Source organism: Neurospora crassa, linkage group VII, assembly GCF_000182925.2.
Source record: "Neurospora crassa OR74A linkage group VII, whole genome shotgun sequence".
In the NCBI taxonomy this organism is placed as follows: Eukaryota; Fungi; Ascomycota; class Sordariomycetes; order Sordariales; family Sordariaceae; genus Neurospora; species Neurospora crassa.
In genome coordinates, this window is record NC_026507.1 from 1,071,104 (window position 1) to 1,127,297 (window position 56,194).

Here is a 56,194-nt window from a genome sequence, read left to right on the forward strand (position 1 = left end):
TTATTAGGTTTTTCTAAATCAGAAAAATCTATTAAATCTTCTTCTTTTTCTTCCAAGAATTCTTGAGGGGTTTTCTCTATCAAAATATTGATATTTTCTTCCCTCTTCTTCTTTGCTGGATTTTCTGGCCTTTTCCAATGCTTGGGAGCCTTTTCTGGGTGTAGAAAAGCACAATTTTCATGCTTATGCCCAGGCTTCTTGCAATAGGTACAGAAAATAACCTTTTTGGTTATTTTCCAAGGCTTCTTTCCTTTATAAGATTTTAAATCCTTATAGGGTTTAAAATTCTTATTAGAATTATAATTCTTATTATAATTCTTTTTAGGATTCCTAGAATTATTATTCTTATTATTATTATTAAATAAAAGAATATTATTCTGGTTTGAAACTTTTCTTTTAGATTCGTCTAATAAAGACGAAGCTAAAGTTTCTAGGGTATAAGCCTTAGAATCTTTTCTAAGCTCTTGGGTTATAGAAGAAACTAAGCCTTCAAAACCTTCCCCTAAATTAAATAAAATCCAGGAAATAACTACCTGGTTAGGTAGTTCTATTTCCCTAGCCTTTAACTCATTGGTTATAGCCTTAATTTTATTTAAATAGTCTTCCATATTCTCAAAAGAATTAGGGGTAGCCTCAAAGAATTCCTTAATAATAAGGAATTCGGAAGTAAATCCTTTAGGACTATATAAATCCTTTAGAATTTTCCAAGCCTTATAGGCTGAGGTCTCGTGTTGAATATGGTATAGAGGGCCGTCTTCTACAATTAATTGTAGCTTAGCTAAGGCTTCCTCATCGTTTTCACTATTAATTTGGAATTTATCCCAAACTTCTGTAATAGTAAAATAGGCCTTAGCTCTTATAGCCCAAAGGGTATAATTTTCTGTACCCTTAAGCTTTGGGAGCTTACCACTAGTATTACTAGCCATATTGAATTATTTATACTATATATATATATATATATATATATATAAATATAAATATTTCTTATTATAATAAGTAGTTATTATAATATATCTTATATTTTATAATTCTTAAAAGAATTATTTATAAGATCTTGTAAGACGTGTTGTCTTATATAAGAATTATAAGATAAAATATCTTATTCTTATATTTTCAAAAATAATTATATTCTTAATAGAAATATAATTATAAAAATCTTATATTTAAGATTTTTATTCCTTGGTATAAGGAAGAAAAGACTAGTAGTCCTTTTCTTATATAAAAATAATTATTTCTTTTATTTAAGAAATAATTATAAAAATCTTTAAGATTTTTAATCCTTATTTTAATATATATATATATATATAGATATATATATATATATATATAAATAAGTCTACCCTTTTATTTAAGGGACCCTTTATTTTTTCACAATAGAAAAAATCCTTAAATATTTCTTAAAGAAATAAATAAGTATTTGAAAAATCAATGGTTTTTCAAAGGGGTTTTATTCTGAGGCTATATATATAGTTATAAATAACTATCTAGTATAGCCAAGGAATCTTTCTAAGCCAAAGAGTTCCCTCGTCCTTTTTAGTCTTTAGATCTTTAATAAAATTTAAAGCTAAAGAAAAATTCAAAGGGTTTTCTTCAGCTTGGCTGTCTTTCCACCACTGAGTTCCTTCGTCTGGGCCTTCCCAACCTATCTATAAGGTTTCGAAAGCTCCTTTGATGATTTCGTTCTGTACCGCTTCTAGATATTCGAAAGGAATATTTAGAAGGATACTTCTTTCGGCTTTAATTCGACGGAAAACGGAATCGAAAGGGATTGGGAAGGTAGTTGCTTCTGGAAGGTTGAGGCTGAATTTGAAGATACCGAATTGTTGAGTGAAATATTCGGTTGGAATAGGTTGTTTTGGTTGAAGAAGGTAATAGAGGGTAGAAGAGAGAGCGGCGTCTTTTTTTAAAGAATAACTAGTCGAATAGATATATTCTTTATATACCGGCGTTTGGTCTGGAAGGTAGATGGTACGGAATCCGGGCTCATAACTTGTTCGAAGGCTTTTTTCGTCGCTGACTATATCCTAAAAGGAGAAGCCGTGAGGGTGGAAGAAAAGAAAGAAATAGTCTTTTTCTTCTTTGTGGAAAAAGATGGAGGCTTCGTTGGAAATCAAAAGTTCTTCAGCCATAGATAGGTAGAGGAGTCAAAGACGAGTAGAACGGTATGCAGTTTGTGTGTGTAGCCTTTTTATTGGTAAAGATATAGAAGAGTGACTATGGAGAAGAAAGAAAGCTTCTTCCTCGAGGGAAGGCTTCCTTCTTATAGACTTTCTGAGCCAACCGGTTGTCCTACGGACTGGCCGATTTCGTTATCGGATTCGTTGGCTTCTGGAGATTCCGGAAACGGTCTGTTTGTTTGTTTTCGTTGAGGAATGGCCGAGGAATGGGAATTCCAAAATCCTTTGTTTACCTGGGCCGCTTTCGGAAGCTGGGCATTCCAAGGCTTTCTTTCATTCCTGGGCCGCTTTCTGGAGCTGGGCATTCCTGGGCTTCTGGAAGCCACTTCTGGAAGCCACTTCTGGAAGCCAGTATGTAGAGCCTCAACGACCAGTGCAGAGCCTCAACCACCCTCTACGAGGGTTAGGGTTATATACTGGAATTTTAACCACGTATATATAAAATCGAATAAAATCGATAAAAATCAACCAAAAATACTGGGTATATATATATAATATATATTACCTATATATAGTTGCTTATACCCGTAAGGTATAAGATAGACCCGTAAATCCGTTATATATATATAATATTATATAATATATATAGTAAGCCCAACAAAAACGTAGCCGTCTACGAATAGAATTTTACCAATAATACGAAAACGAGCCCTTATTATTATTATAACGAATTTTCTTCTTCCTAACTTTATTAATTTTACGGACTTTATATTTAATAATATTATATATACCTTTTCCTCTTAGGATAGGTATATTAACGGCGGGATTACAGTAATTACAGTAATTACAGGGTACTAAATACGAATTAGTTAATATAAACTTTTAATTCTAAGAAAAGGGGGGTAAAGTTATTAAATTTAATTAAATTCTTAGTAAATAATCCCTCGCGTAGAATATCCGGCCGGTGTAAATTATCGGTACTAATAGTAGTAGAAAACTTATTTAAATTAAAATATTTTGCTAATAGGGATTAATAGTATATAGAATACGTTGTATAAATAATAGTATAGTAATTTAATTCGTTGTAATACGTATAGAACGATTTAGAGCGAATTAATATAAATTTGAAAAGTTTCGATAATAATAGAAATTAAATTAAGGTTAGTAAAGTATAATAAGAATAAAGTAACAGAACGAGGGTGGGAGATTTATTGGCGGGGTTACAGTCGGTAAATAATTCGTTTAATTTAGTCCGAAGGAGTCGAATTAGAGTAATATTATATAATAACCCGGCAACCGGGCGCCTGCTTGCTAATAATAGGATAATTAATTTGAATAAAATTAGAAGGTACGATATTTAATATTAATAACCTCTACCTTACCTACTATAGTATTACTCTAAGTACCGGATTAATTTATTTAAATTATTAATAATTTAATTAAGAATTATATTACTATATTCAATCAGTAAGGTCTTTACTAATTTAGTATTAGCTTTATTATTATAGTATTATATTTATTAATCCGACCCTTACTTTTACTTAATTATAACCTATTATAATAATTTACTAATAGTACGCACTTCTAATATATTAATACAAATTAATCTATTATTTAGTATTTAAAAACTAAGTTAGTATTTAATAAATTATAATAGAGTTAGCTATTTAATTTACTATACGAAACCTACTAATTAAGGTTATACTTATTAATAATAATATAAACCGTTATACCGAATCCTTCTTATATTATTTATTTAACGCGTAATTCGAATTCATCCTAACCCAAACTATTAGTATATTATCCTAATATAAATAGAATATTACCGGTAATATCCAAAAAGAAGATCTAAAAACGAGTTACATTTCTATAAGTATTTGATGTTAGTAAAATGGGCCGTATAGGATATAAACTACGAAATACTAAAATTTTATTTAATGTATTAATTTATTAGATCCCTTACTTCAAATACTAATTCTTATACGAAAACTATACGAAATACGAGATACGAGATACGAGACAACGGACGAAAGACTTCTAGTGCGACGAAAAAAAAAAAAATGTAATGAAAAAAGGCGAAACGAAAAAAAAGGCGAGACGAAAAAAAGGCGAGATAGCGGCGCGAACTATAATTACTTAGTATAGTGAGAGGACGACTATAGGGGCTTTTTAATAATAGAGGAGGGGGGCGGGCGGTTGGCCTATATATAAGCTATTAAGGAAAATAAGGTTAGTATTTTCTTATAATAAACTATATATTAACCTTATAATTAATATAGAATATTTTAATAAATTTACTTAAATTAGTATCGACATCGGCCTATATCTTCTTAACTGGTATCCGGCTACAGCCCTACTTCTTGTATATTTAATAAAAATGTTCCTTCGTAATATCTTCGAATACTATAATTAAATTTGAATTAGTATATATTATACTAATTTATGTTTTCTTATTAGTATTATAATATAATAGGTTAATTTATATAGCTATTTCAGTATGTTGTTATAAAAATTTTAGAGAGATTTTCTCTCCTTGAGACCTGTGTTCTTAGGCTCGAGATTAGGATCCCGAGTAAGTTTAGCCTTTTTTACCCGTATATATAGGGCCGTTTTATACGCTATATTTTTAAATAATTCTATTATTTATATTAATATATATTATCCGATTTATTAAAAACCTTAAATTAACCTTCAATATAGTATTAGCTATACTCGTAGGATTTAATATAATTAATGTAGCTATTTATATACGTTTATACTTTAAAATTTTTTTTAATTAACTAAGCGTTATTAATTATTTTCTTAATCCAATTCGGATCCGACTTAGATACTCTAAAGTCTAGCAAGTCCTCCTACCGAGGGTCCTCGGTATAGCGTCCGAATATTACCTATAATTATATTTTATTATATTAATTAAGTCTTTAAGCTAATACTATTAAAAAAATTATAATTTATTTAAAGAAAAAAAAATTAAAAAAAAGCGAGAGAAGAATCTATCCAAATCATAAAGCAAAGTAGTAAGAGAAAAACAAAAATTAACCTCCATACAATTAATAACCTAATACTTCTCGGCCTTCTAAATAGTTATAAGAATATTCTAAATATTTTTATATTCAATGCCGAATAGATTAATACCCTTACTATAGACCTTTTTAATATTCTAACTATATAAATTTATTAGTATCCAATATAAATATTATTTATATTATTAATACTAACCTCTTTCTCGTCGGCCTTAATATATTTATAATAAAGGAAAATTTGCTAGGCAATAATATCCTTCATTTCCTTATTGCAAACGCGTACTATTTCCATCGCTTCTTAAATAGTACTATCGGACATATCGGAATCAAAATCCTCCTTCTTCAGCAATTTCGACTAATATTTCTAAGGCTACTACCGGGCGGTAGGCTCCGCTAGGGCCGACTTACGCTTGTTCTATGACGATGTATATGTTAGTTGGAATTAAACCCTTGAAAAAAAAAAAAAAAAAAAATAAAAAAAAAAAAAAAGAAAAAAGAAACTTACCTAAGTATAAATATAACGAACCAAATTATTAATATACTCCTCCTCCTCCTTATCCCCCTCATCCTCCTCTTCCCCTAACCTCTTAAATTCCCTCCTTTTCTCCGCCTTCTTCTTCTCCCTCTACTCCTCCAACTCCTCTAACTCTAACTCCTCCTTCTCCTTCTTATTATCCTTTATTATTATTATTATTTTCTTTTTCTTTTTCTTTTCGGCGGTAGCAGCGGCGGCGGCAGTAGCGGTAGTAGAAGTGGGGATAGGGGTAAATAAAGAGAAAGTAGAAGAAGTAGAAGTCTTTTTAACTTTAATAATATATTTTTTACTTCTAATAGGAGGGAATTAATTATCGTTATTATCGTCGTCTTTATTATTATTATCAATCTCAAGGACCGTTTTAATTTTTATAGCCTTATATTTAGTAAAAGGAGCGAATTACTCCGCCTCAACCTTAATATAATTATTACTAGCCTAATTAATATATTCTTCAACTTCTTTAATATCCTCCTCAATTATTACTAATACCGCCTCATTCCGGGCGACCTGCAACGCCTATTCCTTCCTACCTATTTTTATTATCTCCTTACTCAAAAATTTTTTAGTACTTGTAACCCGGTTTCTAATTTTAATTAACCCTTCCCTCGTCTTTACTATATGTACTTAAATATACTAGAAACGTATTAGAAAGCGTATAACGTTAGTAGTATTAAGGTTGGTAGAAGGGGGCGTTAAGTTAGTAGTAGGGATAATTTTTTATTTAGGGACGGGGTTAGGGACTAGGATGGAAATAGAAATAGGGGGAGCGGAAGCGGGTATAATGAGGATATTGTCATTGGGGAAAAAAAGCGGGGAAGAGGATACGGTTTTAGACTTGGATATAATTTATATAAATAATAAATTATTAAATTCATAATTTAACTAAATATACCGATTACCTCTATATATTAAATTAAGACCGATTGATAAATATTTACAGGTACTACCGAAAATAGTAAAACGGAACGGTAGGCTTAATTAAGTACTTTATAATAATAGTAGAGTTCTATCCCAGTAATTAATTAATATATTACTATAAAGCTTAGAATAAGATATACCGCTTGAAATATATAATAATAAATTAAAGTAAGCGAAGTAGCGAATAAAATAATAAATAACGAATAATAAATAGTAAAATAGCGAAATAATAAGTAAGATAGCGAAATAGTAAGATAATAGGCAGTAAAATAGTAAAACGATAAAAGCTTTAGTTACTACGAAACTATAGAATAAGAGGTTAAAACCGAAAGATAATTGCCGAACGCGGTCTATTTTATTTAAATCAATATTAATAATTATCTCCAATCGGTCGCTACTACTACTACTTAATTAAATAATATTATTACAGTAGAATAATTTATAAGTTGGAAATCGCCTCCTACTCGCTTAGTACTACAATACTATAAGTCTATTAAACCGATAATCCTAGTATAACTCGTACCTAATATATTAATACCCGTTAAATCGATATACGGGTAACGATTTGATTAATTTGTAGATGTACTAATATATAAAAGGTTTATTTGCGTTAATAGTTTATTTAATCGAGGACGGTTTATTTTGGATATAATAGTTTGTAAATTCGATAGTAGAATGTATTAATAGATTAATTTAAATAAATTTAATATTAATTATTTAATTAATTAATAAATATATTAATTAACGACTTCTTTAATAGATTAATAATCTTTCAATTTAATATGCAAGTATTAATCCGATATCAACTATACTCTCGATAAACTATTAACTATACCAACTACTATTATTAAATTAACTATTACTTACCTATCTAATATATTAATTATATAATAAGAAATTAAGTAATATAAAACAATTAGTAATTATAATAACTATACTTAAATAGTCCTACGATAGTTATTATATTTATTAATAATAAATTATAACGAGTTAACTGTAGGACGGTATTTAATATAACTATTTTATCTTCTTATTAGGAAAATAAACAAATAGTTAATTAAAACTTAATTGTATATAAAGAGTTAATATATAATCAATAAAGTAAATATACAACTTAATTAACTATTATGCGACTTACTAATTAAATTAATTAATTATATATTAACGGTGCATTACCCGTTATATTTATTATAATTGTTTATATACGGTTAATCGCATCAACGGTTAGAATAAAGTAAACTAAAATAAGATAAACTATTGACTGACGGTTTTTAATACATGCGGACAAAAATTTTAGAACTTAACGCACAGACGGTTTAAAATGTTAGACCTCCAATGCACAGTCAATTTGATGTTGACGGTCTATGTAAGGTTTACCTCACCCCCCCTAGTTCGGCTAAGTATGAACCTCTTCTTTCGGGGGCATTTTGATGTGCCCCGTTAACAGAAAGGTATGCCATCGGATGTTGCACCTCAAGTCCAACCAGCAACCGCGAATATCTGATTCGGATCGATGGGCACTCTATTACCCGACATAATGAAGAGTTATGTCGGGTACTTAGTATTACTGTGTCATATTCGCAATGTTCTTTTTTGTGCTCGCGTCCCGTGGTACCTGGTACCTGGAACACGAGACAATGCAACTCGAAGCTTGAAGACATCTTCAGTCGCAGACAACAGCTTGTGAAATATGCCTCTTGGTAGTTCCTGCCTCATATACCTGCTTCCTCGGCTCTTGAAACGACGGACTGGAAAAAAACAAAACTATTCCCACCCTTACCCGATGACACTGGGAAAGAACTCGAGCAACTAACATTCGTCGCACTTGCTTTCAAGTAGAGCAAGGTTACTGTGTAAAGACAAAGGGATTTGAAGCTTAGCGTTGATGCTGTGTAGGCCGTCCCATATCCGCATCACTCAGACGCCAATCTAGCGCTCAAATTCATCTCTCTCAGTGCCTTCCAGAGTCGATTTGGGGTATTAAATGTTGTCAATTGTTGTTGTTGTTGTTGTTGTTGTTGTTCGTCCACGTCGTCATCGTCAGTTTGATCGTCCTGGCCGTCAAGGTACCTACAGGTACATACCTTCCATTCCTTCTGCATTATCGTCTATATTGGGCCCGTGCATAAAGCGTCTCTGACCAATCACTGCCGTTGTTTGAGCCTGCGGTCCCCGCAAAAAGCTATGCCTTCGTCTTATCGCGCTGGTCTTGGCAAATGCAAAGGGTGCCGACATTTTGTGACTGGGCTGATTTGCGGCGCACAAGTCTAATCCGCTCAACGTCCATCCAACGTCATGTCGTCAGCTCGAGCCTTCAATTTTGGCTGATTTCCGGCTTCATCTGCCATAATTTCCCTTCAATAGCCTTGCGATATATACTACTTGACTTCTGTACCTCCCGCTTTGCTTCCTTACTGCTATCATGGCCCCAGTGAGCGTGTCATGTCCGATTTGGTGCGCGCGTTTGCCGTTCACACCAACACCGTACCAACACCAACGCCCAAGCCCACGCCCGTGATCCCTTTGACTGTCTGACCATTCGAACGACGACAGGCAATGGGATAAGACCGTCTGCAAGACATCACAGTTTCAGCAGAAAAGAGATGAACGTGCCAAGCTTCCCTCCTCGAGGTGATATTGAAGGGCTGAACTACCACACCTGTCTGAGTCTACTATCCCAAGTCACACTCACACTCACACTCGTCCACTTCGAGAGCTACCTCCGACCAACAGCTTGTTCACCAGGTTCCACTCCCTTCAAGTACAACTGGGATCTCAAGCACACCCTATCCAGATGCTCAGCTCTGCCCCTCCGAGATAACATGGCAAGTCGCCCCCATGGGACGGCCTGGTTTGTCCCCCTTTCCTCCTAGACGCGCATGATTGCTGACGTGACGCGTGCTACTACGTGATTGATGCTCAGACCTACTTTTCTGGGACCAACAACGCCTTGTCCAAAGACCCCTGCATTCATCGGATGGGGCCCATCTGCTGCCAGCTACTGCATTTCATGTCAGCCGTCAACGCAGTTTACACTTTGGTGCTACCCACCCGGCATCTTGGGGTCCAACGTTTTCAGCTTCGAGCTTGTCCCGGGTCCTGGAACGAAGATTGTAGCATCTTCATCCTTCCATAAGACAATGTGTTGCCACAGTGCTGCAACACCAACTACAGCCGTCGTCCACGCATTGTATGGTGTCCTTCGGGTACCACCCGGTTGTATCATCTCTCCCTTCTGGATGCACTGGACACGCTGACGCAACTGAGAGCATTACCCCATGGCAAGCGGGTGTTCTCCGGCTCTACCCACCATGTGCGACTTCCACAAGAGGCCTCAAAGGACCGCACTCATTATGATGAGCGCGAGGCTCACATGTCGCCCAACCCTGCAGCCAACACTTGGGCGGCACCAATTCCTGGAACAGGTCCCGGAAGTAGTTCAAAGTACTTCCACTTGCCTTGCCGTTGTAACGCGTCATCGCGATGCTTCATGAGTCGACTTACACCAACATGATACAATGGTCTCCTGGTACGACGCGCTCTCCAGACAACCTTTGCCCCAGGATAGCTTGATCATGCTCGCAGGCAAGTTGTTTTCTCACACCTGTATCCAAATTTGACTAACTTTCAAGGATTTCCCAGATGGACGCGTTCCGCTTCTTCTGGACAAAGCATGTGACAACCGCTGAAATGCAGTTGCTCAGCATACTGACAGCGGCTGTACCGTCCCGGCCGCCCTGCCCTCAAAGGACGGCCTCCCAATCTCCTTCAACGGGACGGGAAGGCCCGGAATGGCTGCCTCAGTTTCTAGAGCTACACGACGATCAGGCCGACTCAGCTTCGTGTCACCCTCTGTGCTCTCGGGGTTTTAGGTGGACAGGAAACCCCGCCTTAGCAGCTACCAGGCTTGCGGCAACATAGCACACTATTCGAGAGCCGTTGTGACGTCGCTGGCGGCTGAGAAGCTTCGGGGCTCAACTTGATACCGGCGCACCTTCGGAGGGTTCACCTGCCCTTTGTCCCATCTCGACCACCTTCCACAACTGCCCCGCCTTACGACCACCATCTCCATCGGATTCTTTCTGTGGCTGTACCAATATTTCATTGGCCCTAGGCCTGTGAGGTGCTTCGTGATGCGCCTGACTTGCTTCTACACATGGTGGCGTTTCTTGTTAGCCGGAGCAGTGTCACCAAGATGATTTTCGTCACCTCCATCTAATGGCTGCAATTGGGTACCTTGGCTAATGCAAGATTGACAAGCGGGGCGCCTTTCCAGACTTGAACGACTGACTGTCGTCTCTCCTCTGGAGAAAGGCAATCGTACCACCTTGGACTGGCTCGCTTTGGCCAGCATTTCCTTGTGCCGATGCGATTACGTGCCGCGCCAGCGAGCGACAGGGATTGGCGCAATACCGGGTCAACCGAGCTGACTTCGAGGCAACACCACTCTCAAGTACCTAGAGATACTCTTTGAAGGACCCCTCAGCCCCTAGAGGACCACCACCGGAGGCAGAGACAGCTGGCTGCCGGCCACCTGCCTTCCTTTTGGATCAATGATGGGCCCCAAGTCGACATCTTCTCGACTTTAATAATTCTGGTCAAAGGAACAACTAGGAAATGACCAGCGAGCCTCATCATTAGACTTAGATGGCGAAACCTCAATGGGTGTATATCTCCTCTACGTCAAGCACTTCTTCGAGGAGCACATAGGCCCATGAGAAAACAAGCAAGATTCAAGTTGATGGTCTCGATAGCGGTTGCACCGGAAAATCCTGCGATAGAACGCGGATAAGTGTGGGCATGGCATTGACCGTGTTTCTTACTGTCATGAATGCACTCTGATGCTGGCAGAGCTCTTCGTTGCGCAGACATGACGAAGAATATTGAGTTTTCTTTCAGGAGGAGGATTAAGAAGAAGAATGTTCAGAAATGGCAGTCGGCCCCGAAACACCACCCGAGGGACAACAAGTGTAGCAACTAGGCGCTTCCCCGTTCCTCAGTCGAGTGGATGCGGTTGCAATGTTGAACTGTGCGGCAATGCGGCAACCTTTGGAATACCGTTATGGCTGGAAACTGAAGGAAGGAAGTCGCATGCTCCGAGTGAATGACGGTGGGTCAATGGAGTTGCCGCTCTCCTTAACCCAGGCGGAGCCTCAATTGTTGGAAGTCACTTCACGTCACCTCCCGCAAACGGCGGCACGTTGTTGATTCCCGGTGGAGTGGATTTCACCACCGGGCAACAACCGCCAACAACTAACCGACGCGACTTGCCATCGCCCACCGCCGTTCTGCAACGGGTAGGGAACCTGGCAACGAACGGGCGGCGCTTGTCCTTTGGCCGCGACAGCTGACGAACCTTCTTCCTCGGGTCGCCAGTGGAAGTGAATTGTATCTTTGCGGCTCTGGGATCCAGTTCTGGCCCGCAGGTTTGGCACCCACCATCGAAACCGACCTTCACTACCGCCGTGGTCACCGCCTTCCTTCTGCCCACTCGCCCTTCACTCAATGCCCGGCGAAAACGATTTCTACTAGTACCCCTCCAGTCGTGCCTGGACTTCGCTCTCTCCCAACCCGACTTCCACCCTCTTCTTCTTCGTACAAATACCACACAAAAACAACCCACCCTTCCTTTCGAAACAACTTCTCCTCTGTCACTGAGCAGAGCATTTCGGCATTGGCTTTCTCCGTCTTCTTGCTTACAGCATTTTCTCTCGGTACCACGTACATACCTGCGCCTTCTCTGCGAGAACGACGACTCACGACTCACGACCTGAGGAACGACTTTCTTTTCTGTTCTCTTGCATTTCGGCGTTCGGTCCAGTACTAGATATCTAATTTCTCTCGCCCTACCAATACTCCTAGAACTACAAGAACCTCACAACAATCATAATGTCTTACAAGATTCCGCTGTCTGAGCCCATCGCCATTGTGGGCAGCAGCTGCCGCTTTACGGGCGAAGCCACATCCCCCGCCAAGCTGTGGGAGCTTCTGAAGGACCCCAAGGATCTTACGCGCGAAGTCCCCAAGGATCGGTTTAACGTCGAGGGCTTCTATCACCCCGATGGTGAGTATCACGGCACTACCAATTCGGCCAAGGCCTACTTCCTCGAGCAAGACCATCGCCTCTTCGATGCCAGCTTCTTCAACATCACCCCGAAGGAGGCTGAGGCCATTGATCCCCAACAGCGTATGCTGCTGGAGGTAGTGTACGAGGCTCTCGAGTCCGCCGGTTACACCCTCCAAGATTACTCCGGCAAGAAGGTTGCCGTCTTCGCTGGTGTCATGACAGCCGATTACGACACCCTTTCTCAGCGCGACGATCTGTCTGTCAGCCAGTACTACGCCACTGGCAATGCTCGCTCCATCATTTCGAACCGCGTGTCGTACTTCTTCAACTTCCATGGTCCTTCTATGACCATCGACACAGCCTGCTCTTCCAGTCTGGTCGCCCTTCACCAAGCCGTTCTCTCTCTTCGCTCGGGTGAGGCTGAGATGGCATGCGTTTCAGGTGTCAACTTGATTCTCACCCCCGAGCAGTTCGTCGTCGAGTCGAGCCTGCACATGCTTAGTCCCACTGGCCGCTGCCACATGTGGGACGATCGCGCCGACGGTTATGCACGTGGCGAGGGTGTCGCCGCGATCTTCATCAAGCCTCTTAGCAAGGCTTTGGCCGACGGTGATCGTATTGAGGCCATCATCCGCGAGACCGGTGTCAACTCTGACGGCCGCAGCAAGGGCATCACCATGCCCAACTGGGAGGCACAGTCCGCCCTGATCCAAGACACCTATCGTCGCTCTGGCTTGAACGCCAGAGACCCCATTGATCGTTGCCAATTCTTCGAGGCTCATGGTACCGGCACTGCTGCTGGTGGTAAGTTTTCTTCCCTTCATCTCTCAACTCGATCAAATCAGCTCATAATTTTCCGCAGATCCCAATGAGGCTAGAGCGATTGAGGATGCCTTTTTCGGCCGTAACGTCAGCACTTCGAGCCAAGACACGGCCGAAGTGTCAAAGCTACTTGTGGGCTCTGTCAAGACTGTCATCGGTCACACCGAAGGTGCCGCCGGATTGGCCGGTCTCTTCAAGGTGGTTCATGCCATGATCAACGGCACTGTGCCTCCTAATTTGCACTTCAACAGACTTCAGCCAGCTGTCGCCAAGTATTACTCGCACCTTCATGTGCCCACCAAGGCCCTTGCCTGGCCTTCTGTCGCGGCTGGACAGCCCAGACGTGCCACTGTTAATTCCTTCGGATTCGGAGGAACCAACTCGACTGCAATTTGCGTAAGTTTCACGAACCTTTGGTTGTCTTGCTGCCTGATCTGATTCTAAGGGTTGTGTAGGAAATGTACGTTCCGGAGATTCATGACCCGGTCGCCAAGATCTTTGCTCCGACCCTCATTGTGCCCAAGCTCATCAATTCGGGCTCTCTTTCGGCTGATGGCCAGACTCGTCTGCCCCTGGTCCTTTCCGCCAGCTCGCCCAGGTCTATGGGCGCTGTTGCCAAGTGCTATCGCGATTACCTCGCGCAGGTGTCGTTGCCTCTTGAGGAGGCTGCGTGGTATGCTTACAAGAACCGCACCGCATTTCCTTACCGCACTGCCGTTAGCGGATCTTCACTGTCGGACATTATGAAGGGTCTCGACACCTTGATTGCAAAGGCCGAGGCTGGCAAAGCAGCTACAATCAGTGTCCGCGCTCGCCCCGAGACCGATGTTCCCAAGATCCTGGGTATCTTTACCGGCCAAGGTGCTCAGTGGGCCACCATGTCCCGTGGTTTACTGCAGAGCAACAATGTTTATGCTCAGTCCATTCGCAACCTCGACCAGGTCCTTCAGGCCTGTCCTCATCCGCCCTCGTGGTTCCTTGAACAGGAGATCATGGCCGACGCAAGTCTCTCTAGAGTTGGGAAGGCGGCCATCTCCCAGCCTCTCTGCACCGCGGTCCAGATCGCCCTCATCGATCTTCTCGCTCACTTGGGCATTACTTTCCACACCGTTGTCGGTCATTCATCCGGCGAAATTGCTGCGGCTTACGCGGCGGGCAAACTTTCTGCTCGCGATTCGATTCTCATCTCGTATTATCGCGGAAAATACGCCCACCTCGCCAGCGGTGCCCAGGGCAGTCTGGGTGGCATGATGGCTGCAGGTTTGACGAAGGCAGAAGCCGAAGAGCTTTGCGCCCTGCCTCAGTTTGGCAACCGCGTTTGCGTTGCTGCCAGCAACGGACCCAGCAGTGTCACCTTGTCAGGCGACCTTGACATTGTGCAAAAGGTCCATGATCACCTTGTTGACGAGAAGAAGTTTGCGAGGATGCTGCAGGTCGACACAGCCTATCACTCGCCTCACATGGTGCGCCCTGCTAATGAGTACATTGAGGCCCTCAAGGCTTGCAACATTGCTCCATTGCAGGATGGCAACGGCACCACCTGGGTGTCCAGCGTCTACGGTCATGGTGAACCCACGTCTGAAGAGCTCGCGTCCTCCTACTGGCGCGACAACATGGTCAATGCAGTCCTTTTCTTTGAGGCTGTCAGCACTGCTCTGGAAGGACAAGGTCCCTTTGACTGTGCCATCGAGGTTGGACCTCACGCGGCCCTGCGCGGCCCCGTCATTCAGACCATGAAGGCCAAGTCGGGAGAGGCCATTATCTACTCTGGTCTTCTCGACAGAAAGCTCGACGATCGCATTGCTTTTGCGGACTTCTTGGGCTGGATGTGGTCTAACTTCGGCTCATCGTCATCATTGATTGAGAGGTTTGTTCAGAGCTCAGTCAATCCTGAATTGGCTCACCTTCGTTTCCAGCAGGGTCCCAATTACCCTTGGGACCACTCGCATACCTACTACCGCGAGTCACGCATTTCTCGTCAGTATCACTTCAGGACCCACAAACCTCATGAGCTTCTCGGTATTCGTACCAGGGATGACAACGAGCATGAGCTCAGATGGCGCAACATCATGAAGTACGCCAAGCTTCCATGGGCCCAGGGCCACAAGTTCCAAGGACAGGCGCTGCTTCCGGCTTCAGCATACTGTATCATGGTGTTGGATGCTGCACGCGTCCTTTCGGGTAACCGCGCCGCTTCTGTTGTCGAGCTGCGCGACTTGAAGTTTATGGCTGGCATCACGCTGGAGCCTGAGTCTCCCGGTGTTGAGACCCTCTTCTCTTTGGTGGTGTCCAACTCGCCCAAGAACGCCTCCACTATTGAGGCCTTATTCACGCTGACCTCGGCGCCTGCTGATGGCACCATTGACATGAAGCTGAATTTCAGTGGACAGCTTCATATTGTCCTCGGAGAGAAGTCTCCCAACGCACTTAGCCGTCGTCCCGCGCAGCGCGCTGAGACCCTCACCGCCCAACCCGAGGCGTTCTACAAGATGATGGCAGGCACAGGTCTGGATTATAACGGACCTTTCAAGGGATTGACGGCCATTGAGCGTCGCTACCAGTTTTCCTCTGGCACTGTGAAGAGGTTCCATGCAGATGACCAGACTGGCTTGGACATCAGCCCTGCCACGCTGGACAGCTGCTTGCAGACTGCGTTCCTCACTGTTTCTTCCCCTGGTGACGGGTAAGTTTTCTCTTCTCTTTGTTAATCATTTACCGTTTTACTAACCGCTTTCATAGGTCCCTGTGGACTTCGTTCCTTCCCAAGGTGATGAGTCGTGTCAAGTTCAACCTTGCTACCTGTCGCAGCGGTGGGCGCGATGATAACCTTGTTGTTGATGCCTATCTTACTAAAGGCACTCCTTTCTCCAAAACGGCTGCAGCCTCTTTCACAGCTGAGATCAACATCTTCAACCCCGAGGGCAACCTGGAGATTCAAATTGAGGGACTGACCGTTGGCTCCTTCACATCGACTCGCCCTGAAAATGACAAGGAGCTTTATCTCACTACCGTCTACGAACTCGACCCTGAGGATGAGATCGTTGCTTCTCCAGCGGAGGCCCTCAATGGCGTGAGTCCCATGCTCTTCGAGAGCTGTGCCAGAGTTGCCTCGTTTTACGTCGAGCGTGCCGCGCTTAAACGCCTCAAGGAAACGCCCAGGGATCTGCTTGAGCCAGCGGGTTACCAGACCGAGACTCGCTTGGTGTCCAACTCCTGGCCCAACGAGACCGAGCAGAGTCTGGAGAAGTTCATCCGTTCTTCGCCCTATTTCATGACTCTCGATTTCGTTCGCCACCTGGGAGAGAATCTCCCTGACGTCCTTCCGGGCATGCTCCCTACCTTGGTTCAAGAGGCACAGCAGCTCGCCTATTTCCAGAAGCAGGTCGGCCGTGTTGTTCGCCAGATCGTTCACAAGTACCCTCGCATGAACATCCTTGGCCTGACTGATCCCGAATTGGGCTTGACCGAGCATCTCATGGCAGCACTCGATGGATCGTTCCTTAGCTACCGCATTGGTGGCAAGCCTGAGACAAACCTCAAGGAGCGTTCTCCTCTCGCCGAAGGGATTCGCAAGAAGATCATGATTGACGAGATTGACTTCGAGGGCGATGCTGAATCTGTCGGAGGACCTTATGATCTTGTGGTTCTCAACACGTCCATCCTTGAGGACAAGAAGACTCATTCCGCGTTACAGCTTATCAGGGATTCGATGCGTCCTGGCGGCTTCCTTGTTGTCGTCCATGCATCTCGTACTCCACTCAAGGAGAGAATGCTTCGTTGCGCTGGCCGTACCTCGAGCAACGACGGAATCGCCACACCTCCTGACTGGCCTGATCTCATCGAGGAATGCGGATTTGAGAACACAGCTAAGAACTCGGATATGTGGTTCCATCCTGGATTCACCCTCAGTGTAAGACAGGCAATGTCACAGAGAAAGAAGCAGCTGCTGTGGCCTCTGCATCACGCCACCGGAACTCCTCTCGTGAAGCATCTTTTGATTGTGGGTGGTAAGAAGGTCTGGACGTCTTGCATTTCCTCTGGTGTCTTCCAGGAACTTGCCTCTTTCTGTGGAAAGATCACCGCTGTTGACTCCCTGGAGGATATCCACAATGATGAATTGCTCTCATCTTGCACTGCAGCCATCATCCTTGGCGATATTGATCAGCCTATTCTTGCTGATATGACGGCCGAGCGAATGGACACCATTCGGTCCTTGCTGCGCCCCCAAATGCTCATTATGTGGGTTACTCATAATGCCAGGTTCGACAACCCCGATCATGCCGCATCGCTTGGCTTCACTCGAACGGTTACCGGTGAAGTCCCTGGCTTGCATATACAAGTGCTCGATCTCGACACCATTGACACCTGTCCGGCTGTTCGCGCCGTGTCGAAGACGTTCGCTCGTTTCATCGTTCATTTCCTCGGCCCCAAGAATGAGGATGATGAGCCCCTGTGGGTTCGTGAGCACGAAGTGCACGTTGAGGGTGGCCGCTTGATCGTTCCTCGCGTTCTCCCGTGGAAAGAGGGTAATCAGCGTGTCAATGCGCCCCGCCGCGTGATGACCGACACAGTCAACACTCTGGAAGACGTTGTCGAGGTCCTCGCTTCAGCCTCTGGCCGGTACGAGACTCGGGTCGAGAAGAGCGAAGCCTATCCTTCGCATGTTGAATCGGCGATGCACGTGGACTACAGCACTGTCAAGGTGTTCAACATCGGTGCCATTTGCTCCGGTCATATCTGCATTGGCCGCAACAACGAGACTGGCAAGGCTCAAGTTGCCCTCTCTAAATCGAATAAGTCCTTTATTTCGACGGCCTCTACAATCTTCAGCACGCTCCCTGAAGGCACTGTCGGCGTCTGTGAGCCGCTCTACCTTAGCTTGCTCAGCCGGTATATTTACGCTCTCACTATCGTCAACATGGCTAATGGCAGGTCTGTCATGATCATTGAGCCTGATGGTCTCCTCTTCCAATGCGCCAAGGAAGTTTGTAGCAACCGCGGCATCTGGTTTATGGGTGCTTCCACGGATGAGCGTCGTAGCCGAGTTGTTCCCGATATTGCCTTTGTTCATTCACAGTCAACTTCCAGGCAGATCAAGGCCCTCTATCCCCTCGACGGGGCTTGCATTGTCAACATGCTGCCCAAGACTCACGACGTCTCTCGCATGCTTGTTGACTCGGTGCCTGAGAATTGCGAGTATCTCACTCAGGATAAACTTATCTCGACTCACTTCACGGCGCACCCCAACGCGGCATTCGTTCAGAAGCTATGGGAAGAGGCTGTGACACTTTCTTACAACAGCATGAAGAGCATGCTGCTTAATGCCATCGAGCCTTCTTTCGACATCCTGGACCCCATCACTTTGCCCAAGTTGCTTGACTCTGCTGTGTCTTCTGAGGCTTTCCAGATGCTCGACTGGAAGGCCGAGAGGTCTATCGCTCACATGATCAAGCCTATCGTGGGTGAGAAGATGCTTCGCCCTAACAGTACCTATGTCCTGGTTGGCATCACTCGCGACATGGGCCAGAGTCTCTGCTCTCTCTTCATCGAGCAGGGTGCTCGCCATCTTGTCTTGTGCAGTCGAAACCCCCCGAAGGAGCAGCCTCAGTGGCAGAAGGAGCTCAATGCTCGCGGCATCAAGGTCAAGTTCGAGGCGATGGATGTTACCAACCTCAACACGGTGATTGCCTTCAAGACGAAGCTTGCCGAAGATTCTTGGCCGTCTGTCGGGGGCGTGGTCAACGGTGCCATGGTTCTTGACGACCGTGTGTTCTCCGAGATGTCCGTTGAGACTTGGAATCGCGTCATGAATCCAAAGGTGGTCGGTTCGAGGAATCTCGACATAGTCTTCAACTCTCCGGATATGGATTTCTTTATCATGACCTCGTCTTTCGCTGCCATTGGCGGCCATGCCGGTCAATCGAACTATGCCGCGGCTAACATGTACATGAACGGCATTGCCGCTTCTCGTCGTTGCCGCGGACTGCCGGCCACGGCTCTGAACATTGGGGTCGTCTACGGCCTTGGCTTCTTGCACCGTGAGAAGGACGATCTGTACGCCGGTCTCGAGCGTGAGGGATACCCGCCCATTTCCGAGCGTGATCTTCATCACATGTTCCTCGAGGCCATTGCTGCTGGAAAGCCCGTGGGACACACCGTCTACGACATCACTACGGGCATGAACCGATTCCGCATGGACGCACCGAATCAGCACTGGCAGCTCGATCCTCGTTTCTCACACAATACCCTCCCCGAGGAGGACGAGACCGCCGCTGGTTCTGCCGGCCAGCAGATCAAGTCTCTTGCCGAGGATCTTGATGCTGCCACCACCAAAGAGGACGTGATGAAGGTGTACGTGCCTGCCTTTATTGGCCGCTTGGAGGCACTTCTGCAGATTGCCGAGGGCGAAATCACACCTGCCAACAGCGTCACTGAGCTTGGTGTCGACTCTCTTATCGCAGTCGAAATCCGCTCCTGGATTTGGAAGACGGTCGCCCAAGATGTTGCGGTGATGAAGATCCTTAGCGCTACCAGCATTGCCCAGTTGTGCGAGGGAATTGCCAGTGATCTTTTGGTCGCCCGCGGTGCTGCAGCCAAGGATTCTACTGCTCCTACTGAACAGAAGGAGACTCCCGCTGGCTCTCAGACTTTGCAGGCTGTCAGTGGCTCGGTCAAATCAGCTCCGAGCACCACTCCATCTCTCGAGGCTTCGGCTAGCACTTTGACTGAAGCCACTGTGGTTTCGATTGTCAGCACTTCCACTGTGGTATCCAGCGCCAGCACTGCTACCAGCGTTGATGGTGACGCTGAGGAGGATAACGCCTTGTCGGCTAGTTGGGAGGACGTAGGAAAGAAGGAGTCTTCCATTTTTCTCTGAGCGATGGATGGTGGGATTTTCCGGTGCGATTTGGTTTGATGGTTTGATTTTCTGAGGGTTCGGCTTGGTTTCTTTTTCATTCTCTCTACTACTTGTTGTTTTTTCTCTTCTCTTCCACTATACTAGAGTGGAATCTCTTTTTCTAGATCTTTTTGCACTTGCTCTCACGAGCTGGCTAGATAGTCATGGTCACTATACCCTCAGTAACCTACTACATGGATTCGGCGTTCTGCTTGACAACTTAGGGTTTCAATGGTTTTGCAGTCATAGGTTACCGGATATAGGTCGGACAGGCTTACACATTTTCAAACACTTTGCTCTGAATACAAGGACAAGTGGGAAATGGTTTATAGAGATAGTTCTCGGAACAGGCAAAACTAAAACAACGTGTGTCGTTCCATTCGGTGAAGAAGTGAGTGGCAACCATGTCTTTCTACTTATTGTTCCTAGCTGCGGCGAAGAGTGACCATGCAGGCACTGATCACAAAATCTTTCCCGTAAGTCTGTCATTGAGAGAGACTTCAGTGCATTCAATCTTGGGTGATCCTAAGTGTCGCTGTAGCGGAAACCACTCAACACATGGTGTTGTTTCAACACTGCCGCCACGGGAACCCAAAACGGAGCAGGCATGGTGATCTTATACCGACTCATCCCGCATCGAGGTACTTTCGAGCCTGACCTTCCTAGTCAGCCACCAAGCCCGGGAGTTGTCTTCGACTTCGAGTACATCGTGGTCATTGAGCCTTATCCCGAACACTCTCAATTTCTCAAGATTTCACAGTCGATCATATCCGCGGCGAGCCCCGACGCGGAAGGATGCAACAAGAAAGCATCGAGCTTATGTGTGGGGTTCTCGGCGCTTTAGACCCTAATAAAGAGACTTGAGGCATATAAGGCCTTGAGATCTAGTCCGGCGAATATAAGGAGCAGTCAGAAAGGATTCCCAGTTCCCACCAAAACGCTATGACTAGGTAACTTGGAAAACAAAGCCGAGCATCATATGAACCCGGAGGAAGCCCGTTTTCTTGAGACCAACCGGACCGTTCGGCTTCAATCAGTGGCAACGACAATGGCATTGACGAAGCTCGGGTGCCTGCCTTTGACTAAGTCTTGAGTTTCTCGATGATACGCCAAGAACATGTCATGCTGACTCCGGAGGATGAATTTACTTGTCGATGTTGATAGGAGACGTTGGGAGACGTGATCTTCTGATTTTTTTTTCAAGCTAAGAGTAGGTAGGTATCGCAAGTCAATTGGTTGGTTGTATCACCAGTCTAGAGCTTTTCGTCCACATGAGCTTAACACCCGCCGGTAACTACGCTGGGCCAGTCACACGGTAGCGAATATGTATGACGTACAAATTTAATCTCGACGAAAGCGCACCGCGGCTGATATGAGGAGTTACCAAATATACTCCTATCCAAACCTCACTCACTCTTTATGCCGGCGAAAAATTTGGTTCGTACAGCAGGAGAAGTTTTATGACAAACCACAGAAAACCACTTCATTTTGCATGAGAGACACGCCCATGAACTGCATCCAACTCGCAGTTTGATATGCGCAGGAAAACGAGGATGGCTATCCCATTACGCTCATTTGAGGACGCTCCTGCATTTTGAGGTGGTACTCTCATGAGCTTGAAACATCTTTTTTCTTCTTGGCTGTGATGAGAAACCCCCCCGCTCCTAAGCTTTTTCAAAGTTGCTAGATTGCACTCTGTCAACGTTGTGTATCACACGCTGTGGACCTTGCCCCTCACTCAAGTAAAAGGCAAATCAAGGGGCTCAGGGAATACTAAGGGTCTCGTGGCTAGGTACTCTCGGTACCTAAGCATTTGCCATTTCCCCTCATTACCTACCTACTTCCGATTAGGAACATGCGGAACCAGACTTCCATCCCGACTTTTACGTTCCCAATCTGGAATACGACACGGAAAAATTCGAGATCTGGGATGTTAGCACGGAGCACACGACATTGTTCGTTTGGGAAAATGTCGGGGTGCAGGCGGATGAAAAAGCCCGAATGGTTACCCAATTTGCGGCTTGGATTGTCTGGGTACAACTCCGACGGGTCTGTTAGGTTTGGGTACGATGAGGAGCAGCAAACAGGCGATATGAAGAGGGGTATAAAAGACGAGGCCGGAAGCCAAAAAGAAAAGGTGTGATCCTCGTGTAGAAGCGGTTATCAAGCGGTCAGTGCAATGGGGTTTTTCTGAGCATCGTCGAAGAAACACAATGAAATCCATCATCACCTATTTCGCCGTTATCATGGAGGCGGCAACAGTTCTCGGCGGTCCGGGCAAGGGCGCCAAACCCGACCACGACGGAAGATACACCATTGCGGCTCCGGGAATCAAGGCGCAGTTTATCCCCTACGGCGCCACTCTCACCAACCTCTTTGTCAAGGACAAGAATGGCAATGACGTCGACGTGGTTCTGGGTTATGATGATGTGGAATATTACCGTTCGTGATCTGACGAGTCGAAGCTTTCCCAGTCCGAAGCAAAATCCACTGACGCAGATGACAGCCAAGGATCCGGGCCATCCCGTGTACAACGCCATTCCAGGTCGTTATGCGAACCGTATCGGCAAGGGCAAGTACACCATCGACGGTGAGGAGTATCATACCGAGTTGAATGACGGCAACAACACTTTGCACAGCGGCACCAACAACTGGTCGTACCGATTCTGGAACGTCACCGAACACACGCCCACTTCCATAACCTTTGCCATCTCCGATGCTTCCAACTCGTCGCTGGGCATGCTGGGCCGTGTCGATTCCACCGTGACCTATTCTGTGAGCAAGAACACCTGGCACATAAAGATGAATGCCGTTTCTCCCGAGAGGAAGACTCGTAAGTGACCAAAGGAACTCACCTACCTCGTCTGTGTAGTTGTAAGCTGCCATGCTAAATGCCACCCAGCTGTCCTTCTCACTCAACACACCTACTTCAACCTCGACGCTTACAAGAACCCGGCCACGAACAAGATCTGGGATCACACACTGTATATGCCCTACTCAGCGCGCTACCTTGAAGCCGACCAAAGTGCCCTCCCCACCGGCAAGATTCTGACTGCGGCCCCGGGCTCCATCAACGACTTTGCCAGTGCTGCCGGCCTCGCTCTGGGCCACGCTCGCGATCGGCCGGGGTTTGCAGGCAACTGCGGTGCCAACGGCGCATGCGAGGGTTATAACGGGTATTGGTTGATCGAGGATAAGCCATCGACGGATGCCGTGGTCGTTTCTCTGGCGAGCCCGTTCTCGGGCGTCAAGGCCGATCTACGGACCGATCAACCAGGTGTCGTATTGTATTCTTGCAACTGGATGGACGGAAGCGCGCAGTTGAAGAGCACACAAAAGCTTGTGGTGAATGGGACGGCGGTGCCCAGAACCGTCGGTAGAAGCTCGTGTGTCGCCATCGAGGCTCAGGATTACCCCGATGGTATCAACCAGTAAGTTTACCTTCATGAAATGACAAGCAGATTTTTTCGGTGGCTGACTCAAAGGCAAAGCCCGGAATGGGGGAGGGTTGACAAGCAGATTCTCGGCCCTGGCGAGGAGTACAGCTGGGAAAGCTCGTGGACATTTAGGCTGGTCTGAAGAGGTCCCCTCAGTCGGGCCGGCCGACGTTGCGGATGGCGAAGAGACAATTGAGCAGGCGTCGAGAAGGTGTGGTGGGAAACCCAATCAGACTTTGGAATCTCCACGCTAACCATCATGCTGCCTTATCAATGACGAGATGGTGTTGAATCGTTATTCTGGGACAATACACCAGTCTAGTGTAGGTAGTGTGGCGACCCCAACCAAAGTTGTATGCCAGGCTTCCCACTGCCATATGTCCCATGAGCCAAGATACGTAGTGTCCATATGTAACCGAGAAGCCAAGAAACCGGACGGAACACACTTCCGGGCCAGAAGAAAGTATTCAGGGTAGGCTACAGGTTGTGATACGGGCACAAAAAACATAACCCGATCCTTATCATCGCTCTTGCTGCCGTGTTCCGCTTTCAGTCGGCTTGTTGGTTGCGCTTTCCATTCCTTCGGGATTCCATTGCAACTCTAAAGAGGCAAGTTGGAACTTGATGCAGGCCTGTCCCTGGTGATGCTATCACACAGCTGTGTCTGTCACAGTGAGAGGATGGTGGTGATGCACCCCGCATACCTCCGAGTGAGTCGGACCACGCGACTCCAGATGGACCGGTCCTAGAGGTATTCCAGACCCCCGAGCCTACCCCAAAACTGGAAGCTTAATGTTAAGCTCGCGTATAAAGTCGGTTTGGATGGAATCTAACACATCCAGTTGATCCCCCCCGCCTATCGTTCGGCTCAAAGGACCGTTGGAACATGGCACTAGCGAATCTAGGGTAGTTAAATATACACACGGCGGGGACCCGACCCTCGTGGCCCAAAGTGGAAGGTAATATAGACGATTAGCGACAGCGACTCGGGAACGCAAGCGGACCACATCATTTTAGGTTGTATAACGTTATCGTTACCCGGCGCTTCTCTTATCGGATGTCGGGTTGGAGACCAAATCGAGACGAACGAGCGAGGAGTCGAAACTGACGCGGTTATTAGGGCGCAACAAGTTATTTAGGACCCCTGGTTCCTAGTGATCTTGTCGACCAACCTGGCTGTCACCGATGGTGGGTCGGCGGTACATCGATAGGTTGGTCGCCGCTGCCACATTCCTCCCGCGTGCAGATGATGTTGTCCTTGGACGGTAGCAGAACGGCATCACAGCCAAATGGGTGGGTGGCCAGGCCAAAAATCGGGCGATAGATTGCTCTGGGCGCAGATGTGACAGGTCTTGTCGATTTCTTGTCAGGGCACAGTTGCTTGTCGTTGCTCGGCTATTCCCGAGCGTGGGATGTCGGCCCCTTCTGGCGATAGGGTGTACCTTGGTATGGGTTAGTCGGATGTCCTCATGTTGTTCGCACATTTCACATGGAAGTGAAGTGACTCTTATCCAACGCCGAGAATGTATCAACCCTGTGGTCGGTTGGCCAGTTAGAGCTCCCAATCCCTAATGTCTAGACTAGACCTCAGTAGTGACAGTCCGGCCATGTGTATGGATGAACACCAGGAAGGGGGGAGACTGAAGCAAACAAGGACCAGGTATTTTGGCTAATCAGCGAGTCTAATCGAGCTGCCGCATCCGGTAATTTACCCCAGACGGGCCCATGTCGTAACGCACGTTGAGGGGAGCTTATCGTGATGCTTGGCGCCGATCGGAGACGACATTCCGTCTGGGCTGGCACCGTGTCGGGAGGGACACTCAACTCTATGTATGTGCCATGCTGTTCCATTCCGCTCCTTGGCCGACGGCGATTGTCATGATGCCCCTTCCTGTTGGAGGAAAAGGACACCAATGGTATCATGATTCTGGTCCCAATCGGGCAGAACAAAAATGGGCTGCATGGCGCTAGGTAGTATGAGGGGATTATTGAAGCGTGCTTCAACTATGCAGAGGAGGTGGATGACTTTCACAGTCTGGGGGTTCCTGAACCCACATCCACCGGAGCGGCCTGTTGAAGGACGGTTCGTCTACAGCCAGGTTTCTTTGTTGAAGTTTCTTGGCCTCTCATTGGTCAAAAGCGTGGCACGGCCCTACACCTGGTCAGGGCGTCTTGCCAAGCCAAGCTTCAATTGGCTACTTCGCAGACAGTGTCGACGACAGTCCATACTAGAATATACTGGGTCCTTCCGTTTTTGAAATCCTTCACCATACATCGCCCATCGATAAGGTTATCGTCGTCCTCCCTCTCTGCCATGCATTATGGAAGCCATCCCAATGAAGCAATGAAGCAATGAAGCAATGAAGTAAGAAAGCAAGAAAGAAAGGAAGAAAGGAAGCAAGGAAGTATAGGAGTAGAGTGAAAAAGAATAGCGAAGCAATTGGGTAAGGACGGCTACAGCCGTTCGAACAAGAGATACAGATATAAGTACGGTAGTATCCACGCTTCAGTAATACAGCGGGCGTTGCTTGAACTAGGGATCCAGCATCGCATCGGTGTCTGAAAACTATTTTGGTAGGAGGGTCGAAGGTCTTGTCATTCAGGGTCAGGAGGAATGAGTCAAATTTACCCAAATCAAATCCACGTGAGTCAACCCCAGATTTGGCCAAGTCGGAGTCAAAATTTGACTTCTTGCAAACCCAAATCAAAGTACACATTTCCATGACTTGAAGGTTTGTATGTCTAAAAGTCGACAGAATAATTAAGCGGGTACTAGTTATAGAGAAAATGGTGGGGTATTTTGGTGTCAAGTATGGACCTCACAGGCCTAAGAGAAACCCTCCAACATTGGTAAAATTTGAGCCTTTGAGAGCATGATTTCCCAAATCTGCGCATTTTGCCTCAAACCAAATCCCAATCCGGCCCTAGACTTAGATTTGACTTGGTGTCATCAGCCACTACGTAGACGTATCTCGTAGTGTACAATACATGCTTGATTTGTTCCAACCTTTGGCTCTTGGCTGCTACGGATATCGGCGCCCGAGGTAGGGATCCCCATTGCGCCGCTGAAGCGCAGTGTGTGACAGACGAGTCCGCAAAGAGAAGTTGTGCTTCACATCATGATCATTGGTGCGGGACAATGTCGCCTTTGCCATTGCCAAACGGAAAGCCAAAGCCAGTAGGTTGAGGTATTGGAAGGCAATTCGGACATTCCGTCACCCGGGCGGTTATCCCCCGCTGGTTCACTGAGTGGGTTTATTCTCGGGTGTTTCCAAGTCACTGCGATAACCGATCGGCCGCTGTGACGGTGTGGCTGCCGTTTGATATGATGATAGTGGTGTCGGGACAACGAAGATGAACTTTCAGAGGAAGGAGGGGAAGTAACTGAACGTACAGCGATACAGAGACAGGAAGGAACAATGATCATGATGATGATATTGATGATGGGGAAGGGACGTCGACGGCTCTTTCCTCCGGTCAATTGGTAGTTTGGTACACCACTGCACCCACTGCATGTGCAGGAGCCTCCAGTCCTTGCTAGTGAGTTTGGCCTGTCTCGCAGCGGTGTCTTAACGTTGGATTCCCCAGCGTCGTACCCCTGGCCAGTGAAATTGGTCGCCAATGCAATCCCACCCCCAGCTTTCCATGATCCATCCCACAACAACCGCGGGGGGAGGTCGCCATTCCTGTTTGTGATTGCATTCCGTCGCCAGTTCTTCTGGAAAGAGAAGGTCGTCACCAAGCAGAGGGTGGGTGGTACGTGAATTAAGCTATCTTGGCATGCAATACCGTGTGGACCTGGCCATCTCCCACACAGTCACTCCAGTCCAGGGTCTTACCACACCCAGGCCGTCAGGTACCCTGGCTTATCATGAACGAACGACCAGAAACTGAAACTGAAAGAATGAAAGATGTCTGCAACTGATGAACATGTAAGGGGGGCGGCTGAAGCGCTTGTGGACTGTGGCCGGGGGAACACTGAATGACATGTGGACTGCGGAGCTAGTGCTGTCCCTACCTCTAACAGCCCACACTAACACTAACACCCAGACTCCGAGTTGTGTTCACGGGCTGAGATCCGAGTAATAACGACCTAGAGACACTGCAGGTGTTCCCAGCCGACACTGATCCAATTGATGCATTCTATCAAAGTAAAGGAAAAAGAAAACACGCCAATCTCTCCTTGCTGTCGGTTGCCGCAGTTTGTCTCTTGTTCCCGTCCCAGGTCGGTAGGAGTAGTAGAGGTCTTGGTATAGAAAGTACACACTGTATGTACTGCGAATCAGTAACTAACTCACCCTTGCCTTCCTTGTCTGGCCCATAACGCCACTGAGGATTTGGTGTACTGTGTAAGTCAAGGTAACAAGCGCCTTCCCAAATTGGCAGCTCATCAACGCAGCTCTGTAGCCAGTTATCGACAAGAGCGACCGAGGTCTCGACCCCAGGTCCGACTTCGCACATCTTTCCCTAGATGGACGACTAGGCGAGACATTGCGGTGCCAGTCGATACAACCTAACCTACCTTCTCCCGTTGATTGTACCATGGCCCTTGTGAGCGGGAGATGGAGTTGATAGACACGGAAGGGTGGCGGGATGCCATCCCAAAGAGGACTCTTCCGTTGAGATCTGAGTCGCACGACATGGAAAGACACCTCCTCCGCCTTGTTATATTAAACCACCAGGTCCTCCCGGTGATCCATCTCCCGGGCCTCTCCTTCCCTCCAGGTCTATCCTCTTCATTCCCATTGACTCAACCTCCTCGATGAGTCGCCTCTACTCCTCATATTGATCGACCGATGCCAGCTTGAGACTTTTCCTCAACACCGCACCTCACTAAATATCAAACTTACCTCACCTACATCCTGCAGCCCTTTTAGCCCCGATCCCCTACGGGAACCCTACAGCACATCCCAAGGGGTGACATCACACAGCTGCGGCCATCATGGCGCAAAACGTCACCGAGATCCACGATATGGGCGTGGACAAGAAGTCTAGCCCATACGATGAGGGCCACATCGACGAAAAGGCCCCCCATGACTTTGCGGCTGAGGAGGCCACCGTTGACCGTGCCGTCGAAGCGTGAGTCTGTCCCAGCTAACCAAGCGATGGCCCGTACCGTTCCAATCGTCATGACTAACAACACCGGCAACAACAACAGTGACTTCAGTGTCACCGAGCAGGATCTCCTGGAGGCCAAGGCCCTCGCCGACAGCATGTCGCTCGAGGAAGTCCGAGCCCTCATGGAGCAGGTCCTCAAAATTCACGGCAACGATCCCAACTTCCCCCACACCATCATGACCAAGATCGAGGAGTTCCTGGGCAACGCCAACATCCTCACGAATCCCGAAAAGCATGAAGAGATTATCTACGAGATGAAGATCGAGGCCGCCCTTATCACCAACAACTCGCCCTATGCCGAGGTCCGTGCCGTTGTCGACAACCATGATGATCCCACCATGCCCTGCTCCACCATCCGTGCCTGGGTCATCGGTCTCATCTTCTCCGGTGCTCTCGGTGCCATCAACCAGCTCTTCTCCATCCGTATGCCTGCCATTACTGTCGGCCTCAACGTCGCCCAGCTGTTGGCCTACCCTGTTGGCAAGATTTGCGAAAAGGCTCTTCCAGATGTCGGCTTCACCCTCTTCGGCTCTCGCCACAGCCTCAACCCTGGTCCCTTCAGCCGCAAGGAGCACATGCTTATCACCATCATGGCCAACGTTGCTGGCAGCACTCCTTACACCAACAACATCATCTGGTCTCAGTACCTTCCCGAGTACTTCAACCAGTCCTACGCCGGCCAGTTTAGCTACCAGATCCTGGTCGCCCTCTCCACCAACTTGATCGGCTACGGCATGGCTGGCTTGACTCGTCGATTCCTCGTCTACCCCAGCTACTGCGTCTGGCCCGCCTCTCTCGTCACTATTGCTCTCAACAACGCCTTTCACACCGAGTCGAACGTGCCAGTGCTTGGCCCCCTCAAGAAGGTCTTCTCCATGTCGCGTTACACCTTCTTCTTGTGGGCTACTTTGGCCATGTTTGTCTACTTCTGGCTTCCCAACTACCTCTTCCTTGCTCTCAGCGCCTTCAGCTGGCTGTCGTGGATCTCTCCCAATAACATGGTCCTCAGCAACATCACCGGATTCAACAACGGTCTCGGCCTCAACCCGTGGCCCACCTTCGACTGGAACGTCCTGCTTTTCGACGGCACCGACCCGCTCATGGTTCCCTTCTTCAGCACTCTTAACAAGTTCCTGGGAATGTTCTGCTCCTTCTTCGTCGTCATTGGTATTTGGTGGACCAACACCTACAATACAGGCTACCTGCCCATCAACTCGAACAAGGTCTACGACAACACGGGCAATCGCTACGACATCTCCCGTGCCATCAACGAGAAGGGTCTGTTCGATGCTGCAAAGTACGAGGCCTACTCACCTGCCTACCTGGCTGCCGGCAACTTGGTTATCTACCTCTTCTTCTTTGCCATCTATCCTGCCACCCTCACTTACATCCTGCTCAACCACCGCTACGAAGTCTCCATGGGTTTCAAGAACCTCTGGAACTCGCTTCGCAGGAACAAGAACACTGAGGCTGGCCAATACAAGGATGTGCACAACCGTCTCATGGCCGTCTACCCCGAAGTTCCCGAGTGGTGGTACCTGATTATCCTGTTGGGCGCCATCGGCTGCGGCATTGGTGGTATCGCCGGCTGGGAGACCTACACCACCCCTGCCGTCGTCTTCTACGGTCTCATTCTCTGCTTTATTTTTGTTATCCCCGTCGGTATCGTCAAGGCCATGACGGGCATGGAGGTTACTCTGAACGTCTTGGCCGAGTTTATCGGTGGTTCTTGGGTACAAGGTAACGCACTCGCCATGAACTACTTCAAGTCCTTCGGCTACGTTACCTGCGCCCACGCGGTCTGGTTCGCCAACGACCTTAAGCTCGCCCATTATGTCAAGATCCCGCCCAAGCACACGTTCGCTGCCCAGGTCGTCGCCACGCTCGTTTCCACCTTCATCTGCACCGGTATCCTCAACTTCCAGATGAACGACATCCCCAGGGTCTGCACTAACGAAGCCCCCAACAAGATGACGTGCCCGGGCATCAACACCTTCTTCACGGCCTCGGTCCTCTGGGGTACCATCGGCCCCAAGAAGATCTTTGGTCACAACGGCCAGTACACGGCCCTCATGCTCGGCTGGCCCCTCGGTCTCCTCCTCCCCGTCATTACCTGGTACATTCAGAAGAAGTTCCCCCAGAAGAAGTGGCTGCGCCAGATTCACCCCATCGTCCTGTTGTACGGAGCCATGTACTGGGCGCCTTACAACTTGTCGTACGTTATCCCCTCGGTCTGGATCGGTTGGCTGTCCTGGATTTGGTGCAGGAGCCGCTTCCTTGGCTTCTGGTCCAAGTACAACTTCGTGCTGTCGGCCGCTTTCACCACGGGTATCTCGGTCGCTGCTGTCATCATCTTTTTCAGCTTGGACTGGTCGGGTGTCGAAGTTAGCTGGTGGGGCAACGACGTGGTGTCGGAAGGGTGCGAGGGTAAGCCTTGCTTGTTGAAGACGTTGAAGGAGGGAGAGATTTTTGGGCCCGGACCCGGGCAGTTCCATTAAGCGTGGAAGAAGATGGAAGAGATGGGGAAGTGATGGGTGGTTCGTTTTTGAAGTTGATGTTGATACCCAGGCTTTGATGTAAGGACCAGCGGGGCGTTGATGATGTTATGATGTCGTATGGCAGTATGATTAATACAGTTTTGTTTCTGATCATGTACATGATAATAATGTGGAGGATGCCTCCTACAGCATCAGTTGTGCACGTCCAAATAACAACAACACTCCTCAAAGAGACCATTGGCTTTGTGAATCAGTAACTAAGACCAAACATCAAGCTTAAATGCCATTTGAAGAATATACCGCCATGTCGATGCCATTCACTCTAGGTCACGGCCATCCTGTCTAAGCCGTGACAGAACCGCAGATGCCCTTTTTCTGGCATTGCGCAACCTCATGGTTCGAAGGTGTACATCTCGCCATTGTCGGTGATGTAGACCTAAGGACGCCTAGGGATGAAGGACGTGAATGACATCGATACTTTGACTCAAAAAACACCTACCACATGGAGTCGCGAACCAGATGTCACATGTGGGTATTGAACTTTATTTCTTCCATCATATTTCTTCCTCGTCTTCTTCTTCTTCTCTCATCTGCATTTTTTCGCTTGCTTGTTTGCGTGCTCGCTTACTTGCTCATCTGCTTTTGCTTGCCCGTCTCCCCTTTGCCAACCCAGTTCTTCCCTTCTCTCTCTTCTTTTCAGCACCCCTGTCCAAGTGACAGGTTCTCCCCTATTGCTCAAACCGCGAGGCCTAGGTATGCGTAATCATCACCACCCATCACCATCCAACACCATCCAGCACCATCCATCATCACCAACCTCCTCCCACCTAGCCTTCCCTCCGCCCGCCCGTCCGTCTATCATAAGCAGAAATAGTTATACATTACTGTGATAGGAAAACGAAAACGAAAATAAAAAGTATTTATAGGAGAATAGAATAGATTGCGGTTTTTCCGAGGTAGGACAGTGGACAACCCGAGAGATGTAATGTAAATGCGGCGCCTGCATTGGGTCCTTATTGCCCACGATTGCTTGACGCATGGATGCTGTCATCTGCATGCATGCAAGTATACAATCGATGATGTCCTGCTTCGCTCTGCTCACATTGCGACATCATCACGCAAGATATGGGGCAATGTGACCATTTGCGCAAAGGCGAAGCTTGTGTGAGGTATATTGAATTCAGCCCAAGCATGGCCCCAGGGCTGTTTGCGAGACACGTTTCCGACGAGGTGTTTCGATAGTTTTTGCCCATGCATGTATGCGATCCCAATGCTCAAGTCGTGTGGAATTTCGTCGTTTCATTAAGTTTTCAACGGCCATTTCTAAAACAGGCCGCCCTAATATCGTTTTTTGTATAGTTTGGTGTCGTCGTTCCTCCACTTTCCGTCATTAATGGTAGTGTTTCATGGGGTGCATCATCATGTTCGGGACGTATCTCTTGCCGTCCTTTTCGATTAGGAGCCAGGGGCGGGCGACATCTTTGGGCAACTCCTTACCCATCCAGGCATCGACAATCTGCCTGGGCCACTCGCTCTCCCACCAAAAAGTCAGTCCCATGCCACTGGGGTGATCCCAGACATCGGGACCGACGCCATCGGTGCTGTTGGCCGGCCCCCCCTTCCACCAGGCATTTTGCGTCTCGTCGTCGTGCTCCTTCTTCCAGAATACGGGGTGTTGGGGGAAGCTCAACTTGAGACCATGCCAGAGCGCAAAGCTGGACGGCGTGGCTTCGCTAGGCGCCCTCAGTCCCTTCACAAGTTGGGCCTCATGGACGGCGAGCAAAAGGGTCCGACTTGTCCTGGTAATGGCGGGTGGGCAGAAAAAGCGAGGGGTGCTGGTTCCGTCCTTGAATCCTCCTAGCCATCCCTTGAAAACCCAGGCGTCGGCCTTTTGCGCATTGTTGCATGCCGACGTAACGATCACGTCCGCGTCCTCGCCGACACCCCATTTGAAGTCCTCGTTATTTGCGAGCTCGGTTGGCGGCTCGGGGCCGATAGGATCGATGTCGGGAATTCTCAGAGGGCCCCAGATGTACGCTCCACCCTTGTTGGCCCTATTGACCGCGTCGAAAAAGGCCTTGTAGTCTCCGATCTTGTTCTCCATCTGCTGAAACATGGCGCGTTCAAAGGCCTGCTTGCGCGGCTCCTTGCGCGCGAAGTCGGACATTTTGTCGAGGAACTTGCCAGCGTCGCCGGTGAAGCGCATGTCGAGCTCGACTTGCCAGATGTGGTCAAATTCGGGGTAGTGAAGTAAGAAGAGCTGGACGGGTTGGTACACCTGCCACATGGTCCTGCAATACGGTTAGTCTCCTCTCTTGTGGTTATGTGGGCAAATCATCTTACCTGTGCTCCGCGATATCCGGATACCAGCTCTCGAGCAGGCGATCGTCCCACAACACTGCGATTTCGCGGAACTCGGCGGGAAGCCCAAGCTCGCTCAGGGCCTTTTCGTAATTTTCGTCCGACGCAAAGATGTACGGTTGATAGTCCTTCATATCCACGAGCAAAACGACCTGATACTCTCCTCCCGTCCTCAAGGATGCCTCAACGATCAGGGAGCGAAGGTTCTGCATGTCCTCGGCCTTCCAATCGTATCCTCTCCACGCGCGCACGACAATTGCTGTTCGTCGAGTGTTCTTGAACTCGTGCCACTGGCGAGTCTCGGGAATGCGTGTTACGTTTCTGTATCCGAGCCGAACCATCTGAAGAGTGTTATCGAAGGGAATAGCCGAGGTGGGAAAGCGATGGCGGTTTCTCTCGAAGCATTCGTTCTGGAGCTTGCCCCAGTTAATCTTGTTCCAATCGACCTTGGACCTGTTGTACGACTTGTCCTCCTCGCCGTATCCGTAGGGTCCGTATCGTCCGTCGATCGTCATCCATGTCTGGTCGAGGCCGATGGTCGCATATGAGCCCCAGAAGGGCTGGGGGTAGGCTGAAGGCGGCAGGTACACGTTAGCAGGGAACGCAAGCCTAAGCAAGCAGCGGGAGGCGCAACGTACCGACATCAAGCTTCTCCTCCTTCAACTCGTCATCGGGACTCCGCGACAGGAATTTGCCACGAGGCCCATAGCACGGGACACGCTCCTGTAGCCGGGGTAGTGGCTTGAAGTTGGTGGGTTGGCGCACAGGGCCTTTCTTAGGGGGTTCGGTGAAGGGGGAGAACGAGGAGGCCCAGCGTGGTGACCATGGCCCCAGAGTTAGGAAGAGGAAGAGGTAGACGACAGCGACGGGGATGAGGAATTGTCGGGCGAAGATGATTCGGCGGAACTTGAGCAGTCTACTCATGATGGGCGGTAGCGGTCGAAAACTGGCGAAGAATCGCGAAAGTGTCCCTGGGTGGGCGAGAAAGGATCAGGAGGACCGGCGAGGAACCTCCTACCCTGAGACGAAACGAGCGATCGAGATGCGGCTATCGCATACAACTGAAGCAGTAAAGAGCAACTCCCGCGGTACACTACAAGTGTGCTGATAAGACTCGCTCTTAGCTGCCCCGCGTCGAAGTTGTCGCAAGGAGGCCCGGCGGTCCCTGTCCTAGGTAGCTAGTATGGCAGTTGCCTAGGCAGGTGTGACGGTAATTGAAGTCTTTTGTGGAAAGATTTGGACAAGAAACGAAGGACCGAAGGACCAGTTAGCGGGGTAAAAGTTATCACGCAACATGCGGTCGCATGACGCTGAAACAAGAGGCAGCTGGAAGAGGGCCGGCTCCAAAAGTGAGAGAGACTCGACAGGATGAAGAGAGAAAGATGGGATTCCACGACAGGAAAATGATCAATCAACGGTGCAGCTGGTTTCACCACATTATTTTGGTCTCGTACGACGGGGAGTCCCAGACTGTGGTCGCCAGCCAAACAGTGGAGGCACCGCCAAACCAGTGCAGGGACAGACAGGGATGCCGTGAACAGGGAGCGAGGGCGGCACTGACGGAGACAGCGATACATAACGCTCAGCGGCCCCCGGCTACCTCTAGGCTCTAACTAACGGCGGGCAGGCACCAAATGGAGGCAGCAAGCCGGGCGGGCAGGGAGACCCCTGAAGGCGGGCCGCCTTGGTGGGAAAAGGGAGCTGGACCTGGACCCCTCCATGCCCTCGTCGCCCCCTGACCAGATTCGAGACCAAGTTACACAGCTTTTGACATTGCCGATTCTGCATCATTTGGGTACTCTTTACGCCTATCCCGAGCGAGGGCCATTCGAGAGGATGAGTATGCAGAGTATGCTAGAACCGGAGTATACTGTTTAAGATGCGATTGAAGAAATGACGTGTATGAAATGGGAAAGGGGCGGTAGTATTGCGCCTTGGTAGTTGTTTGTCTCCTTTTCCTGTCCATGGCCAGATGGCAAAGAAACATATGGTTGGAACACAAAGCCACCCTCACCGCAGTTGTACAATGCTAACGGGAAACGTTCGGTTGTCATCAGGCTTGAAAGGAAGAGAAAGACGAGACCTGATACCCCATAGTGGACCAGTTCAAAAAAAAAGAGAAGAAACCAAACTACACTTCGACATATCATTCCAAAGCCAGGACTCCCGATGACGTTGTGGACGGATCGTTTCCAGAGCTTGAAATTCTCGTCATTTTGTCAAAGCGTCCAAAAAGCCCATCGCCTTCTTCACTGTGACGGGGAGAAAGAGGGAACCGGTGAAGCGAAAATAAAGTTGAGCCCCCCCCCCCCCCCCCCCCCAACCCTTACCCCTGAAACCCGCCAAACCAACGGCTGCCCGGTCGCTTCACACGCACCCATAACGCCCCTTTCAGGATTGGGTTTAGACCGCCCGCCCGGAAAACGTCTTTGCGCCTATGCATGGCATTGAAAAACGAAGAGCGCCATCGCGAAAGAGGCTGACACCGAGAACAGAGTGGCTTCCGAATGGTTGAGGTACTTTCATTGTTTGTCATTCCCGATGCCGTCTGTGTGACAAAGGTGCCACTCGTTTTGGGTATTAGGTGACATGTGATACGTGCGAACAATGTTTATGTTTCAGATCCTACTGTACCAAGGGAACGGTCAGTGACAGACAATGATGCTGTCCAGGGGGTTGGACGAGTCCATCTCTTGCTATCCAAGAACTAGAATAGCATGAAGGTTCTGCCAGCCGTACACCCTGGACTGAACTGCAGATCTGCGAATATCGCGATTCCGCTGAAACGGGACGGCAATTGTCGATCTCGCCATCCCCGAGTAACGGGGTGGTACGATACAGAGATACCGAGCAGCGCCAGTCTCGGTTTCGGATCCTCAAGATATCACCAACGAGGCCTGTAAAGGACAAGCCTGTAAAACAGCCTATGGCATTCCGTGAACATTCACGTGCAGCCCAGTGAACAGTGATGAATCACTTGGACGGTATCGCAAGGATTCCGTCGGTAGGTACGATGGAATCAATTTCTCTGGCCGGTTCTGCTCAGCATTAGCTAGGTACATTCGATGCCCAATCGATATGGTTCCGCTTGCCTTTGTTTTTTTTCCACGCTCGCGTGCTAATTCCTCAAAGGCAGCTCGCGGCTCGGCGTGGGCCCAAGCCAACCATCACTTATTCGTCGCCGAGTTAACAGCCGTTTATCCATTTGATTACGCCGCAAGATGCCCGTGGTAAATGAATTCCAGAGCAGGGCTGAGTCACGGGAACCAACTCCAGGCTCCCCAGCAGCCTCCAGAAACCCTCCTCTGTCGCTTCGCCTTGAACTTGTTGTTACTTCGTCGAGTAAACCCCGTACCGCGGAATTTTGCGTCTGCCAGATCTTGGGGAGTCGTTCTCGTTGTTGTTGTTGTTGTTGTTGTTGCTCCTGTCGTTATTCGCCCTTCTAGTAGCGATGTCTGGTCGAGTAATCCTTGGGACTAACCACCAAACCGCGTCCCTTCTTCGCGCCGCGGTAGACCGTCTCGATGATATCGATCAGTTCTTGTTTGTCTTCCAGTACCCATTTGATCTTGTTGTTGTCACCGGTGCCGAGATCAATCATCATGTGTTTATTTCGGAAGAAGCTGTGCAACCAAAGATTGTCAGTGACTGTCTCGCAACTCAAAATGGTGATCAGGCCGAAGTAGTACTTACAACATGAGGGTGCATTCGTCGTATAACTCGTACATCTGGTTGAAATCAGGAACCTTGTCAATATCGCAGAGGTAACTGGTGGTGTGGCGATGGGTCAGCAGGTGTTGATGGAAGAGTGGGATCGAGGCCGGAGGGAGACGTACATGACTGCAAAGTTCTTGACCTTGTCGGCGATGCGATAGAGTACTTCATCTTGGCGCATGCAGTCGGGGCTGTGATCGCGGCCGAAACGGATAACCACCACACGCTCGTCTTCGCTTAGAATGGCTTGGTCGACGTGCCAGCCGGTCTCGAGATGGGGAAGGACGATGGAGCCCATGGTGATTGTGGAAGTTGTTGAGCGAGATTCGGTGGTTCCGTGAACGATTACTATTGATATCAATGTCGGATATGGCGAAAATCAGAGGGCGAAATCCCGTAGAGGGTGTAAATGGTTGAACAAGAAATCGAATGTTGAGAGACGATGGATGATGATGATGTCGATTGCGACGCGACTGCGGTCGAAGCTCGTCGAAATTCCCCACTGCTACTTACACAACCTAACCTCTACGGCTGGCTTACATAATAAGCACCTTATCGATAAGACATCGAACTGGCCGGAACCAAGGGAGGACGGGCTTCCACTTGGCGTGCCGTGTGCAGCTGCGACTTTGGTTCACTCATCACCAACCTCGTCGTCGTCACCGTTCTACATAGTACTTTGTCTCTGGTTCATTCGTTTACTCTGACATAAAGTTTTATCACTCCCGCGAACTTAGTTGTACTTGTCCAAGTGCGGCAAGGTACACTTTAGTCACCCCTCCATCGAATTCCCCAATTACCCTTGGCAAAGTGTGGCTCGACGACCTTGCCTCCTGGCATCACGCACTCGCACGTTTTCTTGTTGCCATCAGGAGAAGACGGCACATCAAACCCAAACACCACTCCTCTTCTCGCCACCGACTTGATCATCTCCTTTTGTTGCGCCTTTCTGTCCCCCTCCGCTTTCTTCTGTCTGATTTCTTCCTTCATTTCCTCGCTTTCTGCCTTCCGCTCCGCCCGGCCCTTTTCTCCGCCCACGCTGCCGTTCACTTCGGAGACCTCTTGGGGAGGACGAATGCGCGTGCCGCTGCGGACAGCCAGACGAGCGACCTCATGGCCGCCCGTGGTGTACGGATGGGATTTGCCCTTGGGTAGCGGGGCTATCTCATCGTCAAAAGCTTTGTCGCCCAACTGCAGAGCATCAATCTGGATGCCGCCGATTGCCGAATCTCTACTCGATGGTCTGCCGGCTTTTGTTGAGGTTGACTGAGACTCTTCGTCTGTAGAGGTAATAGTGTCCTCGTCATTGGGCCCCACGCTTGTCAAGGCCCTCGACTTCCGGTTCTTCTTCCTCCCATACACCTTTTCGGCGTCCTTCTCCCTTCCGAAGACAATTGTCTCCACCTCTTCCAGCGTTACCACTCTTCCCTCTCCCTTCTTTGGCTTCACTCCACCATTCTTCCCCTTCTTCTTCCCGTCCGCTTGGCCATCGGCAAGTTGCTCCATACCGTCCACCATCTGCCCCTGCAACAACTTGACGTACGTCTCCTCGATCTGCCTTTCCTGCTCTTTTATGTCCCGCTTCTTGTGTTGGGACTCACTGCGACATCTCGACGTGCAGAACCTGCTGACTTCCTGTTGCTGGAGTTGGCCTGGCTTCTCGTCTTCCTTGTCCTGGTCTTTACCGCCACGCTTGAATCCCTTGCTTTTGCCTGCTCCCTGCTTCTGGCTTGCAGCAGTTGACGCGGGAGCTCCAGTGGTGCCAAAGGTGCGCTTGGGGTCAATGAGCTTGCCGCAGCCTTTGCAGTACGGCTCTTCGGGATTGTTTTGGAACTGTGAGAGGAGGTAGTATGGGGGCGGGATGGCATCCGACTTGGTCGGGCGGGAAAAGGAGGATGCCCAGGCCATGATACCTCTACTGCCTGGCTGTAGTGTGGAGGGAAAATTGGACGGTGAGTCAACGTTCGAGGCTGCTAACCGAAATCTCTATTAGATGTTTGAAGCTTTCCCAAAAATGATGTGGCGATGTAAAACAGACGGAGTTTGATGGATGGAGGAATTGAGAAGTCGATGAGCAAAGTACTTGTGCTTGTTGGTGGTTGTGTTTGTTGCGGCGGAAATGGGGGATCTGCAGGACCACAAAGGCAAATACGTCATCGGCATCATCAGGGTCCAAGAGTCCGACCACGACCATCGCAAGGGTCCTATCCGCATTTTCCTCAACACCATCGACCTCTATTTTGCTTTATACTCTAAATCGATACTAACAAACACAGACAAAAACGCCAGTAGCACCACTCGCTAGTTCTAAGCATTCACCATGGCCATATAATCCACCGTCGGCTCCAATCCTTCAAGTTGCACCTTCACGTTACCTACCACTTGCCTCATTCCGGCGGCGGCACTCTCCTTCCAAACATCTTTCAACTTGACCGCCATCTCCACCGTCAACTTCAGCTTGGGCACCTGGTTCGGCCTCAAAATCGCCGTCATCGTCTGCGCCCACTTCCACGGCTCCTCCACCCCTCCCGGTTGACCATTAAAGTACTCCCACCCTGCGACCCCCCCAATTTGCCCATACACGTCCCTCAAAGTCTTGATTGAGTTCGCCAGCGTGCCAGCAGTCACGAACCCTCCGCCGTTATTCGGGTTCGTCAGCTGCCCGATGACTATCTTGGTAGGCGACAGCGCCCCGCGCATGTCTCGTTGTGCGTTGTCGGTGATGATCTGATGAAACTGGTTCGGGTTCCCCGCGTCGCCAAACCCAGAGTAGAACTGGCAGTTATAGAAGGCTACTTCCTTGCCGGCGCCGCTCGGCGCCAGCATCAGCTTGCGATAATCGAACCCGCTGAGGTTCCAGCCGCCCATGGTCAGCGCGCTGGCAACGGGGGCGAGGGTGATGATGAAGTCCTTCCCGAAGTCGGCGCGGAGCCGAAGGATGAGCCGCTCGATGCCACCCTGGCTCATCGGCTGCTCAACGTCAATGTCGAGCCCTTGGAGGCCGTAGCGCTTGATGGTCTCGTGGAGTTGGCCGTAATATCGGTTGAAAACGGTCTCGTTGGCTGAGTCGAGCGTGTCTGGGGTGAAAGATCCAGCAGCGGCTCCGCCAATCATGCCCATGATTTTGACGCCGGCATAGCCAAGGATTTGGGTCTCTTGCCAGAGGGTGCCGTAACGCGGGTCGGTTGGCTGGTGGTCATTAAGCGTGATGTTCCCGTCTTTCTGGATATGCAGGGAGCAAACGATGAGATGCGTGAGAGCAATGTTCTTTTCGGTGACGAGTGGAAGCATGGAGATGGGCTTGCCCGACTCGTCGTGTGTGGTCTGAAAGTAGATGATGAGGCGAGGTATTTCGGTGCGGATGATAACGTCTGTCGTGTTTCCCTGGCCATAGGCAAATGTGGCCCGAGGGGATAGAGTATGCCCATTGATATGGGTACGAATCTGAAGAGGATTGGCAGCTGTGACAATGATGGGTGTAAGGATGGCCATCAAGGCAGTAGCCGCACGGAAAATCGTGGACCTCATGGTAGCAGTAGGTCGTCTATTACTACTGATGCTTCCTGTAGGGTTGATGATGGAGGCATTGAACGAGAGGATTGGGGGGTTTCACGCCTTATCAACGACGTGAATCCTTCCCAGACACGACACGCACCAATCAGTTGGAAAGGTATGGCGACTTGAAGGACTCTGTTAACGGACTTCCCAGATAATTGGGCTCCGGAATGACGGTTTTGCTGGCATCGCGAATCGTTAGCAAGATACCATTCCCTTGACCACGGAGCAAAGCCAGGCAAATCGCAAAGCTCATTTTCGTCAAGAACTTTGTCTCAACTCCCGAACAAACAATTTTGTTTACACAGAAACACTCACCAGGGACGCGCACGATGATTTAGGTGGTTCGCGATGGCACTCGTGATCAAGAATGAAGAAGTCTTTTCGCCCATTCCCTCGCCAGCTTGGCAGGTTCCGAGACACAACAAATCGCGGTTCTCGGACCGAAAGGAGAGTCCCCAAAGTGATGAACTACCGAAAAGACTCGGGACGTTGATTTTCCAACTTCCAGAGAAATCAGGCATGGTCTGTAAGTATGCTGCCCGAATATATGCATTTTATGCCCTCGAAAAGACGTGGGGGAGACGTGTTGCCACCCCGAGGCCAGTAGATTCGATTCTTCTGATGTCTTGCCATTTCATCGACCTGACATTTTGAGACATTCCATTCACCATCTTGTATACACTTTCTGGCGTGTGTGAATGTTGCAATATGCTTAGAGATTATGACAGATTTCCCTGGAAGTAGAAGTTGTAAAATCAACGCCCCAAGTCATAAGTGGTAGATCTGGTTCACCAAGAGTGACAATTCGCACAAATCAAGCATACAGCCCCCCCCACATTTTGTTCCTTTACAGGATTAGCACATTGGCGGTTAGGTGTCTCAGCCAGAATCCAAGGTCGACGTTAACGCGATTGGGCCAGGACCTTGGAACTGCGTAGTATGGATTACCTAGTGCTGAATCAAGCAGGAAGCAAGCGCTGAAAGCAAAAACGCTTGACATCATCACATGATCCTCGAAATCGACAAAAACGAAGAACGGCTTACGAAATCATTTACCATTCTGCCATTCCGAGGAACTTCGCTTTGATCTGCGCCTTCAGGGTTGTGGTTCTGTCTGCGAAATGCAGCCATGCCTGGATCTTCAGGAACTGGGGTCAGGAGGGGATCCGACTATGTGCTCTTCTGCTGCGGACGAGGTTGATGTCCTCGCACTTGAAAAAGTTGGTTTGGCCTCTGCAGTATCGCTTCGACTTGATTGCTCTTACCTTTGTCAGAAACCAAGCTGCAGTATACATCACACTTCCCGACAGGAATCAGCAGTATTAAACAGGATCGATGCGCTGCCTCAAAACCTACAGTACCTCCTCGTCAAATTTCTAAGCATGGAACCGTGCCGCTCCATCAACGAGAGCGAGAAAGCACCAGCCTTGCGGTTCCCATTGGAGGCAGCAAGCGACAGACCTTAGCTTCCAGCTTTTACCTTGAGTTGGACACACACAACGTGAAAGTGCGCAGGCTACACAGCCTTTCAAGGTCGCATCTTCAGACTTCAGACATCGACCATGCGTTATTTCATGTGATTGCGCTGGTTTCGACATATCCCCTCCAGTTGAATCCAACCGATACTCTGCGCGACTTGGATTTACAATCAACCTACTGTCCGAACTCTCCCGAGCCGACATGAGGATCAAGCTGCGGCCACTGCCACAAAAGCTGGCAGGACTCAGGCCAATACCCCATGGGTGAGCAGAAGCGTGATGATGTGTAGCGCAGGAGTTCCGACGGCGGCCGGTCAAAGCCTCTTTCCGACTTGGTGGATATGAGGTATAAAGTGAAGCATCCGTCGACCATTTCTGAGAGATATCCTGACTGCAGAGAATATTGCTCATCACACATCGCAGAGTCAACCGTATCAACAGAGTCATCACCAACTTCTTCCGTTCCACTGGGACTGCCCAGAGTACCCTACCATTTGAACCTTGGCCTTCAGATGAGCTTACTATTCCACCAGCCATACCAGCTCATTTATCTCGACTTTCGAGGTTCATACACTTTTCCGTGCCTTGGACCATAGACGGTCCCTACACTCGATTCCTTATCGTCTTTCACCTACTGTATCCCAATTAGAAACCGGCAACATCATTCAACATGGACGCTCTCGCATCTCAACCACCGGTGTGCTCTTCGACCACCAGATTGCCAGAAAGTCAACAACAGCAGCTTAAAGTGGCCATAATCGGCGGCGGCATCTGTGGCGTCGCTCTCGCAGTCGGCCTCTTAGGATCCAGGCACATAGACTTCCACATTTACGAGAAGATGGCTATCTACCGTGACGTGGGGGCTGGTCTGTCCCTCCACAGGAACGCCCTTGCCGCGATGCATCTCATTGATCCGGAGCTCATCAAGGCCTATCAGAAGAAAGCCGTCAAAATCGGCCAGGAGGATCAGGAGATGGCAACCGAAGTCATCCTAGCAGCGGGGAGACACAGCGGCCGCAAGGTTGGCGAGCTCGGTCGTGCCAGGGGACGCAAGTCCGTCAGCCGCGCTGACCTTTTAGATGGCTTCCTTGAGCAGGTGCCCAAGGAGCACATCAGCTTCGGCAAGCAAGTTGTGAGGGTCTGGGAAACTCACCCTGGAACCGAAAGATCTAGTACAGACTCGGTCGCCCCCTATTCTGAGGATTCTGCCGAGTATGACCACCCCATCCACATTGAATTTGCGGATGGCACCCGCGCGCATGCCGACGTCCTCATCGGCTGTGACGGAATACACTCAATTGTGCGGTCTTATATCCTGGGCGAAGATCATCCAGCCACAAAGCCCAAGAACCACGATGGATGGAAGATCTATCGCACTCTCATTCCTACACAGGTGGCTATTGAGCAATGGGGGATTGACAAGAAGTTGACCCAAACTGTACCCATCCTTCTCGGCCCCAACGGCCACATCAACATGATCCCCATGAAGAAGGGCCAAATGCTCAGTGCCGGAGTAGCCGTTCGCGGCGCTGCTCAACTAAACGCCGCTTTCGGCCCCTCCACCGTCCCGGTCTCCGCTCCTGTCCCCCCTTCAACTGCCCCTCTCAGCCCCCCTGATTCTGAGAGCGGCATCGTGCCGTGGGTGTGGTATGCGGCTCTTCACAACACCACCATCGGTGATTTCATCACTCACCATACACGTCCATCCAGTCACGAGAATTCACCCCAAGCACATCCCGTCTATCAGCCCCAACCTTCCAACTCTCTTCCGGGACAGGGCATACCAGTGACCAAACCCTACCTCTATCGAGACTACACACGCGAGGCTCAAAAGATTGTCCGTATGGTTGCCGCCGACACGTCGGCTTCCTGGGCCGTTGGCGACCACGACCATGCTCCCTACTTCGCTCGCGGCTGCGTGGCCATGGCTGGCGACGCGGCTCACGCTGCGCTTCCCTTTGCCGGCAACGGGGCAGCACAGGCACTGGAGGACGCAGCCGTCCTGGCACATCTGTTTAGGACGTACGTCCGCACCCCCGAGATGGCCGAGACGGCGCTGTGGGCGTACCAGAGGGTGCGGATGGCGCGGTCACAGAGGGTGGTGGAGATGGCACGCGAGTACGGGCGGGTGTACTCGTTCAATCCGATCCGGTATAGGGGGCAGTGGGTCAAGCTGCATGAGAAGCCGGAGGTCATGATGCAGTGGTTCCGGCAGCAGGCGGCTTACACAAACGAGCATGATGTCGCCTTCCAAAACAAGTGGGCGGGGCAAATGTTTGTGATGGAATCAACACGGAAGAAGGAGGCGAGGAAGCAAAGTGAGGGGGCGGAGGGCAGTTCAACGGATACGCATCCGAAGACGAAGACGGGTGAGGTTAAGAGTGAGGAGATAAGCAATGTGCGGACTATGGGGGAGGGCACGTCGCCGAGGTCGACTTGGGTGTCGCTGGTTGCGCTCAGAGGAAGGGAGCAGGGGGGGAGAGTGGAGGGAAGGGAAGCGGCAGTTATGGATGGGGAAGATGGGGAGCGTGTGGAACGGGACGAGGCAATTGATGATGATGATACACACGATGTGGAAAGTGTGACAAGCCTCGGACGAGACAGCGATTATGACTTCTTTGATGATTTCTCGGATGATGCGGACGACGAGATGGAAGATGAAGATGAAGATGGCCCGGGTTTTTGGTGATGGCAAGAATATGAAGAAGACGGAAAGACTGATGAAACAACAAGGCGAAGCATTGAAACTCGGGTTATTCGTTATTTTGGATACTTGCCGGAAGAGGATAACCGGGGAAAGGGCAACAAATTGGTTAGTAGTACAAGAAGGAAGAAGCTGGAGGATATCAAGTTCAGAATGTTCATGGATGTCAAATTAATCAACATTTGTCGATATAATCCGCGGACAAATAGAAATACGAGATGGCTTTTGTTTGTCAGCAAAAATGGTGGTTCAGTGTCATAAACTCGGGGCGTGATATGAAGTCATTCCCGGCGCCGGGTTTCGAGGCTTTTGCTGATCCATGTCTTTCTTTGGTGGCAGATATCCCACTAGCAGACACTCTGGCAATTTGGCAGTATTTCTGTTAAGAAGTCATGTTAGTCGGTCGGTGCCCACTCCGCCAAGACAGATACATGCGTAGAGCAGCTTTAGGCCGGCACCAAGCTCAAGGCGGAACCTCTCGTGACCCGGTACGAGACATCATGAAGTTCCTGGTCGCTCCATCTCTGCTGAATTTCGAGAAGAAAGTGTCTACTGTGTAGTAAAGAGAATCTCTGGCCAGACCTTTCAAAAATCATGGTCATGAGATATTGTACGCTGAGAAATCATCTTGACGGAACCCCCCACTGTCGATCGTGACATGCAGTAGTACAAGTTTCCACTTTATGGACGGAATAAGCGCCCCCGGATCCCGCTACCCCGCAAAAAGCAAAAAGGGTAAGCAGATCAATAAACCATATCCAGACATCGTGAGGGTGAGGGTAGGAAACTAAAGGACAGACACCTGGCAGTATTGGAGGCGCTGACGGACATACAAACGGAGGAAGCCGAGGCGACGACGCGGATCAAAGGATTGCCACCTTCAGTCAGGATTGACAAGTTCAGCTTCCCGTTGAAGTCATTTCCGTTCACGCGAAACCACAAGACAAAAGTGAGGGGTCACCACTAAGGGACTGGGGCCAAGACTGTCCAGCAGGACCTCTGACCACTGCAGAGTAGGTGAGGGGGTGGTGAACCCTTGTGTGGCTGCACTCCCGTCCGGCTAGTCTAGGTCTTCCTCCACCTCCACCCGCGTATTTGGGGAACCGGATTGACACGACCTGAGCGGGGGTACGGTGGCCCAAGTGTGCGTTAGGCCGTTTATCCAAAAGTTCAGAAAAAAAATGTCCGTACCGGCTGCAGGTAATAGGTACGCGCCCGGGCGCGTCAACATAAATTCACTTTAGCAATTAACCCTATTTCACCTTCTATGTAACCCCGTATTCTCGTATAGCAAGATATACTTTAATACCTTCCCTATAATAATTATACTACTAAAAGTTAATATCTATAACCAATATATATTAATTAGTAAGCATATATATATAAAATATCCGTATATAATATATATTAATTTTATACTAATATAACGTATAATAATGATAGCTAACAATAATTATAATAACGATAGCCTCCTTATAGCTGAATTACGCCTATTTATTTTTAAAGGCAATTCGTTTACCGATAATATATTAAATACGTACAAGATAGAGGATAACAATATAAAATAGGATAACGTTATTATTATTCGTTTTGCAATTAAAAAGTTTTTTGATTGCAATATTAACGAAGTATATAAGATTTTATCTTAGTATAAGGTATAATACCCCTATTAAAGTTGGTTAATAAAAATCGGAGGTAGTTAATCCTAATTAATAACTATAAATTATTAAGCGCGCTATTTCCTTTAAAACGTTCTAAATTAAGAGTAGTTAAGAAACTTCGAAATTGAAGTAGGATTATTATAAGCACTTCGTAAACTTAACTCACTATTTATTTTTATTCTATACAAATAAAAAAGCTATTTACAATAAATATAAGAAGAATAGTAACTATAGCCCCTTTTCTAAATATATTATTATTGGTACTAAAACTACGGAACGTACCTATATAAATTGTTTTTATAAGGGTAAAAATACTAATTATACCCTTCGTAAAAATATATAATATAATTTTTTTATATATAATAATAATGATTTACTAATTCTTTATTAGGCTATAAGAAGAAGATAGCGAAGAAGAACGAGGAAATTGTTCCTTTTTCGGTTAATACTATTCGTAGTTGCAAGGTTCGCAATCTAGAGAGGGTTTTGGTTTGGATTCGGGCTGAAATTATCAAACATAAGTCTAATATATAGTAAATATTAAATTTCTACTAGGAATTACCTATATATAATATAGGTTTCAACGTTTAAATTATAATTTACGTTGATAATTCAAAATTCAAATTGAATTTTATATTAAAAATTCTCTACATATTATACCCGTATAAAAACTTTAAAAGAATTATTCTTTATAAATAAAATATAAAAGAATTATATACACTATAAAGAAAGTAATAAAGTATAAAGTTAATATAAAAGAAAAATAATTTCTTTTTATATAATTATAATAAAGATTTTTATAAAGTAAAGGGTAATATATATATATATATTAATATAGTATAATTTTCGAGAAAAACAATAAATATATAAAAAGAATTATAGTTTGTAAATAGTATAGTAATTAAAAATCGTTTATAATATTATAAATAAAAGGGAATTGAAAAGGAAAGAAGGATTCTACTTATTTACTTATATATAATAAATATAATATATAATAAAGTTAGGAAGTAAGTTATAAAGAAAATAAAATATATTATTTAATTAATTAAAATAGGTATAGTAAATTATAATAAAATACTTATAATAGTCTTATTAATTTATATTAATATAACTATATTCAATTAGAATATAGTAGGGTAGAATAATTTAAGAAAATGCTCTATTAGTACATAATATATATATATATATTATTTAACTTATTAAAATTCAAATATTATTATATTAAAAATTCTTAATAAGAATTTATTATTTGGGGTATTAAAAGAAAATAATAATAATTATTATATAATATTAAATATAAAATACTTTACTATTAGAAAATATTTATATATTTTTAGAAATTCCAATATATATATATATACATATTTATATATTATTACTTAAGTTAATTTCTTTTTATTATATTATCTATAGAGAATAAAATAATCGTTTAAATTATTAATAAAGTTTTTAAAAAAGTATAAAAAGTTATTAATTTAAGAAAATAGAATATTATTTAAAGCTTACTATTTATAATAATTACAATTTATATCTTGTAAGTCTTTATTATTATTTCCTTTATACTTGGAATTTTAAAAAAAAGGGAAATAAATTAAATTATTAATAGAATTAGTTAATAAAAGGATATAAAATAAGGGAATGAAATAGAGAAAGTTTGTTTATATATTTAAAAAGTATATATATATACTATAGTATAAGTATTTAAGTTAAATACGTTTATATATATACTATATTTTATATAGTATAATATTACACTAAACTTTACTTAAGTAAGTAAAACCTTGTATTTATATAAAATTAACAATTCTTTTAAAAAGAGTGTAAATGAAAATATAAATAAAATAATAATATTTGAATATTTTTACATTTATTTGATATTATAAAGTTTATTTATATATATTATATTCTTCTATAGAAGATAATAGTAATATTTAAATATATAAAATATTTCCTTCTAATTATAATATTTAAAACTGTTTTAAATAGTTAATAATATATATTTTTAAGTTATTTAGATAATATTAATATAAATCTATAAAGATTAAATAACAAATATTAAACTTATTTAAAATATATAAGAAGGTGAACTTTTATATTTATATTATTAAATTTAATAAAATACTAATATAACTAACTATATATAAATGATGTACTTTATAAAGTATATATATAAGTTACTATAATTAGAACTAATATTATAAAACGTTTATATATAATAAGTAGGTTATAGTAATAATTAAATAAATAAATTTTATAATAAAATAAAGAGTTTTTATAAAACGCGCTCTTTAAATAAACTATCAACTATTAAATTGCTTTTAAATATTATTATACTATTATTCAAAAATACTCTAATTATTTATAATATATATATATATATACCGTCTTACTTTTTATAATATAAATATTTTAAACTTTAATATTTAAAAATAAATATAATAGTATATAATTTATTAATTCTTAAAAAATAGTTTTAGTTATATATTAAACTTACTATTTGTAATACTATTTTAACTATTCGTTTTCCAATTTTTAAATATTGAAATATTTAGGTTTGTTATTTAATATTTCTTTTTTAGTTTAAATTTTCTTAAACTTATTAAAAATAAATTTTATTTTAAATAGAAATATAAAATGGAAATATATATAATAAATAAACTAATACATTTTTATTTATTTATCTATATATATTAAATAATATAAAAAATAATTAAAAGATAAAGAATTTTAGAAATACTTAATATATAAATAAAAGTAATAATAATAAAGAAATTTAAAGAATATTTAAATTTTATTATTAATATTACTAAAATATAATATTAATATAAGTAAATAGAAATATAATAATAAAGAAAAAAAATTTTCTAATTACTAAATTAAAAATTATACTACTAATAGCAATAGTATGTTTAGAGGCTGCTGTACGTTAGTATTAAATACGCGGTCCAACTACGTAATAATCCGTCCGTCCGTCTACTAGTATTTAAAGTTGCGATTAATTGACTCCGATTGATATTAATTCTTTCCGATATTGTCCTACTAAGTAAAGTACTTTCAGATACTTATTTACTATCCCCAACTATTAATTACTATATTTTATTAAATTTCGAAACGTACTACTAAGTTAATAATTAAAATGACCTTATCTTTTATAATATTCTCCGAATGCTGCTCCGAAATAAGTATTTACTATTTGAAATACCTAGAGTAATATTTATAATAGATTGAATATATTAAGTATAGATAACAATTGGTAGTGAAACCTTTTAATACGCCCGAGACCATATACATTATCGAACTAGATACTCCGATTGCGAATTTTACCCGTTTTATTACTTTAATTTAAAATAATACTAAAGTTATACCCTACTAAGCCTATACCTAGAAGAAGGCTCTCCGTATTTATATTATATATATCTTAATAGGTATAGAGAAGAATACTTTAAACGAAACGATAAATATTACTAAAGTTCAAAATTAATACACTAAAGAATTTATTAAAAAGAAGCTATCGTAGAATATTCGCCTTATTAGTTTTAATTAGTAAATAAAATACTATAAGTACACTCGAAGTAATTTAAGTCCTAAGGTTAATAATAAAACTCTAAATAACTTTATTTATATTTATACTAAATCTTAAGTTATAAATAAAGGTCCTTTTCCCAATTATTTAGCGTTTATTTAATACTTAGGTAAAAAGTATATATTTAGTAAGAATATATTAAAGGAGGCTAAATTTAAATTATTCGAATTTATAAGTACCGACCAATTTGCAATTAAAATTAGAATTAAGTTTATAGATTTGTATATAGACGTATCTCTACCTATTAATTTTAAAAATTTTAGGAGCGAGATTGAGGTGGGAAAACCGAAGTATAATTAATAGTTAATAATTATATTCGTTTAAATTATTTTAGAAATAGGTAATACTAATAATAAATTTAAAATACTAAAATATTTATATAAGTAAGGAGTATCGTTAATTAATAGGAATTCCGTTCTTTCCCTAGTAGTTAAGAGAGTATTGGTAGCGAAAATTATTATTAAATAAGAATTTAGTATTTAAAAGGAGTATTAGAGGAAAAAGAAGCCGGATAGCGAGAGTAGGGAGGAATTACCTATTAAGGGGGGTAGAGGAATTCGAAGGAATAGACTTCTAATTAAATAAAAATTAGGAACCGAAGTAGAATTTAATATATTATAAACGCCCTTAATTGTAATTTAACATTAAATTAAATATAGGGTAACTATTAATCGAAAGGTAAATATATAGAAAGAAGCTATTTTGAAAGTAACTATTAAAATTAAAGAAGCTCCGCCCTCTTTTTAAATAGAGGTTAGCATATAAGAGGAAAGTAATACGGAGAACGATATATAAAGTAAAATTAATAGGGTTAATTATATATTAAGTAATAATATATTATTTAATAAGGGTAAAAGTATATTAAATAAGGGGGCGTTTAATAGGAGGGAATTTATAAATTTAACTAATATTAAGGAGATTCCAGTACGTTTTACAATTAAAGAAGATAGATTACAATTAATTAACTCCAATTACTCTACTTCGGCCTTTATAGTCGTTACTCCTCTTCCTATATTATTAATTCGGAGTTATAGGCGATAATTCTATATATTAATAATTCTCGATTAATAATAGTTTAGAATTAGTTTTGTAATTTTAAAACCGAAATTTATTATTAAATTATTTTATATTTTATATTTTTAAACTTTTTTTTCTCTTTATAATTTTTATATTTAAATATATAGAATTTATTTATATATCCTTTCTAACTTTACTAAGTACCTTACATTATAATTATATTTAAATATAATAATTTATAATTGTATATAGTATAGTAATTAATATTACAATAGGAAAAATTATATTAACTATATTTAATTATAGTCAATTGCCTCCAATCGTAAAACTACTTTTATTAATATATATTATTATTTTTAATATCCTCTAGGCCGTAATCTAAAACCTCTATTATTTTATCGATATCCCTACTTATTTACTTTACTATTTCCTTTACCTTATTAAAATTACTTTACAATATTCCGAAAATATATAATTCCGGTTCATTACGTATAAATATATAATCTTTCAATCTATCCCGAAAATAATTATATTACTACTAGAAGGGTTGATTGGAAGTGTTCCGTACGTAGAGGATAAAGTCCTTTATTAAAAAAGTATATAATACTATTATCTCCTTTAGTAAGTAATAATCGAATTCGAAGTTATCTATACGTATAAATTCCTTTAATTATATATACCGGTTCTAATCTATTTAATACTAATAATTAAAAGCTTCTTTCTTATTATATTTATAGAATAGAATAATTAGTTTTCCGGAAATAATATAACGGCGGTTAGGTTAGAGTTATATAGTATATTAGTTTTAATATTTAATTTAATTAGTAAATTTTATTTGAATACGAGGTATAAAGGTAAAGAGTAAGGCGATATAGTCTTCGATTTTTATCTCCGCCTACGCGTTTATAGATTCTAGTTTGTAGAAATAGTCTTAGTTATATTAGATTAATGTTAATCAATCGCAATCGGAAGTAATTTACTATTTAGAAGAATATTCAATTATTACGCAGCCTCCTCTATTAATTTTCAATACATTAATTATTAGTACTTTTCCTTTATAAAAAAACGTTTTATATTTCTAATAACTATTTAAGTCCGTATATTAGTAGTACTTAATCCTTTCAGAATACTTTATATTAAATAGGAATATCCCCTTTTATTTATTTTTCTTTAATAATAATAATTAATTTAGGGCTTATCCTTCGAAGTTTTATAATTTATTGCATTTTACTCCCGAGTACAATATAATAAAGCCTACTTACTACTATATTAATTTTATTACTATAATTACCTCGTATTAGTATTAGAATAAACTTATACTTTTTAATTACTTTTATCTATTAGTAAAATATAGATTTTATTATTATAGCGGAAATACCTATATAAAATTAAGGGATATAGCGTAAATATACGTTTATTCCTATATATACTTTAATATTAAACCGCCGAAATATTAAATATATATTAATATACTATATATAGTTTAAATTAGGTATAATTTACCCCCTTCGACATTGAAGGAGTAGGTTTACCTTCTCTCGAATTACTTTAGGAAAGAAATCCTTAAAGTATATAAATAATAATTCCTATAGTAGGTAAAGTTCGAAGAATTTTACAAAATAAAATTATAATTCCTATTTACTAAATTTCTAAATAAAATATACTTTATTAAATTCCTTAATACTTTTAAAGATAGTACGTACTTTAATAAACTTCGCTTCTAAGAGTTCGGGTATATACTTCTTTAAAATTCGAAATTTTTAATATAAGTCCGCTATACCTCTTAGAGAAATTATAAAATTACAATCATTAAGGATAGTATAAAGTTCTACGTTTATTAAGGGTCGTTTATTTAGGATAATTCTTACTTCCTTACGAAGTTTATTACTTATAATTGTATATAGGCTGTATATTAATTTTATATTGAGTATTTTAAGAAAAATAATTAACGTTGTCCGACCGACCTTAAATCTATATATCTACTCCAATACTTTAAGTATTTACTTACGTATAAATTTATTAATATAAGTTTATTAAAAAAAATCTATATATAGCGTAAGGTCGACTGCTTTGCGGCTTATTATAAGAATATAATATATAAAGATGTATATTGGTATTGTTTAACTGTATATAGATGTACGTTACGAAATAATAAAGTAATATTAAATATTCGGTAATAGCTCGGTCTTATTTCTATATAACTCTATCTAATATTTTTATTCAATTTGTAATTAGACCTAGTTAATTGTAAATAAAGCCAGTTGATTACTACTCTATTATATATTACTATTAGAATACTTTGCAATTTTTAACAAGACAATTTAATATTAGCAGTCTTACTTATATATATATAACTATGTAGAAACGAATTATATAAAGAATTAAATTAAATTGTTTTTTTATACTTTTTATATTCTTATTATTATATTTAATATTTTAACTTTTTTTCTTTTATATAATATTAACTATATATTTAATATTATGATTTTACTATTAGAATTATACAATTATTATTACTTTTATTTAAATTTAAGAAAATAATATATATATATTACTATATATTTTATATTTACCTTATTTATCTATTAAATATTTCTTTTATAAAAAAAAAATTTTTAATAATAAAATTATTCTTTAAAAATATATTTAAGAAGTTTAATATATAAATATCTTTTAAAGTAAAGATTTTAAAAATTTAAATTTTCTTTTTATATAATAATATATAAATATATAATAAATACTAATAGAAATTATATTTATTATTTAAAATTAATACTATATATTAATTTTATTAAATATTTTATTTAATTACTTTAAAGTATTAATAAGTAAATACTTATATAAAGAGTATTAGTTTAATTATTTTTATTATAATTTCTATATTAACTTATATAAATTTTAGAAATAAAAATAACACTTTATTCTAATAATATTCTTTATATTGTATATTATTAAAATTATTAGTTTTAATATTAAGATTCTATATAATAGTATTAATACGTAATATTATTAATATATAAAATCTTCTTAGAAATATATTTATTTTAAATATGATATATTTACAAATCCCTTTTATATAATTAAAAAAATCGACTTATATATTAAAAGAAAAGGATAATTTAATTTCTTCTAATATATTAAAACTATAAAAGAAATAGAATAAATATATTAAATCTGTTTACTTCTTTATTTTCATATAATTATTTCGTATATAAAGATAAATATTTTTAGAATTTTAAAAAGTTTAAAAAAAAAGATTATAAGAAAATAATTATAAATAAAGTAGAATTTAAATAACTATTAAAGTTATAAGCTTTATTTTAATTTGTAAAAGATAGATTAAGAATTAATAATTATTTTAATATTCCAATTAATTTATTATTTTAAAGTTAAATTAAATTATAATTAAAAAGTGTAAGGATATTTATTTATAAGAATAATATCTATTATATATAAGTAGAGTTCCTAGTATTATAAAAGAGAATATCTATTTGTACGGACTTGAAAGTCTATTTATATAGACCCAAACTTAAAACTTTAAAATTATTTGTAAGATTACGTAGTAGTATATATCGCGAATAAGGTTTATAATTTTCGGGCTTTTTTTATACTTTTTTAATATTCAAATCAAACTAATGTGTACTTTAGAACCCTAAGAATTGAAATAATATTTATTAAATTTTAAGGAATATTATAGTTCTAATATTAGAATAAACATTCTATTTTAATAGGCCTTAAGCTTTAAGGTAGTAAGTATTAAATCTATTAAAAATTAACGAGTAGAACGATACTACTTTTAATACTATATAACTTTATTTTGTAAAGTTATTATTAATATTATAATTTTAAAGTCCGTACAAATAGACTTTCAAGTCCGTACAAATAGATATTCTGTTATAAAAAAGGAGATTGTAAATAGATTATTAATTATTATTTTTAAATAAATCTTATCCTATAGGGTTTATTCTATTATAGAAACTTAAAAGTTTTAATAATAAAATTCTTTTTTAAAATAGGTTTTCTTTTTAATTTATAAAATAAGTCTTTATATACTATTTATTAAAATACTTTTCTTAAAACGCTATTAGAACTTAAAACTAAATTTTATAAAAAGTAATATAATTATACTTACTTTTTCGTTTTTAAAGTAGTATAATAATATTTAAATTATAAAAACTCTTTAATATTTAACTTTTAAATAGTTTATAAAAGTACTTAATATTATTTAGAAAATTTAATTTTAATAATATTTAAATATTTATTAAATAAAAATATAAAATAAAGCTACTAATATAAAATAGAAAATATATATAAAACGTTATATTCTTTTTAGTTATATACTTTCTCTTTATAAAAATAATTATATATTTCTTAAATATAATAATATATAAAAAGGTTTTTTAAAAATATACTAAGTTAAATTTTTCAAAAATATATTTAAGAAAAATACTTATTTAAAACTATAAACTATTTTAAATATAAGTAAATATATATATCTGTTATTTTATATTTATATAAATTATTTAAAGTCTTCTTACTATTCGAATGTAATATATAAAGTGTAGTTATAAGTATATAGTAGAGTATACCCTCAACTAACGTTGGTTGATTGTAACTAATAGTTATTTTTATATACTCTTAAGAATTTTCTCTATACTTCTATATTTTACTAAACTTTAAAATAT

General features: G+C 43.6%; 8 protein-coding genes across 10 annotated transcripts; 4 read left to right on the forward strand and 4 right to left on the reverse strand.

Annotated features, from left to right (window-relative positions):
• Nucleotides 1-9,294: 9,294 nt before the first annotated feature.
• On the forward strand, nt 9,295-20,747 carry pks-4 (polyketide synthase-4). Of its 2 annotated transcripts, none has more exons than XM_011396977.1 (6): nt 9,295-9,418; nt 9,517-10,178; nt 10,236-13,464; nt 13,523-13,878; nt 13,938-16,165; nt 16,222-20,747. In XM_011396977.1, the coding sequence occupies exons 3-6, from the start codon at nt 12,483-12,485 to the stop codon at nt 20,357-20,359; spliced, it is 7,704 nt and encodes a 2,567-aa protein (XP_011395279.1). In that variant the 5' UTR covers nt 9,295-9,418; nt 9,517-10,178; nt 10,236-12,482; the 3' UTR covers nt 20,360-20,747. The 2 variants fall into 2 exon arrangements, with proteins under 2 accessions (XP_011395279.1, XP_011395280.1); XM_011396978.1 differs by having other exon boundaries at nt 9,517-10,122.
• A 1,809-nt stretch (nt 20,748-22,556) lies between these two features.
• Nucleotides 22,557-24,181, forward strand: NCU08398 (aldose 1-epimerase). Its single transcript, XM_958144.3, has 4 exons — nt 22,557-22,822; nt 22,887-23,213; nt 23,283-23,811; nt 23,872-24,181. Exons 1-4 carry the CDS (start codon nt 22,594-22,596, stop codon nt 23,957-23,959), a joined length of 1,173 nt encoding a protein of 390 aa, XP_963237.2. The 5' UTR covers nt 22,557-22,593; the 3' UTR covers nt 23,960-24,181.
• A 4,149-nt stretch (nt 24,182-28,330) lies between these two features.
• Nucleotides 28,331-31,716, forward strand: NCU08397 (hypothetical protein). Its single transcript, XM_958143.3, has 2 exons — nt 28,331-28,896; nt 28,976-31,716. The coding sequence occupies exons 1-2, from the start codon at nt 28,760-28,762 to the stop codon at nt 31,431-31,433; spliced, it is 2,595 nt and encodes an 864-aa protein (XP_963236.2). The 5' UTR covers nt 28,331-28,759; the 3' UTR covers nt 31,434-31,716.
• A 224-nt stretch (nt 31,717-31,940) lies between these two features.
• NCU08396 (hypothetical protein) lies at nt 31,941-35,305 on the reverse strand. Its single transcript, XM_958142.2, has 3 exons — nt 34,433-35,305; nt 33,777-34,365; nt 31,941-33,724 (listed from the first exon to the last, which is right to left on the reverse strand). The coding sequence occupies exons 1-3, from the start codon at nt 34,716-34,718 to the stop codon at nt 32,824-32,826; spliced, it is 1,776 nt and encodes a 591-aa protein (XP_963235.1). The 5' UTR covers nt 34,719-35,305; the 3' UTR covers nt 31,941-32,823.
• A 351-nt stretch (nt 35,306-35,656) lies between these two features.
• On the reverse strand, nt 35,657-37,986 carry NCU08395. 2 transcript variants are annotated; one of them, XM_011396975.1, is made up of 4 exons: nt 37,631-37,986; nt 37,488-37,562; nt 36,887-37,417; nt 35,657-36,832 (listed from the first exon to the last, which is right to left on the reverse strand). In XM_011396975.1, exons 1-3 carry the CDS (start codon nt 37,804-37,806, stop codon nt 37,237-37,239), a joined length of 432 nt encoding a protein of 143 aa, XP_011395277.1. In that variant the 5' UTR covers nt 37,807-37,986; the 3' UTR covers nt 35,657-36,832; nt 36,887-37,236. The 2 variants fall into 2 exon arrangements, with proteins under 2 accessions (XP_011395277.1, XP_011395278.1); XM_011396976.1 differs by having other exon boundaries at nt 36,791-37,417; nt 37,631-37,962.
• Nucleotides 37,987-38,276: 290 nt separating this feature from the next.
• Nucleotides 38,277-39,426, reverse strand: NCU12034 (hypothetical protein; the record flags this gene model as incomplete). The annotated part of the gene is made up of 1 exon (XM_011397026.1): nt 38,277-39,426. Exon 1 carries the CDS (start codon nt 39,414-39,416, stop codon nt 38,277-38,279), a length of 1,140 nt encoding a protein of 379 aa, XP_011395328.1. The 5' UTR covers nt 39,417-39,426.
• A 389-nt stretch (nt 39,427-39,815) lies between these two features.
• On the reverse strand, nt 39,816-41,549 carry NCU12033 (class III chitinase; the record flags this gene model as incomplete). The annotated part of the gene is made up of 2 exons (XM_011397025.1): nt 41,382-41,549; nt 39,816-41,245 (listed from the first exon to the last, which is right to left on the reverse strand). The coding sequence occupies exon 2, from the start codon at nt 41,034-41,036 to the stop codon at nt 39,816-39,818; it is 1,221 nt and encodes a 406-aa protein (XP_011395327.1). The 5' UTR covers nt 41,037-41,245; nt 41,382-41,549.
• A 938-nt stretch (nt 41,550-42,487) lies between these two features.
• NCU08393 (hypothetical protein) lies at nt 42,488-45,485 on the forward strand. Its single transcript, XM_958139.2, has one exon. The coding sequence runs from the start codon at nt 43,215-43,217 to the stop codon at nt 45,231-45,233; it is 2,019 nt and encodes a 672-aa protein (XP_963232.1). The 5' UTR covers nt 42,488-43,214; the 3' UTR covers nt 45,234-45,485.
• Nucleotides 45,486-56,194: the final 10,709 nt, after the last annotated feature.

What these genes read in the sequence shown, in the direction of transcription:
- pks-4 (XM_011396977.1), top strand. Translation starts at nt 12,483, where the DNA reads ATGTCTTACAAGATTCCGCTGTCTGAGCCCATCGCCATTGTGGGCAGC. An exon ending in CCAACTCGACTGCAATTTGC is followed by an intron (nt 13,879 to 13,937) that starts GTAAGTTTCACG and finishes AGGGTTGTGTAG; the next exon opens with GAAATGTACGTTCCGGAGAT. An exon ending in GTTTCTTCCCCTGGTGACGG is followed by an intron (nt 16,166 to 16,221) that starts GTAAGTTTTCTC and finishes CCGCTTTCATAG; the next exon opens with GTCCCTGTGGACTTCGTTCC.
- NCU08398 (XM_958144.3), top strand. Translation starts at nt 22,594, where the DNA reads ATGAAATCCATCATCACCTATTTCGCCGTTATCATGGAGGCGGCAACA. An exon ending in TTCTCCCGAGAGGAAGACTC is followed by an intron (nt 23,214 to 23,282) that starts GTAAGTGACCAA and finishes AATGCCACCCAG; the next exon opens with CTGTCCTTCTCACTCAACAC. An exon ending in TACCCCGATGGTATCAACCA is followed by an intron (nt 23,812 to 23,871) that starts GTAAGTTTACCT and finishes TCAAAGGCAAAG; the next exon opens with CCCGGAATGGGGGAGGGTTG.
- NCU08397 (XM_958143.3), top strand. Translation starts at nt 28,760, where the DNA reads ATGGCGCAAAACGTCACCGAGATCCACGATATGGGCGTGGACAAGAAG. An exon ending in GTTGACCGTGCCGTCGAAGC is followed by an intron (nt 28,897 to 28,975) that starts GTGAGTCTGTCC and finishes CAACAACAACAG; the next exon opens with TGACTTCAGTGTCACCGAGC.
- NCU08396 (XM_958142.2), bottom strand. Translation starts at nt 34,718, where the DNA reads ATGAGTAGACTGCTCAAGTTCCGCCGAATCATCTTCGCCCGACAATTC. An exon ending in GGAGGAGAAGCTTGATGTCG is followed by an intron (nt 34,366 to 34,432) that starts GTACGTTGCGCC and finishes TGCCGCCTTCAG; the next exon opens with CCTACCCCCAGCCCTTCTGG. An exon ending in CCGGATATCGCGGAGCACAG is followed by an intron (nt 33,725 to 33,776) that starts GTAAGATGATTT and finishes ACCGTATTGCAG; the next exon opens with GACCATGTGGCAGGTGTACC.
- NCU08395 (XM_011396975.1), bottom strand. Translation starts at nt 37,806, where the DNA reads ATGGGCTCCATCGTCCTTCCCCATCTCGAGACCGGCTGGCACGTCGAC. An exon ending in GTCAAGAACTTTGCAGTCAT is followed by an intron (nt 37,563 to 37,630) that starts GTACGTCTCCCT and finishes CCACACCACCAG; the next exon opens with TTACCTCTGCGATATTGACA. An exon ending in GACGAATGCACCCTCATGTT is followed by an intron (nt 37,418 to 37,487) that starts GTAAGTACTACT and finishes TTGGTTGCACAG; the next exon opens with CTTCTTCCGAAATAAACACA.
- NCU08393 (XM_958139.2), top strand. Translation starts at nt 43,215, where the DNA reads ATGGACGCTCTCGCATCTCAACCACCGGTGTGCTCTTCGACCACCAGA.